The sequence below is a fragment of the Adiantum capillus-veneris genome, chromosome 23 (genome assembly GCF_014529385.1).
Source record: "Adiantum capillus-veneris isolate H3 chromosome 23, ASM1452938v2, whole genome shotgun sequence".
NCBI lineage: Eukaryota > Viridiplantae > Streptophyta > Polypodiopsida > Polypodiales > Pteridaceae > Adiantum > Adiantum capillus-veneris.
In genome coordinates this window covers 30,769,401-30,841,489 of record NC_140953.1, presented here as the reverse complement: position 1 = coordinate 30,841,489, position 72,089 = coordinate 30,769,401, and the positions used below count along the sequence as shown (strand labels likewise).

Sequence of the window (72,089 nt, the reverse complement as noted above, 5' to 3'; positions counted from 1 at the left end):
TTGAAATATTACCTGGAGTTGTTGCTTGTGTTCGTCTAATGAATTAGAGTAGATGATAATATCCAGTAAAGGTTTGGTGAGGCCTGAATAACTTCTCCATCAAGCGGTTAAATGTGGCTGGTGCATTGGTCAAGCCAAAAGGCATGACAATGTATTTATAAAGACCAAATGTAGTGCGAAATGCGGTCTTTACAATGTCTTGATCAACTATCCTTATTTGATGGTAGCCACTTTTTAGGTCAATCCTACTGAATTAGGTCGACCCTTGTAGCTTATCAAATAGGTTTTCTACCCGTGGAACGGGAAACCTATTCTTGATAGTGATCCTATTTAGTGCTCTATAGTCAACACACATACGGTATGTGCCATCTTTCTTTTGCACTAATAATACGGGTGAGCAGAATGGGGATGAGCTAAGCCTAACCATGCCCTTCTCAACTAACTCATGCACTCAATTGCATGTTCAGCATTGCCTCGTTTAGGAGGTAGTTCACAAGGGATGTCGTCAATAAAAACATCTTGAAATCCCTTGAGAAAATTGGATAACCCTAATTCCTTGTGATTGTTTATATTTTCTTCTGCTAAAGCATTAGGTTCATTTTGAGAATCTTTAACAAAAATCATGTACACGAAAATAGGGCTCTTTATTGACTTATGGTGTTACCCAACTCCCTAGAATCTATGTACATATCTTTTTCCCTGAACCTAAAGTAAATTTTCCTTTTAGGGAATTTAACATTGGCAGCCATGCGATCAAACCATGGTGGCCCTAGGATTACATCCTCATGCTTGAGAGAAGAGATAAAGAAGTCCTCTTTGTCCACATAGCTTTACATGGAGCCTCAATTTCTCGATTAAGGGAGTGACTGAAGCTTCTTGCCCCTTAAAAGCACCATCTGCGGGTAGGACATCTCCCATCTCATAGGCTTGGATGCCTAGCTTGGTGGCCAACTTTGTGGATATGAAATTGTGAGTAGAACCAGGTTCAAAGAGAATAAAATCATCATGTTCTCTTACCTTTCCCCAAGCATGACATAGAGGAGATCCTTTGTTTGGATTTCAACCAAGGTAGCTCTAGGAGGCTCATGGCGGATGTTCTTTTGGGGGCAAGCACAATACACATGCCCTTGCTCACCGCATTTGAAACAACGATTATCCTTGAGATAATGCTCAAGATCTTCAAGAGAGAGTTTGTTTTTGCCTTTGTAAACTCCCTTCTCCTTAGCTTTGTTGTTATTAGAATTGCCCTTAGGAGACTTTTGGACATTGTCCTTCCCTTAGGCTCATTGGAACCCTTGTTTTCTGTGGGCTTAAGATTTCTCTTAGCCCCTATTTGGAAATTGATTTGTGAAGCCACCATGGCATGGTGTATGACCGCAGATAGGGTGCGTGGCCTTTGGGAGTTGACATACTCCACCATATCTTTAGTTAAGCCCGCACAAAATTGTTGTTTTTGCTCTCCAAAATCCATCTTTTTGAAGACAGCGGCTTTGAGATGTAAGTCCCAAAACTTGTCTACATATTTGTGAATGGATTTGTAGCGAGAGAGCTTCAAGCTTCGCCATTCAGTGAGTACTTTGTCTTTGGCATCGGTGGCCAAAAACTGCTTCATGATGGAAGCTCTTAAAGCTTTCCATGTTCGTGGGGCTTCACCGTTTGCCCGTAGGCTAGACCACCATTGTCTGGCGGACTTTTGAAAATGCATAGCTACATGGCGTAGCTTAGAGGACTCCGTGAATCCCTCATCTCCAAATGCCACATCAAATTGTTGAATAAAAGCCAAGACTTTGTCCGTAGCACCAAAGGTGCCATCGTAGGTAAGGAAAGAGATGTTCTTTCCTCCCTCTTTGAACTTCTTGAGCTTGGACGACCTCTTCCACGTGGCATAGGATTTCCTATGGCCTCTTCTTTTTGGTGGTTCAAAAGTTGCACCACCGCTTTCTTCAGAAAATGAAGAATTTGAGAAAGACGGAGAAGAGTGTGACCTCTTTCTCACCTTTTTCTTGCCTTGTTCCCCTTCATCTGCACCATCACTCTCTTCATAAGAGGAAGAGGATGAAGAAGATGGAGAAGAGGGTGACCTCTTTCTTGCCTTTTTCTTCTCTTTTTTTTATAATCCCACTTTGAATTATGGTGTGGAGAGGTGAGCGATGGTCTTCTCCGTTTAGGAGGTGATGGAGAGCGTTTTCCCCGCCATCTTCGTGGAGCCATCTCCGCCGAGGTGGCAGGAGACTCACTTCTTTCTCGTTCTTTTGATGGGGGTTTTTGAATTCTCCTTTGGGAAGGAGTGCGTCATCAAGTAGTAAAATTTTGAGCCCTTCGTATGGATCCTCTTCTTCTTCCCAAATTGGAGAGAGGCCTCTTTTGGAAGTCTCACAAGGAGGCTTCCTAGGTACTCTCTCTTCTTGGTGGGGAGTTTAGAGAATCCCATGAGCACGAAGCTGCCGTTGCACTTCACTTTGGAGAGATGGATTGCCCATGGCTTGTTGAAGCCTAGAAACAAGGTAGTCAACAAGCATAGGGGCATCATTAGTAGACCGCTCATTAGCAAAATCAAAGCTATCAACTGTTAGACAAGGGGAACTAGAACCTAGGAGTCCACCTCCCAACCACCCACTATATAGCATGGCTCCTAGCCCTTTGCCCTAGTTGGAATCCCTTTCCACACTGCGTAGCCCGCGGCCTTGCCCTTGTCTAGTCCGGCCTTGCCGTTGTCCTGACATTACTCGCCCCTTAAAGAAGAGTTTTCATCCTCGAAAACAAAAGTGGGGAACTTCTTCTTAAGAACACTAATGTTTTCCCAAGTGGCACCTTCCTCAGGTCGATCTTTCCACTTGATTAAGGCTTGTTGACGTAGATGATGACGCGTACGTAACTCATGATAGTCGAGAATACGTTCAGGTTCATGCAGTAAGGTAGGAGGTTCAACGAAATCAACCAAAATCTGTTGGTCAATGACATTGTCTCCTCATGTAACCGCTTACATAACCGGCTTACATGAAACACCGGATGAATACGAGAATGTGTAGGTAGCAATAATTTGTAGGCACGATCACCTACTCGCTTGAGTATTTTGAAAGGCCCACAATATCGGGGAGATAATTTAGGTGTTGGCCCAGTTTTCAGACTTTCTGAATGTTCTGGCACACATAAAAATACTTCCTCCCCTTCCTCGAAGGTAACTTGCCGACGTTTCTCATCAGCATACTTCTTATACCGATCTTGCGCTTGTCAGACATTCTGACGAGCGAGTTTCAGCATATCCATGTGGTCTTGGAGAAAATCCTTAACCTGTTGGAGCTTTTCGGTTGCCAACCCCACCGTAACAGGTGACCTAGGTTGAAAACCATACATGAGCATGAAAGGACTAAATCCAGTTGTGACATGCTTAGCACTATTGTAGGCAAACTCAAGAATAGGTAAGTATTCTTCCTAGTTTGACTATTTTTTGATGACGTATGCTCTTAGCATATCCTCTAGCACTTGGTTAACTCATTCAGTCTGACCATCTATTTCTGAATGATCAGTTGTACTGAGGTTTAGTTGTGTACCCAATCGTTTGAACACAGCCCTCCAAAAATGACTGTTAAACTTGGGATCACGGTCACTGACAATGTTACTTGGCAAACCATACAACTTGTATAGATTGTCCACAAATAACTTGGCTAGTTTCGGAGTCTTAACCGTTGATTTGGTTGGAATAAACTTGCATAGTTTAGTCAACCGGTCTACGACCACCATACCGAGTCATGACCTCGTACAGTGGTTGGTACAATAAAGTCCATAGAGATACTTTCCCATTTTCCATTGGGAATCTCCAAAGGATGTAAGAGTCCTTCTGCTTTCAGGCACTCTACTTTGTTAACTTGACATTTTTAGCAATGCAAGACATAAGCTTGAACAAAGCCATGTAAACCTGGCCAGTAAAACTATCGTCGTACGCGAGCATAAGTCTTTCTAATACCCGGGTGCCCTGCACTTGGACTATCATGACATTCATAAAGAGTTTGGCGCCGAATGTATGTGTCCGTCGGTACACAAGCTCTCCCCTTATGGAGTAGGTACCCATTGTCGATGGTGAAATGCTTCCATCGCTGTAGTTCATCACTCGATAGAGGATAATTAGGTGTGGAGGTTAACGTTACACTGCCATCATTGGAGTGAGAAGAATCCCTCATTTGTACATGGCTCCACACTTTGGAATATGCTTCATCATGCTCATATTTTCCTTTGAGAGAATCCAAAAATTCACTACGAAGTTCCATGAACAAAGAGAGAATTGATCTCCGGCATACGACTTAGAGCGTCAGCCACCACATTGTATCGTCCTTTACGATACCGAGCTTGGCGTCATATTTGTGAAGAATCTCGGTCCACCTGGCTTTCCGACCCTTCAAATCCGTTTGTTGTGTAAACCATTTGATGCTTTCATGGTCAAACACAATCTCAAACTGAGCACATAAATGCCGCCATGTTTTTAAGGCAGACACTATTGCATAGAGCTTGCACTCATAAGCAGAGTAGTTCTACTGAGCTGCATCAAGCTTCTTGCTTTCAAATGCAATTGGTCGTCCGTCTTGTAACAAGACTGCTCCAATAGCACGGTCACTGGCATCCGTTTCCAAAATGGTTTCAAGGGTCTACAATAGCTAGTATGGGAGCTGTAGCTAATGCATCCTTGAGTGTATCGAAACTGTGCTATTGAGTGGGTCCCCACTGAAAAGCTTTGCCTTTACCTTTCAGTTGATCCGTCATGGGAACAACAATAATAGCATAGTTTTTAACGAACCTTCAGTAAAAACTTGCAAATCCTAAAAAAATATGTAACTCTTCTAGATTTTTAGGAGAATGCCATTGCCGCATACTTTGGATTGATCCAAATATAGCCCATTAGCTGAAATAACATGCCCCAGATAGTGAATTTCTTTTTCAAAAAATCACACTTAGATTCCTTGGCATATAATTTATTTGTTCGTAACAATTCGAACACCTGCCTTAGATGTTGTCAGTGTTCTTCTTCAGAAGCACTATAGACTAGAATGTCATCGAGAAAAACGATGATAAATTTGCCCAAGTACGGCTTCAAGACACTATCCATAAGTGTCATGAATGTTGTGGGCGCATTGGTTAACCCAAAGGGCATCACTCGTAGTGTCCAAACCTTGTTTGGAATGCAGTTTTGGGTATATCAGCAAGTCGGATACGAACTTGGTGATAACCTGATCGCAAGTCTATTTTCGCAAAAATGCGAGCATGAGTGAGTTTGTCGAACAACTCATCCACTCGTAGCATGGGTACTTGTTCTTAACCGTAACCGCATTTAAGCCACGGTAGTCTACGCACATGCGCATACTGCCGTCTTTTTTCTTCACTAATAGGATAGGAGAAGCCCATGGTGAAGAACTGGGTTGGATAAACCCTCTGCTAAGGTAGTCAGCAAGCTGACGTTCCACCTCAACAGCTTCAGAGTAACTCAAACGGTACTGCGGTTTACTAACAGGTTTACTGCCTGCAACTACGTTGATGCTATGCTGCATCGATCGTGTCAGCGGTAATCCTGGTGGCAAATCGTTAGGAAAAACATCTTGAAATTCTCTTAATAATTTTTGTAACTCACTAGCAACGTTTGCTTGTTTGGAAGTAGCCATTGGTGGAAGAGATGAGAGAGAAGCATGCGGCGTCGAGGAATGTTCAACAGATTCAATGTTAGAGAGAAAATGAGACAATGAGTAGCACAAGAAAACTTGATCTATTTCATTATCAGAAACGAGCTGCATAAGCTCAGCTGTACATATCAATGGTGAAGAAGGTACATCCTTCTCTCCCAACAACAACACATGTGCGCCATGGGATTCGAACATCAAGCTGTTGTGCTCATAGCTATGCTTTAGTGATGGTCCTAAGCTATGCAACCATTCCCTACCAAGGACCACGATTGCCCTCTCCATGTTTATAACCTTAAAATCCAAGGATGTGGAGTAACCTTGTACTTCCAACGGAACAAATCGGACTTGAGTATCCCAGATTTTGGTATCATGTCTATTCATCATTGCTACCTTGTAGTAGTGGGTACTCGGAGTTTGAGGCAATTTGAGTTTTTTCACCAATCCGTAATTGATGAAATTGTGAGTAGCACCATCATCTACCAAGATGCGCACCTTATGCCCTTACAAAGATCCATGCATACGTACTAGCTCATGTGGTCAGAAGGTCTGTTGCCACATGGAAGCTGTGAGACAACATTCATGCACCACCTCGGTGTGTGTTACTTCCACTGTAGAGAATCGTGAGGAAGACTCAAGAGGTAGCAGCTGCACCGTGTGCACTACTTTCTCCTTGCCATGAGCAGCAGATTTCCCCTTGGGACAATACTTTTCACCATGACCGCTTCCTAAACATTGAAAACATAATTTCTCTTTCTTAGCTTTATCAAAGTCCTCAGGAGAGAGAGGACCTCTGGACCCCTTGGGTTTTTTAGATGCTTCTGAATTGGCTACTATAAATTTCCTTTTATTGTGCCCATACTGTGTGCGTGTATTACCATGTGTATTAGCAGGCCTGTGAGTATTATGTAATGTCTTTTCATGTGGATCATCGTGAATATGTGCTTTCACTATGGCTTCCTCAAGTGTTTTAGGGTCTTGGGTCTTGACGTGCTTCTTAAGCTCTGGTGTCAGACCACGTATAAATCCCTGTACTTGCTGAAAGTTATCTAAACCTTCCAACTTGAGGATAACATCCTGATAGTGAGATATATATTCAAAGTAATGATGGGTATTGGCGCATGGAACACGTGTCCCAAGTTGTCCAATTTTGATCTGTCTCATTTGTAGGCAAAAATTCTTTGCGAAACATAGCTTCAAAAGCTGCCCAAGTCTGTGGTACGATATCCTTCTCCTTGAGAGAGATCCACCATTTGTAGGCCTTGCCTTCCAGAGTTAAGCGCGTTTGCAGTGCTCTGACTGCGTCAGGAGTACACCGTAAGGCGTGAATTCCATCCCACTTGCTGAGAAAGATATTCACTGCATCCTTATTGCGGTCTCGGTCTTCTCCCTTAAAAGTCGGTGGTTTGGTGTTTTTCAACAACTCATCCACCTCTATTGCAGTGAGAGTGTGTAAAGTATTAGCAGTTGGACCTTGTCCTTGATTACAAGGGCCTTGCCCCTGTGTAGCAACGTGCTCATGCATGTGCGTGTCAGCAGTAGGACCCTTGGACTACTATTGCATTAATTGGATCACTAATGTGGATAATTTAGTGACGTTTTCATTTCAAGATTTAAAATTTCCTTCCATGACTGATATGCGTGTCTGAAGTGCACGAAATTCTTGAATGTCGAGCAATTCATAAGTGTCGTCACCTACCGTAGCGTTGCGGGCACTCTCCATGAGAGTATATATAGCAATGTTAGACAAGGCCCCGACCTTGCCCTTGTTTAGTCCGGCCTTGCCGTTGTCCTGACATTACCTCCCCATTAAAGAAGAGTTTTTGTCCTCGGAAACAAAAGTGGGGAACTCTTCTTAAGAACACTAATGTTTTCCCAAGTGACACCTTCCTCAGGTCGATCTTTCCACTTGATTAGGGCTTATTGACGTACGTGATGACGTGTATGTAACTCATGGTAGTCGAGAATACGTTCACCCCCCGTGTCACCAGGACCCTTGGAATGCTGTTGCATTAATTGGATCACTAATGTGGATAATTTAGTGACGTTTTTATTTAAAGATTTAAAATTTCCTTCCATGACTGATATGCGTGTCTGAAGTGCAATTCTTGAATGTCGAGCAATTCATAAGTGTCGTCACCTGCTGTAGCGTCGCGGGCACTCTCCATGAGAGCATCCGGCTGCGAGCCAAGGATCAGACATATTTTGCTCGAAATCAAAAGTCATATTGATATCTGAATCCATGGCGACACAGTGCAGTGAAAGGAATAGTCAGAAAAATATCTGATATTGAGAGCATTGCAAAGGTTAATTAGCCTTGCTAATCCCGTCGAAATCGATATTGTCCCAGTCAAAATCGATCCGAAATGTCGGCCGTGTAGGGAAATCCTTAATCCGTTGTACCGAATCGAGTATGGGTAGAATTGCTTTCGACCGCAATCAAATTTGAGAAATAACGTCGCTTCTAACTCCCCTTGAGACGCTTTATTAATTCTCTGATTTTCTACATGTAGTACGCAGAAAATTTGTGTGGGTGTGTGTACTTTCCGGCCCTGCCTTCGATCCCCTCGGATCTATGCTTACTAACTCCGGAGGTCGGAGCTCCTTGCTTGATGCGGGGTGTGTATCACCCCTAGTATCAATAAAGTCCTAAGGCCTTTGGCCTTAGGCGTTTTGAGTGTGAATTCAAAGCTTCACAATTGGCATAGTCGGCAGCAGTAGCGCCCGAGGGATTGTTGAGAGAGATGGTGGTCGCTACAGTGCGAAGTGGGCTTCGGCCCTAGGTCGAGATTTGTTCCTTAGCCCGACGCGATGCCGTAGAGCCTGAAAGGGTGCAATTCGGTGCAGGGCGCAATTTGGCCGCTTCCCCTCGCAAGAGGTGTTGCCCACGCCATTGTCTTCCTCGTCCTCCTCACAAGGGGTGAGCTCCATGGCCTCCTTGACCCCGACATGCAAAAAGCATGCAAGAATTGTGTGGCTCTCCAACACCACGGCTGTGCCCTTCCCAAAAATTAGAAACCTTGCTCTTGATACCAATGTAAGACAAGGGGAACTAGAACCTAGGAGTCCACCTTCCAACCACCTACTATATAGCATGTCTCCTAGCCCTTTACCCTAGTTGGACTCCCTTTCCACACTGCCTAGCCCGACCTTGCCCTTGTCCTGACATCATCATTAATTTCTCACTCTCTTTACTATTGTCAGCCATTCTAACAATTTTTAGGTGTACTTTGGCACTTCAAGCCCTAGTTGCTACTCCTCTTTACCGCTTTAGAAAAGCACTCAAGCTCCTGCACCCGTGGCTCGAATATCATCAATTGCAAGGAATAGAAGAGAGGGTCTTTCAACACTAAAACAGTACCGGCTCCTGTCAAGCTTCTAATAGCTCAATAGTGGTTAAGCCGTAGGCAGCAGCCCCGTAGGACTCCACTATTAAGACCATAAATCTCAACGGTGATGCCCCGTTATCTGAACGAAGCAGGCGCACTGCAAGGCTGAAAAATCCCTATTCTATTAAATCAATTGCAATTAACAATAGCAACCATTTATAGTTGTTAGCTTGAGGACCTCCCTTCTTGAGCAAGAAAAGAGAAACCTTGTGCTCTAATACCAATGTAACATCTAATGGCCTAGTAACTTGTGTGTAGCGAAAAATAGCATAAATATAGTGAGTATTTCATTAGAATAGATTCCTAATGAGCATAGCAAGAGTGCTTGGATGGAGAGAGCAACAAAAGAATAACACCTAGTTAGATAGGCATGAACAATACTTCAAAAGAGAGAGAAATTAAGTTATTGACAACATTTGAGGACCGGATTTACATGGAGCCGGTCCTTCCTCCAAAAGGCTTTGTATTATAGGTTTCCCCCATCAAAGGAGACATTTTACAATACAATACTTTGTGTTCCTTCAATAATTTGTTGGTGCAATGAAGATGAAAGCTTCAAGCACCATGCACACACTTATAAAACACAACATTAATTCTGTCACGGTCTCATACCCAAGACCTCACACACCTTCGAAGATGGTGAGAGCTAGCGGGGTATGAGAGTAGATTAAGAGGAAGAAGGAGTAGTCTTACGAGAAAGAAGTATATCTCCTCACATAATCACTCATAAAAGCTTAGCATAGCTTAGAGGAGACGAGCATGCATTGAAGCTTGGCTCTTGGTTGGATTTGCATCACAAAGCCAAGAGTTGTTGGTGTAGGCCTCCCTTCTCACAAGCTTGGAGTAGATGATGAGCTTTCCATTAAAGCTTGAGAAGGAGAGAGAGAGTCTTCTTGCTTCACACATGAAAGTGTGTGTGTGTGTGTGATAATGCCTTGCCAAAATCAGCCCCTTCTCTCTCTTGGTCGACCTTTCTTGCAATTTACTCATGCTGGCACCCCATTTGGACCCTGCAAAGCTTAGCCAATCATAATTGAGAAGCATAAGTTTTAGCCTTGTGACATGTGTCCCCCTTTCCCCTTTTGTGAGAGCTTTAGGTAATTAAATAATGCAATTAAACTCTCATTGGACCCCTTTGTCTTATGACCAATAGGAAGCAGGCAAGCCATTAGGCTGTTGAATGCTCATTGGACCCCTTGGGAGACTGTCCAATAGTCTTCTAGAGAGCTTAATTCCTATTGGTTCTTTTATCAAGTGTTTTAAAATGAATTAAACTAAATATACTCTGGCCTAATTCTCATTGGTCCACCACTATGGCCATCCCATAGGATTTGAGTGCACCTTGGGGGAAACTGGGCTAAGGAGGTGACATGTGTCCCCTATTCCCTTTGTGTGAAGGGCTTGCAAGAGTGTGTGTGTTTTTTTTTTTTTTCTCTCTCATCCCATACTAAAAGGGCTCGCCCCCTCCTATGTAGGGATCTAGGAAGACTTTGTGTACACTTACAAAGCATCCAATTTCCCTTAGGTTTGACCATTGGACTAACCCTTTGAAATTTGGAACCTTAGCATTTTGGAAGTCTTAATGGGCTGAACCGTAGGTCTTTGAAGCCCATTGCTTGCACATTGCTCTTTTGCAGATGGTCCCCCTTTGGATCCCTATTTTCTCTCCTTTGGATTCCTAGTGTGACCAATCTGCTAGCCTTACCAATAATCTAGCTTTTTCTCCCCTAGTACTTTCCCATATTAAATGATCAGTTTAACATGAGAAAATCATTTAGGAGAATTAGATATTAGTTATTATGACAGGAAACATAAATCTTCCTTAGGAGTGGAAGATGAGATTCTCAAGAATATAGTAAAAAAAAGAATAAAAATAAGGAGTAGCCCAGTAGGGGCTACCCAATGATTTTATCCTCAATTTGAACGAATCTTTGACGATGCAGGGGCGAGAAAGGAAAGCATAATGGAAATGGAGGCAACGAGGTGGAGCGGCAATCGACAGGCAAGCATGGACATTTGAGCATTGCAAGGGTGTGACAAGATGTGCGCGCACGACAAGTGCATTAGGGCTTCTCCGTCAAGCGGAGGGTTTGCCAGGTCGGTGGACGAGCTGGGGGAGGGTAAGAAGGTTATAATTTTTTAATGAAACGTGCGACGGCTTGAGCATCGAGCCTTTCCTGGTATACTGGCTTAGAGGAGAACAATTCTGGGTGGACTTGCACTGGCGCAAGTTCGATGCTGGGCCTTGTTGCACTTGTTAGTTTTGCTGCAGATACAAAGTAAGCAAGGAAGCGATCTGAGTGAATCTGAAAAGATTCTGTCTAATTAAGTATCGAAGCTGCCAGTACAGAACCACACCAAGTGTATTATAAAGAATTAGAAGAGTATTATTTTTATTATTCTAAAGAAAGGCTTATCTTCAGACTTACACTTATTCACCTTGGCACTATTCCAGAATTTAGATAATGGGTTAAGGTCACTAGCAAGCAGTAGTCGTGAATGGTCTATACTCAGCTATGGCGCAATGGAGCTCTTCTGTCGCTTTGATGCGGTCAAGACAACAGGCTTTCCCATTTTGAAGCATTCTTGTCACTGGGGCCGCGTAGTTGTTTACCTCGGGCCAGCACATGGCGGATCTATGCAACTAGCGCAAAGGTGGCTATGGAAGAAAGGAGATTGAAAACTATTCTTTCTCATTTGTCTGCGTGTCCCCCCTCTCAAATGGGTAAGTCTTCTTTTTTGAATGCCACTAGCAAAGCAGAGAAGCATACTTTGTTGCTGCCAGGCAGCACGCATTTGCAGCAGAAGAAGCAAGTTGCCCGCACTTCCATATCCAGGTCTAAGTCTAGCTCAGACATGATGGAAAGCAGACTCGTTGGCTTAGGAGAGGTGTTTCCTGCAAGAGGAGATGCATGGAATCCTGCTTCTCGTGAAGAGTTGCTAAGCCATGGCCATAGTTTAGCTTCTCCCACCAAGCATAGATGCGGAGGATGGAATTGGTCAAGGAAACACCCTCCTGAAGAGATAGAGGGTTCTTTATGCATGGGCATGCCAGAGCTGACAAAGATGCACACACCAGGGGACAGCTTGGAGGCAACGGTGTCTAACTTAATGCAGGGCAGACGCAGCAATTGCTTGCACCGTGATTGCTCACCATCAGGTGCTGCAAAGCTTGAATGGAGTTTGCAGTGCAACTCGTCGCATATGCAGCATAAACAAACTGTCGACTTCGAGGGAAAACAGATTGATACTAGATGCAGTAGTCCCTTTGATCAAAGGGTAGCTAAACATCAGAGCCAAGCGCCTGATGCATTGCCGTGTAGTTCGGGGGATGGTGATCGCCTGGAGATTGTGCTCGAGCCCCAAATTAGTTCTAGAACTTCTGATATAGTGGGAAACACAGAAGAATGCGACATCCAAACGGTTGGGGACCTGCATATACTTGAGTCACAGTCAGCAGAGGTTGCAAATGATGCTGTGGGAAGCATCAGCCGGAACAACGCGATGACTGGACAAAGAAGGCGCATTGTGGAGGATTGTATATTTTGCCTTATCATTCAAGGCCAGTCTCCAGCATTCAAGGTATCTGTTCCATTTTTTTAAAGGTCAGATTGAGTAGCCACGAGATTCCCTACCTTTACAGATTTAGTTGGCAAGTTTTCATGGCAAACTGTCTATGTACCTGGGATGGTAATGGGGAAGATTTTGTGCTCATTATAATGAATGATTATGTGGGCTACAATCCTGTTACCCCTCTCTCTCTCTCTCTCTCTCTCTCTCTCTCTCTCTCTCTCTCTCTCTCTCCTCTTTTCGGGTTCTCTCTTCTTGCTTGCTCCTTGTTACTGGGTGGCACGATTGTGAGGGGTGTGAGTGAGTCGGGGAGAGAGGGGGCATCCCTTTGTAGGACCACTTGCCACCTATTTTAGCACATATTGTATGCAGCCTAGGCTGCAAGAAATGTGTGCACAGGATCTGAAAACATCGTTTCTGTGATTCTAGCCAGGGCACGCATCTCCAAGGCCTTCGGAAAGGGTGGAAGTGTTATCTCAATTGTGAGCCTTTTTTTAATTATAAAACCAGATTGTTAGGTTCTTACAAGAAAATGCCATGTAAATTGTGAATCTCTGCACATAGAAGAAAACTATTTGCGGGTGATGATCTGCAAAAACTACATCTTTGTGATTCAAGAGCTTTCCACAATTGGACATTGATGTAGGAGAAGAAGTCTCCACCCACAAGCCCCTCTTCGTGTTTGAATTGTGTGCTATGCCCTCTAGTTGGTTGTCAGTTGTAAATCCAAGCTTCCCTTCATTAGTTTGTATAGCCAACCTCAACACAAGTAATAGCCACTCAAAAAGATAGAATCCTCGACCACAACGCACGAACTCTCGAGATTCTTGTGACACTTCAACTCCACTTGCACGACCTCGCTTGACTAGATACTCCTCAACAAGAAGGCAGATACCCTTCAACAAGAAGGTAGATACCCTTCAACAAGAAGGCAAGTGTATTGAATGCTTTGAGATGGGAGACACTTCTTATCTCTATTCCCACAAAGGCGATAAACCTCCAGAGCAACCTCTTGCCAAGAAAACCAGAACCATAGTGAGCCTTGTTCGAGATATTTATGCAATTCCTGTACCCGATGCTTCCAGGGAATTGTGCATAGCTTATGGAAAGATTCGTGGCCATAAAGTACTTATTTTATTTGATCCAAGAGCCAGGGAAAACTTCATTCACAGAGAGTTCCTCAAGCATCTTGACTTTGAGTACAACAATATTCAAAACTACAGTAATCTTGCTTGAATGTGTTTGACCTTGTTTTGGTACCGATTGAATTTGTTTGATTATGGTAGCAATGTTGTTTGATAACCACTGAACGATGCAGACTATGATCTGGGGAGCGCTTAGTGACTGCACATGTGACTAGGCATAGACTGGAGCCACTTGAGGGCTTGATGATCAGTACGAACAGAAAATTTGTACCATACAAAAAATGTTTCTAATGCTTTAGAGAATGAATGACAGAGAGAACTTCCTTATCGTACACAAATGATTCTTTTTTGCATTGTTTGACTTTCTACTGAGAAATGCAACTGGACAGCCATGCTGCTGAAGCACAACTCCTATGGCGACGTTGCTCGCATCCGTCCAAACCTCAAAGGAGTCATCCTAAGAGGCAAGGATGAGACACAGAGCCTCAGTCACCGCAACCTTGATAAAGCATAGTTACTCGGAACGGGAACGGGGAATGGGAACGGGAGGGTTCGGAACGTGATGGGAACAGGGAGGAGGAGGGGGGCCGGAACGGGAATGGGGCTAGAACGGTCCACTAAAGTAAGGCTTGATTTACCTCCATTCAGCTTAGTCCCAAATAAACTTCTAAACAACCCCAAAACTGTCCCCAAATCTGCCCCCTAACCTGTCCTCGAAGTGCACCAAATATAATCCCAAAACAACCCCAAATCTGTCCCCAAAGTCCATTTTTTTGCCCCCAAATGCCTACTTTCTTCCGTTTCGCCCCGCCGTTCCGCCTTGTTCTCCCCATTCCAGAACACCGTTCCAATTACACCCCGTTCCGGAACGGCGTTCCCTTCCCATCGCCATTTCGGGAACGAACTCGTGCGGAATGCCATTTCAGAACGTTTGGGCTGTGTTCCCCTCGTTCCCTGTTACATTGTGATAAAGGCTAGCAAATCTGGATAGTGGATGAAAAAGCTTTCGTCCACCCAAGCATCTTCATGTATCCCTCGATCCTTGAATTTGAGGAAATGTTGCTTTGCTTTTTTCTTATCGCCAAACTGAAATGGAAGCATTCGGAAACACTTCGACTTGGTGACTCTGACTGGAACAATGTTCTTCGGTGGTTCTTCTTTTGAATTGTTCCTTGGAAGTCCACCCTTGTGGCGGCAACTCGACAGGTTCACTTTGGAAACTCGTTGTGCCTCCTGTGGACGCTCCAAAGGAACGGCCATGTGAAGTCTCGGCTTCAAGAATTTGACCATCCTTGACTTGAGTGCCTTGAAATCCACACAAAACTGAAATGAGTTTGATTTCTTACGAACAAAGAGAACTGGTAAACCAAAAGACCGTACCTTGGGAGGGCGAAGCCTCTTAAATGAGAAATCACCTGGTTTTGGTTTCTCTTTATCCGATGGAGAAAATTTTTTAACTACATGTTCCTCGTCATGCAATTGGTCGGACAATGTCCATAGGTTGATGGGGAGGGTGTGTAGGGGAATGATGATCCTGGGAAAACACCGAATTGATCTTAACAAAACCTTTACTATACCTGTTAGGAATACCCAAGTTCCTAGTGTGGGGTTGACATAGATGACCGTCGCTTAGGCTCCTCGACGTAGCTCTCTGTTTGCCTGGACATGAGAGATGAGAGGGAATACTGCTCTCGCCTTGAATGAGAACAGGTTGCGACACATTATCTTTGATGAGAAACGTGAGCTTCTCCCAATCGATAATGGGTTTGAACATGCGAAACCACTTAATGCCCAAAATGATATCACATCCTGCAAGTTTAGAAACTACAAAACGACGAGTAAATTGGGTTTATTGAATGATCAACTTGACATCATCACATTCTTGAAAAATCGAAACGTCCATGCCTTCAGAGAACCCTTGCATCGGGGGATGAGAGAAGCCTGAAGACGTTCACGTTTCACAAGAGATTCACTGATGACATCATGAGAACTTCCAAAATCAAACAACACAATGACCCTTTGACCATTAACATGTCCATAACATTTTATGAGTTCATCATCTTCAAACATCCCCTCCTGCTTAGCTTCTTGCTCTACCACTGGTATGTCCCGCTCATAGGAGAGGGGATCTAGTCTAGATGTCGTCGGGACGGGCGTCCAGTGTCTGGGCAGACGTAGTGTGAACCCGGCCAGTGTGGCCGGCCAATATTATAAAAAGGAGGCTAAGGCCTCATTTGTAGTTATCGACCCCCACTGGCAGAGTGCCAATGGTTACCTCTCGAGGCTAGGAGTGCGCGAGGTCACCTCGAGGAGGTGAGGCCGGGTGGTATGGGACGCTCGGTCTTATAGGTGCACACCTACGTCCTCGGACGCTAGCCCCAACACGGGGGGGGGGCTGCCGAATGGTGGCTATGGTCGGGTGGTTCGTTCGACGCGTGTCTATAGGCGGTCCGTGTAGCTGGAAGATCCATTCTCCTCGTTGTTTCATGGTATCAGAGCCGGCTTGGTTGTACGAAGGTCTGTGTGTACACCTACGGGCTGGTTAGAGTCGGATAATCACCGTTTTATATAATTTTCGATGATATAATTGTTTAATCGATTAGTTTCTTCTCATGAGCTGCAGGTGAAGTGTAATGTGCTTTTTGCTGATTTTTGATAAAATTCAACGATCTAGCAGGTGCAAGTGCTAAAAATCAGAGGATTTTTGTCAATTTTGCTGATTTTCATCGAAAATCAGTCATTTATTCATTCATCTGCTGATTTTGGACTGAAAAAATTCAGCATACAGTTTTTTTTAATTTAAACCTCTCTATAACCTTCTCTCTGTGCGAAGGACATACACACACACACACACACACAGAGTAGCTTGATGTTGTGAGTCTGCAGAGGAGGAAGCGTTGGCCTTGGCTGTAATCCAGTGTAAAAAAAAAAGAAAGGGAACAGTTTTGCAGAGCGTTGCCATCGTGGAGGTGATTGCTGCGTTGGCATTTGAGGTAGACTACCTCTTGTGTGAAGGCCACGGGCGAGCACACTTTCCTCCCTCCCTCCACGCATCGCGGTAGCAGCGTTTTATCGTTGATTTTTTTTCACGCTGTCGGTAGCCCTTTCTTTTTTGCGTTGATTTTTTTTTTGAACTGTGCCCCCTTTATCAAGTAACCACTTTAATGTTTTTAAGTGGCCATGCCTTTTAAGTGTGAACATCTTAAAATTTTAGAAGATAAGTATGAAATTTGCAGACTAGTAAAAAAAAACTCTTACGGAGACTGAGTTTTTGCCAGAAGAACTCAGTTTTCAGCCCTCTGCTTCTCTCCCACTGCTCCTCTCTCTCACCTGCTCGCACTCTCGTGCTCCCGTCATCACCTGCTCGCCTTCGGACGCTCACGCTGACGCATAGAGCTTCTCGAAGTTCAACTTTTCGCGACCAAAAAGTACAAAAAAGGCCAAGTTTCGCGTGAAACCTCCAGTTTTTCACGCACTTTGCCATGGATTCCTCCAGCTCGGATGTGCAGCGTGACGACGCGCCATGTAATGTTCAAATTCCATTCACGCATGCTCTCTACACATGGATTACAAGTACTTTTCACCAACGTGTTATTGAAACCGACCTGTTCAATCCAAAAAGGGCGGTAGACCTTAGACTTAAACCTTATTTGCTTTCACCCATTTAATTTGTCGCCCACTTTACCTTTACTTTCAAGACACAACAAAGGGGAAAGGGATACAGGCTGCTAGATTGCACCTGTATGAGAAGACCGACACCAGATTGGCCCCTAATTAGGCGCCCCTTTCGGTATTTCTTTATCTTTTAAAGAGGGAACAAAAGCTGAGGTTCCCTACAAGCTGCCCCGCACAATCTTGGCTAAATTTCAACTGTTCTGGCTTGATTTCGGCAGCATAACTGTACTAGGACCCTTCACAATCAGTATTCCCACGCATTGGATGACTTTCCCGACGCATACGGACACTTTGCAAAACCTGGCGAGAATCTGCAGCACGCTGAATTCTTTGTTTTTTGCCCCGAAAATGCGCCAGATCACCTGTACAGCGGTCCCCTCGCGTCCCCGCTGCAAAAATACACAGCAGGCTGTAATTCACTGTTTCGGGCTCCGTTTCGCGTGCCGGTTGCATCCGTAGCAAGTCCTCGAGGTCCCGCACCTGTAGGGCTACTTGCCCTTGAATCGAACGAGATTTCGCACGTGAAACCTCTCCGAATCACCTGTACCTAGGGGGGATTAGCCGCTAGCTAATCTAGTACGTGTGCAAGAGGCTCTTGCCTCGGCAATCGCGCATGAACCCACACAACTGTACATTGGTAAATTGAAAAGCCCACTAGAGGGGCATAACATACTGCCATAGGGGAGAGAGAGGGCAGTGCGTAGCGTGCAGGTCATCACTCCTGGCACCGCACTGTACATAAGAGGTAAGCAAGCACTCCATTGAAGCTCTCAACCTGTGACAGAGAGAAAATGAGCCCTTCTCTCTAAAATCAGCGCCCCCTTCTCTTGCATGAGGAAAGTGCACAGAAATGTGCCAAGTGGCACATTTACAGGTCATTTCCCGTTTCGGGGTTGCCGCCTAAAAATCTCCCGATCGGTTGCCCCGTTGACTTCTCTTCAGAGTAATAAAATGTTCCCCTAGTCATACCGGAGGTAATGACGCGAACACATTTTCAGGTCCCAAAATAGCAGTTCCCTAAATTTTAGGAGATGCTGCCATTGTATCTTTCTAGGTCATCGGACCCTCTTTGTACACTGCAGCCACATCAAAAACTGAAATGTAGCCTATATAGCAAAGGATTCCACTTTGGCTAGTCAATGACCCCACTTTGGCTAACCATAGTCCTTGTCCAATCTTAGTGCTCTCTTGCCCTCAGGCCTGGACTCCCTCTGAACAGTTCCACACTAGCTATGCAATGCAAGGCAGTTAGATTTCTCGAGGGGTGTTTCCAAAAAGTGAAAGTAAATAAATAATAAGAAAGAAATCAACAAAAAGGATAGATAGTAGTCACACGCTGGTGACATACCCCCCTCTTGAAATCTCAAACGTCCTTGTTTGCATCTATGTCGTACATGCTCACAGTCAACATTGATGTATTCAACACCTGTCGACACATGTACGACACATACATGCTCATTGTCAACCCTGGTGTATTCAACACCTTGTCGACACATGTATTGCCTGCGTGTGAACCTCGTCGCAATGACATAGTGGTAGCTTCGCACTGTGCCATTGCTTTGAGTCCTTAACTTTCCAATGACAAAATGGTAGCTTCATATTTTGCCACTGTCTTTTTAGTACACGTTGGACCAATAACACTTTCGAGCATACCCAAACCGACAGTTTAAGAATGCAGTTACACATGTACCCTTTAATAGAAGCAATCACTGTATCCTTGACAAACTGACAAGAAATACTCACTTCTATAGCACTAACCACACTTTTGGACATTCCGTAAGAGCAATTGCCAAACTAACAACGTGTACAGCTCTAACATTCATGTAACATGTACTTGATTTGAGCTCACTTTAAATACCATGTACATCATTTCTTTCAGAAGCCATTGTCACACTGACAATCCATGTAGCTTTGAAGCTCAAGGGGTCAAGGTAGGTTGCAAATCGAAGGCTTCAAGGTAAAGTGATAACACAGTTGGTAACTCTGCAAGTTCACCTTCTTCCATCCACTTAGCATCCATTGGTGGATAGTTTCTGAACTTCACCAAGTAACACCTAGCAACCTTGCCTTTCACTTTTCTTTCTTTATGTGCCAAAATCTGTTCCGCGACCAAGATCTCGTCAAGTTCCTTGACTTTCGGCTGATCTTCAACTGGCATATCTTCTGGCACATCACCCACATAGGGTTTGAGAAGACTCCCATGAAACGCATTGTGAATCTTCCAACTCTCAGGCACTTTCAGCCTATATGCAACATCATTGATTATGTCACATACTTGAAAAGGCCCATAGTAACGCATGCTGAGCTTTGGAAACAGTCTTTCCTTGCCCTTCATCTTCTTTAACCTTGCTTTTTCAAAGCGTAGAAGCACCCAATCACCAAGTGAAAATACCACTTCATGACATTGATGATCAACTGCTTTCTTTTGCTTTGCCTGAGTCTTTTCTAAGGCCACTTTGACCTTCTTGTACATTTCATCCATGTCTTGAACATACTTATCTGCTTCAAATATCTTGTCCTTTGTATGCAGTATGGGAGGAACTTTCTTGCCACCTTCAACTATCTCAAAAGGTGCCTTGCCAGATGATGAATGCACTGTATTATTGTATGTATACTCCACCAATGGCAAATACTGCTCCCACTTTCCTTTATGCTCTGACACATAGCACTTCAACAGATCTAGGACAGTAGAATTTGCCTCTTCTGACTGCCCATCTGTTTGAGGATGAAATGACGAAGAGAATTTGAGCGTGGTGCCCATATTCTCAAACAAGCCTCTCCAGAACAAACTTGTCATGGGTGGACCACGGTCGCTAACAATCGACTGTGGCATGCCATGATACTTGAAAATATTGCTCATAAACAAGCGTGCCATCTGATCTGGCTTTATCTTCTTCCTGACAGGAATAAAATGAGCGTGCTTGCTGAATCTGCAAATGATGGTCCAAATACCATCGTTTCCTGTCTGCGCTCTCGGAAGATCAAAGATAAAATCCATAGCAATACTTTCCCATGGTTTATCTTGAATAGGTAGTGGTTGCAATAACCCTGGTGCCTTTTGCTTGTCAAACTTGACCTTCTGGCATATTAGGCATTCTCGCACAAAGGCATCCACATCTCTTCTCAATGTAGGCCAGTAGAAGAATGTCTCAACCGCTTTAAGTGTAGCATCGATACCACGATGCCCTGCATACGGTGGGACATGACTCTCTTCCATAACTTTGCGTCGCAATGGCTTTGTGACACAATCTACCATGCATCATCATGAACCCATCTGTGAGAAGATAGTGTTCATGACGTTGTCGATCTATTAGCTGCTCGAAGACCCTTGCAAAATCTTCATCATTTGCATACTGCTCCCTCATATCATCAAGTTCATGATGATAAGGAATTGACACAGCTGAAATTTGTGGCTTCCTTGACAAGGCATGAGCCACAACGTTCTTCTTGCCTTCCACATGCACAATCTGAAAATGGAACATGGACAAGATATTTGCCCATCGCATATGCTACTGAGATAACTTTGCCTGTGTCAAGAAGTATTGCAAGGTCTGATGATCCGTTTGGACAACGAAATCTACACCTAGCATGTAGTGTTTCCAACTTAAGAGCGCATGAATCACGACCTGCAATTCTTTTTCATAGACTTGCATAGTCTTTTCTGGCCCTTGCAAGATTCTACTCTCATAGGCTACTACCCTACCATCTTGCATTAGCACTGCACCAATGCTACTACCGCAGGCGTCACACTGGACCACAAATGACTTCCTAAGATCTGGCAACACAATGACTGGATCTGAAGTCATCTTTTCCTTTAAGAGATTAAAATCTGAAATCTCTTTCTGTGTCCATCTGAAGGGGACTGCCTTCTTTTGAAGAGCATGTAAAGGTGAAGCAATCTCAGCGAAATTTCGGATAAACCTTCTGTAATAGGAGCATAGTCCCAAGAAGCTTCGGACATCGTGCATCGTCTTCAAATCTGGCCATGACTTGATCGCTTCAACTTTTGCAGGATCCATTCTGACACCATCCTTTGAGACAATGTGTCCCAGAAAGTGAATCTCTTCCAGAAACTTTTCTTTGCATTGATGAGCAAGCTATGGCTATGTAGCTCTTTGAACACAATGGCCAAGTGATGCCTATGCTCCTCTTCATTCTTTGAGTAGACTATCATGCCATCAAAGAATGTACCAACAAATTGCTGGTGTGGACAGAAAATTCTGTCCGTATCCTATTGAACGTAGCAGGAGCATTTGTGAGACCAAAGGGCATTACTAAAAATTCGTAAAGGTCAAACGTTGTTCTAAAAGCAGTCTTGTGCACATCCTCTGATCTAATGCGGATCTGATGGTACCCACTCTTTAGATCTATCCTGCTAAACATAGCTGCTCCTTCTAATTTGTCCAGAATATCATCAATTCTAGGTATAGGGAACCTATTCTTGATGGTATCTTGTTTAGTGCACGGTAGTCGATGCACATACGCCATGAGCCATCCTTTTTCTGCACCAACAACACTGGAGAACAGAATGGAGATGAATTGGGCTGAATCAGCCCCTTTTCTAACAGCTCCTGTACTTGGCTCATTATCTCTTTCTGCTGAGCCGTACTAACCCTGTACGGAGGCTTATTTGGTGGGCTACTGCCTGGCACCAAATCTATCGCATGGTCCTCGGGTCTCTTTGGCGGTAATTGAGAAGGTAATGAATCGGAAAAACAGTCACTATACTGTTGTATAAACATTGACCTTTCTTTATCTGACACAGATAAATTTGCTTCATCACAATCTGACACTTCACTGCAAAAACCAAGTACGCAGAAAGATGCTTTTTCATTACAGAAGTAATAGCAGAAGCTGATACAGTGGGAATAGACTCCCCTTTAAGCTTTACATCCAGAATGTGAGTCTTTCCCTTGCTCTGTACAGTGATCTTTTTGTTGTAGGCATCCATGATTCCCTATACACGAAACAACCAAGGAATACCTAGCAACATATCACATCCGTCCAGTTGCATGATGTAAAATTCTTCAGCATCTACATAGGACTCGATATGTAGGCGCAACTTTCCGATGATAGGTGTCACAGCCTCTGTATGGCCAGGACATGCCAAACCTGTCGCTGCTGTATACCCCATCTCTTCAAGTCTGATTCCCAACTTTGAAGCCAATTCTGGGGAAATGAAGTTGGCTTTGGCACCTGGATCAAAGAAGATAAGCACTGTTTGATCCATGAACTTTCCCCATGCTCTGCAAAGCTCACTTGCATCTGAATTTGGCTTGTCGCCCACCATATCTGGCACTAGATCAGCCATGGGCCTCTTTCCTTTCCTGTCCTCCTTGTCTTCAGAATCAGCTGGCCTTTTCTTTTGAGGACAATTGTAAGCAATGTGGCCGGGCTGCTCACAGATAAAACATTTGTTCTCTGACCTCAGGACCTTCTTTTGCTCTTCCGACTTGCGAGGAAAACGTCTTTTCCATTTCTTTGCTGGTCCCTTTTCTGATTCAACCGTAGCTTTGCCTTTCCCTGCGTTGGTTGGCTCCTGAGTCCCTTTAGGAACCTCATTGGGAACGTACTTCTTCGCTGAATTTTTCTTGGCTGATCCTTCCTTGACGTCGGTATTAAATTCACAATCTTCTCCCTTGAGCAAACCATTGCCAGTGTTTGCTACCTTGATGAGCTGCGTCAAAGTAGTGACTTTGGTCTTCGTGCAGTACTTTCTCAATCCTTTGGGTAGGCCACAACAGTATTTTTCAATCTGTTCTGTCAATGGCACAAACCTATAGGAAGTTACTGGAAGTAGAGCTTTCCAAAACTTCCGATTGTAGTCATCCAGATTCTTGCAAGTGGCAGCTTTAAGCTGGTGCCATTCTGTCATGACATCTGCTTCAAAGTCATCAGATAACCATGCTGCTGCAAAAATCTGCTTGAAGTAAATCCATGTGGACGGAGCTTGGCCTTGAAGCAATAAAGTTGTCCTCCACCATTGTCCCGCATTCCCTGTCAAGAAAGTGGCTGCCTTGCAGACCTTTGAAGCCTCTGTAAAGTTTCCCCCTGCATACGCCTTGTCAAACTGCTGGAGGAATGAGAGAGCCTTCTTCCTGTCATCAAACCCTGTAAAAGTCGTGAATGTCACACCTATGCCACCTTCTTTGTACGGAGTTGGCCTCTCCAGCGGTGTTAAGTTGTCATATGGAAGTGACTGAAACATGGGAACACTGTTAGGGTTCATCTGTGTTCCTTGGCCGCTATTAAGTTGACCTGGAAATGCCATATTTGGCTGTTGATTTGTAATTCCAGCCATACCAAAATTTGCATGTGGCATCCCAATTTGGCCCTGAGTGCTTTGAAACCTTGGTTGCATACCCATGACGGGGTTAGGTATCATCGTTTGAGCACCCCCAAACATTGTTCCTGGCGTGTAAAACTGATTTCCAGGTGCATGACCAGCCATGCTATGGAATACCGATCCACCTCCAAAATAGCTAGGGTGTACTGAAGGTGGTGGGAAGACTTGTTGCATAGCCTGTAGGTTGCTTCCCTGCCCATTAGAACCAGCTATAGGCTGCTGAAAGGTGGCTGACTGAATTGGTACAGCTTGAAAGATTGACATTTCAGCCACCTGTTCTTGCACCTTAAGGAGACTGCATGGTCTCTGTCAAGTGTACAGGTGTTTCCATTGATTCTGTAGTATGAATCACCTGTGCTTGAGCCTTAACAGGCTTTTGAATATGATCCAGTGACCCAACTTGCTGAGACGGAAGAGTAGGTTGCAGAAAGGCTAAAAACCTCGGGTTCTGCATTACTTGTGTGAACATAGCCACAACAGTAGCCAACTGGGTCTTGAATATATCATTATCCGTCTGTGGTGGTCTTGAAGACTCACCCACTTCATGTGTCTGTTGACCCTGCGAAGAGGAAACCTCTTCAGTCACATCATCTGGTCTGTCAGCCATAATTGCAATTTCTTGTGTCTGGTCTATGATCCCCTGTGTCTTCAAGCCCAAACTGACCAAGGCTCACTTCTATGGGAAAAAGTGATTTAATCCCGGCAATGGAACCATGAAACCGACCTGTTCAATCCAAAAAGGGCGGTAGACCTTAGACTTAAACCTTATTTGCTTTCACCCATTTAATTTGTTGCCCACTTTACGTGTACTTTCAAGACACAACAAAGGGGAAAGGGATACAGGCTGCTAGATTGCACCTGTATGAGAAGACCGACACCAGATTAGCCCCTAATTAGGCGCCCCTTTTGGTATTTCTTTATTCTTTTAAAGAGGGAACAAAAGCTGTGGTTCCCTACAAACTGCCCCGCACAATCTTGGCTACATTTCAACTGTTCTGGCCTGATTTCGGCAGCATAACTGTACTAGGACCCTTCACAATCAGTATTCCCACGCATTGGATGACTTTCCCGACGCATACGGACACTTTGCAAAACCTGGCGAGAATCTGCAACACGCTGAATTCTCTGTTTTTTGCCCCGAAAATGAACCAGATCACCTGTACAACGGTCCCCTCGCGTCCCCGAACCTCCTGGGGGTATTAGGGTCCGTTTAGGGCCAAAACCCTAAACCTGCAAAAATACACAACAGGCTGTAATTCACTGTTTCGGGCTCTGTTTCGCGTGCCGGTCGCATCCGTTGCAAGTCCTCGAGGTCCCGCACCTGTAGGGCTACTTGCCCTTGAATCGGACGAGATTTCGCACTTGAAACCTCAGAATCACCTGTACCTGGGGGGGATAGCCGCTAGCTAATGTAGTACGTGTGCAAGAGGCTCTTGCCTCGGCAATCGCGCATGAACCCACACAACTGTACATTGGTCAATTGAAAAGCCCACTAGAGGGGCATAACATACTGCCATAGGGGAGAGAGAGGGCAGTGCGTAGCGTGCAGGGCATCACTCTTGGCACTGCACTGTACATAAGAGGTAAGCAAGCACTCCATTGAAGCTCTCAACCTATGACAGAGAGAAAATGAGCCCTTCTCCTCTCTAAAATCAGCGTTCCCTTCTCTTGCATGAGGAAAGTGCACAGAAATGTGCCAAGCGGCACATTTACAGGCCATTTCCCGTTTCGGGGTTTCCGCCTAAAAATCTCCCGATCAGTTGCCCCGTTGACTTCACTTCAGAGTAATAAAATGTTTCCCTAGTCATACCGGAGGTAATGACGTGAACACATTTTCAGGTCCCAAAATAGCAGTTCCCTAAATTTTAGGAGATGCTGCAATTGTATCTTTCTAGGTCATCCGACCCTCTTTGTACACTGCAGCCACATCAAAAATTGAAATGTAGCCTATGTAGCGAAGCATTCCACTTTGGCTAACCATAGTCCTTGTCCAATCTTAGTGCTCTCTTGCCCTCAGGCCTGGACTCCCTTTGAACTTCCACAATAGCTATGCAATGCTGGGCAGTTAGATTTCCCGAGGGGTGTTTCCAAAAAGTGAAAGTAAATAAATAATAAGAAAGAAATCAACAAAAAGTATAGATAGTAGTCACACGCTGGTGACAATTACTGCTCTGGAAAACGCGAATGTTCAGACGAACATTGGCTTGGTCTCTCTCGAAGGGGTCGTGCAAGGGCTTAGTTCCTGGCTTACTACTCTAGAAAATACGGCTCAGTCAACGACTGCGTGTATTTTCGAGGGCGAAACCCATCTCCAGCAATTGCGGATGGAGATTGCTGCTTTTGGGCGTTCACAGGGTGGTTTGACTGCCACGATTCCGTACAAAACTACAAATTTCTCAGGGGAAGAGAAGGAGTGTACGGAACTGGCCGTATATAAGTGGCTGCATCAGTGGACCACATATTTTGATCTCCATGGGGAGCATGATGAACGGAGGATTCAGACGATTCTTTTTATCTGCGCAGTAAGGTGCTTACGTGGTGGCGCGACATGACAGAGAAGCCTACGACGTGGGCTGATTTCTGTGTGAAATTCAAGAGGGATTTCGCCAAAATGGATCCTTTGAAAGCTTACGCCAAACTGCAGAGTCTTTCGATGAAAGCTTTGTCTTTTGATAAGTACACCACGGCTTTCAAAGAAGCGCTCACCTTCTGCAAGGTGGATTCCACGCACGCTGTGCACATGTACTTGCTGGGATTACATGAAGATTACCGTTGGGCCTTAATCAAGGACAAAGCTCCAATTGACGTCGAGGAAGCAGTGGCAAAGGCAGGACGTTCCATTTGATAAATGGAGCGAACTATGAGAAGAAAAGAATTGCAGACAACCAATCCGGTGAGGGCGCTTCGAGGAAGCGACCCCGATTCCAGCATAAGTCCAAATCACCGCCGAGGTCTTCTCAGGAGAAGAAGAAAGCCAAAAATGCTTCAGTTGTTGATGCAGTGAAGAAGGGGGCTTGCTTCGGATGTGGCCAGACAGGTCACCAAATCAAGGATTGCCCCAAGAAGAAGAAGACACAGAAACCGCAAGGTCGTCCTCCGGTTCAGATTCACAAGTGTCACCTGACACATCCAACCCTATGTGTCCGTGGACAAGCTACACCACAACAGGGTTTAGTCAGTTCAGTCAAGTCTAGATTAGCAGTGATCTGGCACTTTTGTGAGTCTATTCGTAGACCATGCATGCCCAGTCACTTAGCATAGATGCATATCCTCCGGCTGCACATAGCATGATCATCAGTATTCCCTTGAGAATCCATCAGATTCAGTCAGGGGAATTTTCCAGTGCATTTAGCCTTTTCCTATTTTTGGTTATTTTCACTTATTATTTTTAAGTGACTTCCCAACAAAAGCAGGTAGTGCAATTTTGCTAAGTTTGTATATAAGCAAACTAGAGCTAGCACTATTTGGCAGAAGAGGCAGCAGGAGCTTTCCGCTCAATAGGCCACTTCTCAGCAGTACCCCCCTAGAAGCCTGGCATTTTGGTTTTCCATCCTCGCCTACACCATCAGAGCCCTAGCGTTTGGATACAGACATCAGCCGGCGTGTCCTCTTGCAGTTACCGCGGGCAACACCAGATCCCCAGCATTCCCGCCTTGCATCATCGCCCGTACCATCAGCCTTGTAGCGTTTTTGCTCACCAACAACCTGCCCTGCTTAGCGTTTTTACTAACGCTAGGTATCTGCAGCAGTCAGTGTTTTTTGACCAGCCATCTCAGCGTTTTTGATCAGCAAATTCAGCCTTGAAAAACGCAAGTTTTCAGCAGATAAATCGCAGCAGAACGAACCCAGATTGGTTGCAGAAGTCCCCCCATCTTTAGCTCAAGAAAATGCAGCCAAAACAGTCATTTTCAGCCACTGAAACAGCCCCGAAATTCAGCAGTTAGAAGACCACAGATTTCAGCCCTAAAGTCGTCGTCATCACCGTCGTCGTCAGCGGCATAGTCCCATTGCATCAGTCCATTGCATACGCATTGTACACCTTTTTGCAATCAAAGTAGACCACTCTCGCCGACAAGAGTGGGGCCTTCGGAGGAGGGTTTTACAACCTCTCGGGTGTCGTATCTCTTCTCTCTCCTTCTCTCAGTCTCATTCACTTGCACGCACAATATCCACTCACTTTGTTCGTGATCATAGCACTCTCCATAAAGACGGAAGGCTCTCTCCTTCCCTAAGAACTAAAAGGAACCTTGAGTAATAAAGATCACTAATCTTGAGAAAATACAACATTCATTCCGCTGCACCTTACATTGGTATCAGAGCTTTGGAAGTGTTCTGCATTACTCAAGGAAAGAACCACAAGATTTTTTTTTTGCTTGTTGCGATCGCACGAACCCAAGTTGACTTGGGCGTGGCGATTCCTAATCTTGTTTTGTTGAAGAGTGACAGGAGTCCCAAGAAAGAAGGGCTTGTCCAGCCTCCCCTTGTGTCTCTTCTCACTCATTAAGAGCGGACCGTGCACTTAGCGGCCGGCCAATCGACGTGAGGTGGGAAAAAGCAACCTTGGTGTGAGCTTAAGGCCACCAAGAGGTGCGCCCGTGGAAAGGAGTAGAACTCGGGTGAAGAGAAGATCCTTCTCAAACACGGTTTGCAAGCGAAAGAAAACCTCAAGACCCTCAAGAACTCAAGAACCCAAGACCCTCAAGAAGCCGCAAGAACCCAAGTTCCTCGTGAACTTAAAAACCCACAAGAACCCACGACTTCAGAATGATCATCACTCGAAGCGGAATGGATACTTCGCTTGGAGGTGATGAGCATGAGAGAGGCGAAGAAGAATTTTCCCCACCAGGAGGTTTTTCTGACCCTTCCCCATCTATGACACCGATGGCATTAACTCCAATGGAGGAGTTGGAGCTGTTGTTTATGGAATAGAATTTATAACGCAAAGCAAGAAACGCCGCAAGAATGGTAGCCATAGCGCGTAAGCATGAGCAAGCACGCTTGGAAGCCAAAGAACGACAAGCCACATTGGATCGTGAATTCAAAGAAAGAAAAGCAGAAATGGAACGCAGACAAGCAGAGAACCAAGCAAGACCGAGCATAATTTTATCGCGAGAACAAAGCACGAATGCAAGAGATGTTGCGACTCTTTTCTCAAGTGCAGGCACCGATGCAAGAGATTTGGGAAAAGGAGACTCTCTCAGTTTCTTCTTCTCCATCGCATGATACACAGGATTTGCATGATTGTATGAAGTATGATGATGTTTTGAACGACAATGATGAGCACAATGATTTGCATGATGATGAGAAGCATGATGAATTGCATGATAATGATGAGCATGATGATTTGAATGACAATGATAAGCCTGATAATGATGAGCATGATGATTTGAATGACTCTCACAAGTATGATGATTTGCATGATCAAGATGTGATTTCTCACAAGCATGATGAGCTGCATGAAGATGATCTGATTGTTCACAAGGATGATGTGTTAGTGGATGCTTTTTCTAGCGAAGCTAACCTCGTTGTAGATTCGAGCAGTCACGAAGATCTGATCTTGGCTTTCGAGTCGAGGTCCAAAGAACCCCCACAAGACGATTCGATCATTCAAGAAGAAGCGATCTTGGCTCTCGAGCCTTGGTCCACAGAACCCTCACAGGAAGTATTATGTGTTCGCATGATTGATACGCACGCATTGTTCGAGTGTTTCATTCGTGAAGGTTTCCTGTATTTTAGTCAACATCGTTATGCGATCCCTTTTCCTAGGCATGACATACTGTATGTTGAGCACGTTTCTCTCATGGATGAGCACGAATGTATTCGGATTGTTTTGAAAAGCTGAAAAGTTTGTATGTAAGGAAGTCACATTTCATGTCTCTTCCTTAGCATGACACAATTTCCGAAAGAGCACATGATAGTATGAGGACCAAGCAAATGCATTTCCATTGTGATTTGCCACAGTTGATTGATTTCCATCAAACAGAAAAGATTCGATTTCATTGTTTGCATGTGTTTGATGAACGGGTTGTCACTCCATCTATTTGTTCATCTACATTGCATACACAGTCTTTAGAGAAGACAAGATTTTTTTCCTTCACTTTACATAGAATGGGTATGTTCATGGTTTTGTGTTGGAGATGGTTTCAGGAATTTTCAGCCATGGAGATTCTTGAAGACGAAAGAAGCACGACTCTAGACGAAGTTGAAGCATCAAAGGAGCCACAGAAGACTTTGAGTCGCTTTCGGCGCGGCCCAAAGAAGCAAGCGTTGCAGACCTTTATGAAGTTCAAGTACCGCACGACCCACACATCAGAGTGGGCTGGCGAAGAGTCTCTTTCAGGATTTCGGATGCTGTTGGCGATCTCCCTCGACGCCATACAGTTCGGTACCAATACCTCACTTTGAAAAGGAGGGGATGTCACGTGACACATCCCAACCCTATGTGTTCGTGGACAAGCTACACCACAACAGGGTTCAGTCAGTTCAGTCAAGTCTAGATTAGCAGTGATCTGACACTTTTGTGAGTCTATTCGTGGACCGTGCATGCCCAATCACTTAGCATAGATGCATATCCTCCGGTTGCACACAGCATGATCATCAGTATTCCCTTCAGGATCCATCAGATTCAGTCAGGGGAATTTTCCAGTGCATTTAGCCTATTTTCCTAGTTTTGTTCATTTTCACTTATTATTTTTAAGCGACTTCCCAACAAAAGTAGGTAGGGCAATTTTGCTAAGTTTGTATATAAGCAAACTAGAGCTAGCACTATTTGGCAGAAGAGGCAGCAGGAGCTTCCCGCTTAACATGCCACTTCTCAGCAGTACCCCCCCAGAAGCCTGGCATTTTGGTTTTCCATCCTCGCCTACACCATCAGAGCCCTAGCGTTTTGGATACAAACATCAGCCGGCGTGTCCTCTTGCAGTTACCGCGGGCAACACCAGATCCCCAGCATTCCCCTCTTGCATCATCGCCAGTACCGTCAGCCTTGTAGCATTTTTGCTCACCGACAACCTGCCCTGCTCAGCAACGCTAGGTATCTGCAGCAGTCAGCGTTTTTGACCAGCCATCTCAGCGTTTTTGATCAGCAAATTCAGCCTTGAAAAACGCAAGTTTTCAGTAGATAAATCGCAGTAGAACCGACCCAGATTGGTTGCAGAAGTCCCCCCATCTTTAGCCCAAGAAAACGCAGCCAAAACAGTCATTTTTAGCCACTGAAACAACCCCAAAATTCAGCAGTTAGAAGACCACAGATTTCAGCCCTAAAGTCGTCATCATCACCGTCGTCGTCATCGGCATAGTCCCATTGCAGCAGTCCATTGCATACGCATTGTACACCTTTGTGCAATCAAAGTAGACCACTCTTGCCGACGGGAGTGGGGCCTTCGGAGGAGGGTTTTACAACCTCTCGGGTGTCGTATCTCTTCTCTCTCCTTCTCTCAGTCTCATTCACTTGCACGCACAATATCCCCCACTTTGTTCTTGATCATAGCACTTTCCATAAAGACGGAAGGCTCTCTCCTTCCCTAAGAACTAAAGGGAACCTTGAGCAATAAAGATCACTAATCTTGAGAAAATACAACATTCATTCCGCTACACCTTACAATGAGATCTCATGTAACTGTGATGCCATTCAAGTTGAAATCCATCATTTAGCGCACAGTTCATGCACTAATTGTACTTTTAGCACCAAAGTGTTTGGTAAGCACGATCTTCTCCGTTTCCCCAGGAAGATCAATGGTCACGACGTGACCGTACTCCTTGATAATGGAAGCTCACACAATTTTGTGGATGCAAAATTGTGCAGAAACTGAGCCTGCAGATGCGGGACAGTGACCATGAGTATCGCGTGAAGATAGCTCGTGGCGAGGATACGGATGTATGGAATCGGATGGTTCCAGATTTGTCGCTCGTGCTGGCTGATTACAAAGAGAACTTGGATTTTCACATCATGCGCCTGGACGCAGCAGATGTTATTTTAGGAATTCCATGGTTTTATGATAAACAAGATTCATTGTATATAGACTATGTACATCACTCTTGTTTTTATTAAGCAAGACATGCCTCATGTATCTATGTCGCTTTGTAATCAGAAGTCTGTAAATAATGGTTTTGCAATACCAGTTGTTACTGCTTTGGAAATGTATAAAGAAACAAAGTCTTCTGATGTTGACTTTTATCAATGTGTACCATCTGCTTGGTTTGATTCATTAGTGCTTGGTACTTCTGTCACTGAATTTTGTAAAAATGTTTCATGTTCCTTTGTTGAACTTGGGGATTCCGACGAATCCAATATTATCCGAGAAATCATGACTGATTTCGAGGATGTTTTTCCTGATGATCTACCTCCTGGCTTGCCGCCTTCGAGAGGAGTAGATCATGGCATTGAGTTGGTGGCTGGTAGTGAACCCTTCTCAAAGCAACCCTATCGGTTTAGTAAAACCGAGGAGGACGAGATTCAGCGACAGCTGAAAGATTATGTCGACAGGGGTTTTGTTCGGCTAAGTAAATCTCCGTGGGGAGTGCCAGTGTTACTTTCTCGAAAGAAGGATAACACTATGCGCTTCTGCGTCGATTACAAGGGGTTGAAAAAAGTCACTGTCAAGAACAAGTATCCACTCCCCCGCATGGACGATCTGATAGATTGGCTCCATGGAGCGTTGTATTTTACGAAGATAGGCCTGCGATCAGGCTATCACCGGATATGGATCAAACTGGAAGATATTCCTAAGACAGGTTTCTATACGCGTTATGGTCACTACGAGTTCTTGGTCTTGCCTTTTGGTTTGACCAATGCTCCAGCTACATTTCAACAGATGATGAATGTGCTGAGACCATTTTTAGGCAACTTTGTTGTTGTATTTCTCGATGATATCTTGATCTATAGCCGAAGTTTGTCTGAGCACTCAGCGCATATACGCGTTGTTCTCGAAGTATTGAGAATTGAGAAGCTTTATGCTAAGGCTTCTAAGTGTGAATTCTTTAAGAAAGAGCTTCTGTACTTGGGTGACATCATTACTTGCGATGGAATTCGTGTCGACCCTGAAAAGTTAGATAAAGGGCGAAATTGGCCCATTCTGAAGAATGTGGGCCAAGTAAAGTCATTGTTAGGCTTTAGAGGATTCTTTCGCAGATTTATCAAGGATTACTCTAAAGTTGCTGCTCCGCTTACGCAACTTTTAAAAGGAGGGGTGAAAGGGTCGAAGACTTCGAGTCCTCACCGTAAGGGTAATCCCCCTGTTGTCTGGAATGAGCGTCTTGACGAGAGCTTTCGGACATTGAAGCACTTGGTGACTACTGCGCCAATATTGCATATTGTGGATCCTAGCAAACCGTTTGTGGTTGAGACGGATGCTAGTGATTATGCCATTGGTGCGGCATTATACCAGGATGGACGTCCTGTTGCGTTTTGTAAGAAACTTTCTGACGCTGAGATGCGTTATCCAACATATGAGAAGGAGCTTTACGCCGTAGTCCACGCCGCGAGGAAATGGCGGCACTACTTGTATGGCTCTACGTTTGTTGCATAGACAGATCATCACTCCTTGCGCTATATCTGTGATCAGGGTCATCTCGGAGGCCGAAAGGCTAGATGGGTTGAGCTTATGCAAGAGTTTGACTTTGAGATCCGTTATATAAAAGGATCCAGCAATCGAGTTACCGATGCGCTCAACAGGATTCCTGAGGTCAATGCCTTGTCTATGGCTGAAATCTCGACGGATTTCTCTCTCTCTCTCCAATGGCTATGTCGTTCCGATGGCCATTTTGGCAAGATATGGAACGAGGTCGAAGCGGGGCATGACTCGCGTACAGGCTTGGGTGATCCGGAGACCCAAGTGAGTCGTGGTGGAGAGATGAGACAGCGACAATATTCCATTAGAGGTGGACTATTGTTCAGAAATGGAAAAGTCTGCGTGTCGGAAATCGATGAGGTTCGACAAAGGATTTTGTGCGAATGCCACGACGTTCCTAGCGCTGGGCAGCTAGGCATTCAAAGAACTTTAGCTTTGGTCAAGCGATATTTTTGTTGGCCAAGGATGCGCTCTTACATAGAGAGTTATGTGAAGAGATGCGCTCAGTGTCAGGTCAATAAGGCAGAGCGCCTTAGGAAAGCTGGCCTGCCACATCCATTAGAAATCCCAGATGCCAAGTGGCAGAGTATTTTCATGGACTTCATCGTTGGTTTGCCAAATACTAGTCGGGGCAATGACGCTATTTGGGTTGTGGTCGATAGACTCACAAAAATGGCGAAGTTTATACCAACGAAGTCGATAGTAAAAAGCCATGAGTTGGCGGTTTTATTTGTCGATCAGCTTTATAAGCTGTATGGTTTGCCAGAAGATATTGTCAGTGATCGAGATACTAAGTTCACTGGCCGATTTTGGCGAGATGTGTTTGCTCATCTTCCGACGAAGCTGAGTATGTCGTCTTTTGACCATCCTGAGTCCGACGGACAAAGTGAGAGGATGAATCAGATGTTAGAGGACATGTTGAGAGCCTATGTCTCTCACAGGCAGTCTGATTGGGAAGGGTATCTTCCACAGTTAGAGTTTGCCTATAATAGTAGTAAGCATTCTGTAACTAAGTCAGACTTTGTAAATAATTAATTTATTTACGAAAAAAGAATTATCTAATTAGTTGTGTGCACACCAGAATAGACCTAGCAGTTCTAAGGCCTCAGGTGAGCCTAAATGCGGGCTAGAACACCTCAGAGGGACCTTAGCAGAAATTACCCTGAAGCCCTAGTGATTGGGAAATCGGGTCTTCAGAAAGGGGTAAGCAGTAGCCTCAGATTTTAGGCTCAAAAAAATACGCGCGTCAGTACAAGCACATGAATGAGATGGGGTCCTTAGAACAGTGACCCTAAGGCTAATAAAGCCTTAGGGTAAGTTTCGTTAAATTAAATTTAACGGTCCGTGCCCGAACGGGCGGCCGGACAAGTGTGAACAGGTAAAGGCGGTGCAGTGCCCGTGTGGCATTGCGTCGGCAAACCTTTGGTGTTCTCATAAAAGAATCATTGGTAGCAGTTGTTAGTTAGTTGCACATTTTGTTTTAATGAGCTAGAAGTTTTTAAAGTCAAAAGTTGAATGGTTTTTTAGTTTTTAAAGTAAGTGTGCCAAGTGGCACACTTACCAATGCAAACTAACTCTCTCTCACTCTCACTCTTACCCTCTCTCTCTTCCTAGCGCCCCCTCTCCCTGATGGCTATTTAGGAGCCCCCCCTCCCCCATTTTTAGGGCTGGCAGTGCACCTACCCCCCCTAATGTGAGCGTGCTCTACGTGGTGGAGCCCTCCATTGAAGCTTGAGAGCAGCCCCTTGCGACATATGTGGTAGCCTTGTGCTCCCATTGTCAAGAACAAGGGATCTCACAGTCATAGACACCTTCTGGTGAAGTTTCATCGCGAGAAGCTGCCGTAGACGCTCTCTTAGCAGAGTGCGGCTGCTGTAATTCTCTGTTTTCAGCCCCTAATCACCTCGATTAGGGCTGTTTTCAGCAGATCAGCCATAGAAATTCTCTTCTCTCTCCTTATCCTAAGTCTACATCAAGTTTGGCGCGATTCCATCGCGAAGAAGACCTCTGTTTCGGCGTAGGGGTGTGCACAGGTAAGAATTTCAGGTTATGTGCAGAAAATTACAGCAAGCATGTGCGTGTGCATTTTGCTTGTTTCTCTTTTGTGTTCGATGCATGAATGAATGAGCATGAAGGCAACACATAACGGAAGATGGACTCTCCTCTGTGAGAGCTTCTGATGAGCTGTTTCGGAAGATAGACTCTCTTTTCGAGAGCTTCCAACCAGTCTCGCAGAAGAGGGGAAATCCCCTAAGCAGTAAGAAAGTGGAAACACTTTCTCAGTCAGTAGTCAGAACAGAACAGAAGAAAGAATAGAGGACGGGCGTATGCCCCGTTCCTGTGCTTGTAAAGATTCTCCCTTAGTAATAAAGATATTCTCTTTATGGGGGGGGACCAGCCTATCTTCTGGTCCCCAATGAAGTGTCAAGTTTTCTCGCTCCCTCTAATTCTCTTGAGTATTTGAAGTTCAATTAAACGTCAGTTTACGCTTCCGTATTTTTGTGACACATTCTGCTACTAGATTTAGCCCGTTCATGCTGATGTATGGATTTGAGCCTAAATCCCCAATTGCTATTGGCTTAGAGAAAGTCAAGGAACGCCAAGCTCGTGATTTCCTGTATGACATGCAAGAAATGCTCGAATTGGCTAAGGATAGTATAAGAACGGCTCGTGATCGAGTCACTACTTATGCTAATCAAAAGAGATCTCCAAGGACTCTAGATGTGGGACAATGGGTCTATCTGAATATACCCAAGGATTCCAAGACTATGCAAATAGGAAAGCATTATAAGCTTTCAGCTAGATATTGTGGTCCGTTCTTGATCACAAAGAAAATTGGCCAAGTTGCCTACAAACTCGCTCTTCCTTCGGATGTTAGTGTACATCCAGTGTTTCATGTCAACCGCCTTAAACTAAAGTTAGGCGAAGCCGACGTTGTTGTGCCTATCGAGGAAAACATATGGCAAGATATGCAAACTGAGTATATTCCTCGAGAACCAGAGGCAGTGTTAGATCATCGTACCCGTCATTCGCGCCAAAAGGCTTATGACGAGCACTTAATTAAATAGAAGGGTCAATCTGAAAGGTTTGCTACTTGGGAACCAGTTAGAGCTTTGAAAGCTCAGTATCCCCACTTCATTGATGAGGATATCAATGGTTCTTAAGGGGGGAAGTATGTTATGTCCCTCTCATAGGAGAGGGGATCTAGCCCAGACGCCGTCGGGATGGGCGTCCAGTGTCCGGGCGGACGTAGTGTGAACCCGGTCAGTGTGGCCGGCCATTAGTATAGAAAGGAGGCCAAGGCCTCATTTGCTTATCGACCCTCACTGGCAGAGTGCCCGTGGTTAGCCCGCGAGGTTAGGAGTGCGCGAGGTCACCTCGAGGAGGTGAGGCTGGGTGGTATGGGACGCTCGGTCTTACAGGTGCACGCTTACGTCCTCGGACGCTGGCCCCAACACGGGGGAGCTGCCGGATGGTGGCTATGGTCGAATGGTTCGTCCGACGCGTGTCTGTAGGCGGTCCGTGTAGCGGGGAGATCCATTCTCCTCGTTCATTTCAACCACACTCATAGCATTCACTTGAGAGGTAGCATCAGAAGTTGACGCAGACTGCAGTAGAGGTTTTCTTGTTAGATTCTTTCTTAGGACATTCCCTTTTCATGTGACCTACGTGACAATGAAAACACCAATGTTCCTTTGCATACAATGCTTGTTCTTCCTCACTTAATTGACCACCTAAAACTCCTTGAGCAATCTTTTCATCAGGTGTGAGTTGAGGTTTATTAGATTTTCCTTTACCCTTATCCTTAGAATTATCGCCCTTAGATTGAGATTGAGATGGAGAATTAGATTGAGAAGAAGAACTGAGAGAGTTCTTTTTATGGTTACCTTTCCCATTAGAATCCTTGTCATTAGACGAGTCATGAGAGGAAGAGTTACCTGAGGCCGTCTTGAGCTTACCCTTGTTGTGCTTCATCTCTTGGAGTTGAGCCAAGCGTATAGCGTCTTGCAATGTCTTTGGGTCACTGGCTTCCACATCCAACTTGATCGTGTGGTCCTATCCAAAGAGAAAGGCCTAACCTTTCCTCATCCGATTTCCACAATTGTCCACAATAAATGACAATAGCTTCCATCTTACCGTCATACTTACTGAACGTGATCTTTTCGGGAATTGTATTATTGGTCGTCCGTGTAGCAATGGTTGCCTCCGTGATGGTCTTGGCAAGCTTTTCATAATCAGGCTCGGAAGAAGAGGTATTGGATCGCACCGCCAAGGTGGTGATGAGATCACGCATGGTTTGCCTTTCCTGCCTTCGGGCCTCGGCGTCTGCCTCGCGCTCCCGTCTACGAGCTTCGGCTTCGGCCGCCAATCGGCGCTACTCACGCTCGGCCGCTTTCGCACGCTCTAATCGAAGTGCCTCCTCCGCTTCCAAACACTCTTGTCGTCGAGCTTCGTCTTGGCGCATCATTATCTCCATCATCATGCACATCATAGCATCCATGGGATTTGGTGGCAAAGAGGGAGGAGTAGGGGGAGGGCTCATGGGAGGATCCATATGGGGAACTTGCTCGCCTTCTTCATTGGTGGAGGTATCCATGCCGCTACGAGTCTTGACCATGCAAGGACTTCTCCTCTTGGTTCAAGGAAAGTTGCAAACTAATCTTCAAGACTATCTACCCCCTCGTCGGCGCACCCCGCATGCAACACCCGATATACAATTGTAAGGTGCAGCGGAAGTGAATGTTGAACTTTGCTCAAGATGAGTGCTCCGAATTGTGCTCAAGGTTCCTTTTACTAAGGGAAGGGAGAGCCTTCCGTTCCTTTATGAGAGAGTGCAAGTGATCACAAACAAAGTGGATAGACACTGTGAATGAAGGTACATGAGAATGAGAGATAGAGAGAGAAGAATACGACAACAGACAAGTTGTCAAACCCTCCTCCGAAAGCACCACTCTCTATGGCGAGAGCGGTCTACTTAAGATTGCACAAATCTCTACAATGCTTGGACTTGCCGAAGATGTCGACGACGATGAGGACGACGACGAGACGGGCTGAAATCTGAAAATGCTAAGGCTGAATCTGCAAATCTTGATTTGCTGAATTTTGACTCTATGTCAGTGACAATGTCGATGACGACGATGCGACGACGACGCTATGAAAACGCAGATGCTGAAATCTGCGTTTTCCGGGCTGAAACTGCAAACTCCGCGGGATCTGACCGTGCGGCGAGGATCTGTTGCGGGAAGGTGAGATCTGCGAGGTTTGGGGGTCGTTCTGCTGTGCCTAAGTGCTGAAAACTGAAAACGCTGATGCTTCTAATTGTTCCCCCTCCGAAAGCACCACTCTCTATGGCGAGAGCGGTCTACTTAAGATTGCACAATTCTCTACAATGCTGGGACTTGCCGAAGATGTCGACGACGATGAGGACGACGACGAGACGGGCTGAAATCTGAAAATGCTAAGGCTGAAATCTGCAAATCTTTATCTGCTGAATTTTGACTCTATGTCAGTGACGATGTCGATGACGACGATGCGACGACGACGCTATGAAAACGCAGATGCTGAAATCTGCGATTTCCGGGCTGAAACTGCAAACTCCGCGGGATCTGACCGTCGCGAAGGATCTGCAAAACGCTAGGATGGTATGCTGATCCAAATACGCTAGGGCTGAAAACGAGTCTTGCGGGGAAATCTGCTAACGCTAGGGCTGATCTGTGGTCTGCTGTGGAAAGGCTAGGTTGTGCTGTCGCCAAGAGGGTTTGCAAAGCAAAAACGCCAGGCTGAGTTCTTGATGGAAAAACGCTAGCTTGGCGGAAAAACGCTAAGTCTTGTTGTTGATGGGGGTCTTGCTGAGAAGGTGCGTGTTGAGCAAGTGCTCTTGTTGCCTCTTCTGCCAGAAAGTGCTAGCGCTAGGTTTCTATATATACAAACTTATGAAATTTGCCCTACCTAGTTCCCAACAAAAGTCACTTAAAAATAATAAGTGAAAAATTTCAAAAATAGGGAAAATAGGTTCTGTGTACTGGAAAATGCTCCTGATGGATTATGATGGTAATCTGATGGTCATGCTGTGTGCAACCAGAGGATATGCATCTAATCTAAGTGTTTCGACATGCACGGTCTACGAATGACTCACAAAAGTGCCATATCACTTCCTAATCTAACTGAATTGAACCCATGTCATGAAGTAGCTTGTCCACGTACACATAGGGTTAGATGTGCACGTGACATCCCCTCCTTTTAAAGTGAGGTACTTGTACCGAACTGTATGGCGTCGAGGGAGATCGCCAACAGGGTCTGGAATCCTGGAAAGGACTCTTTGTCGGCCCACTCTGATGCGTGGGTCATGCGATACTTGAACTTCATAAAGGTCTGCAACGCTTGCTTCTTTGGGCCGCGCCAAAAGCGACACAAAGTCATCTGTGGCTCCTTCAATGCGTCAACTTCGTCTATAGTCATGCGTCTACCTTCTTCAAGAATCTTCGAGGATGGAAATTCTTGAAACCACTTCCAACACCAACTCATGAACATACCCATTCCATGTAAAGTGATTGGAAAAATTCTAGTCTTCTTTAAAGACTGTGCATGCAATGTAGATGAACATATAGACGGAGTGCCAAACCGTTCATCAAACACACGTAAACAATGAGGTGGAATCTTGACTTTCTGATCTAAATCAATCAACTGTGGCAAATCACAATGGCAATGCCGATGCTTGATGCTCAATCCTTCTTGTACTCTTTCGGAAACTGTGTCATGCCAAGGAAGAGACATAGAATGTAAGTTCCTTGGGTGCAAACATTTCAGCTTTTCATGCATCATCCGCATACATCCGTGCTCATTCATGAGTGAATCGTGCTCAGCGTACAATATGTCATGCCTAGGAAAAGGGATCACATAAGGACGGTGACTAAAATACAGAAAAGCATCACGAATGCAACACTCGAACAATGCGTGCTGACTAATCATACGAACACAGAATACTTCTGTGGGGGTCCTTTGGACCTAGGCTCGAGAGCCAAGATCGGTTCTTCAGGATTTATCGAATCTTCCTGTGGGGGATCTATGGACCTCGACTCGAAAGCCAAGATCAATTCTTCGTGATTGATCGAATGATCATGCAAATCCTGTGTGTCATACTTTGGAGAAGAAGAGACTGAGAGAGTCTCCTTTTCCCGAATCTCTTGCATCTGTGCCTGGATTTGAGAAAAGAGTCGCAACATTTTTTGCATTCTTGCTTTGTCCTCGCGATCAAATTTTGCTTCTCTTTCGTCGCGCTCACGCGCTATGGCTGCCATTCTGTCTTCGTATTTACGCTCAGTATTTGCTTTTCTTGCTTCGTGTACTAACTTCCTTGCTTCGCGTTCTAACTTGCTGTCCATAAACATCTGCTTCAACTCCTCCATAGGAGTTAGTGCAATCCTTGGCGTAGATGGGGAAGGGGGAGAGTCAGAAAAACCTCTTGGTGGGGAAAATTAAAGTATCCATTCCGCTTCGGGTGATGACCATCCACTGAGATCTTTGGTTCTTAAGTTCACGAGGAACTTGGGTTCTTGCAGGTCTTGGGTTCTTGGGTTCTTGAGGTTCTTGAGTTCTTGAGGTTCTTGAGGGTCTTGGGGTTCTTCTTTAGCTTGCAATCTGTGTTAAAGAAGGATCTTCTCTTCACCCGAGCTCTTCTCTTTTCCGCGGGCGCACCCCTTGGCGGCCTTGTGCTCACACCAAGGTTGCTTTTTCCCACCTCACGTCGATTGGCCGGTCGCTAAGTGCACGGCCGCTCTCAATGAGTGAAAAGAGAAACAAGGGGAGGCTGGACAAGCCCTTCTTTTTTGGGTTTCCTGTCACTCTTCAAAAACACGAGTAGGAATCGACACGCCCAAGAGGACTTGGGTTATGTGCTACCGCAACAAGCAAAAAAAATTCTGTGGTTCTTTCCTTGAGTGATACAAAACACTGCCAAAGCTCTGATACCAATGTAAGGTGCAGCGGAAGTGAATTTTGAACTTTGCTCAAGATGAGTGCTCCGAACTGTGCTCAAGGTTCCTTTTACTTAGGGAAGGGAGATCCTTCCGTTCCTTTATGTGAGAGTGCAAGTGATCACAAACAAAGTGGATAGACACTGTGAATGAAGGTACATGAGACTGAGAGATAGAGAGAGAAGAATACGACACCAAACAAGTTGTCAAACCCTCCTCCGAAAGCCCCACTCTATATGACGAGAGCGGTCTACTTAAGATTGCACAAATCTCTACAATGCTTGGACTTGCCAATGATGTCGACGACGACGAGACGGGCTGAAATCTGAAAATGCTAAGACTGAAATCTGCAAATCTTTATCTGCTGAATTCTGATTCTATGTCGGTGACAATGTCGATGACGACGATGTGACGACGACGCTATGAAAACGTAGATGCTGAAATCTGCAGCATCTGCGTTTTCCGGATTGAAACTGCAAACCTCGTGGGATCTGACCGTGCGGCGAGGATCTGCTGCAGGAAGGTGAGATCTGAGAGGTTTGGGGGTCGTTCTGCTGTGCCTAAGTGCTGAAAACTGAAAACGCTGATGCTTCGTATTGTTCTGTCGCTAAGGATCTGCAAAACGCTAGGATGGTATGTTGATCCAAAAACGCTAGGGCTGAAAACGAGTCTTGCAGGGAAATTTGCTAACGCTAGGGCTGATCTGTGGTCTGCTATGGAAACGCTAGGTTGTGCTGTCGCCAAGAGGGTTTGCAAAGCAAAAACGCCGGGCTGAGTTCTTGATGGAAAAACGCTAGCTTTACAGATGGCTGAAAACGCTAGGTGTTGTTGCTGATGGGGGTCCTGCTGAGAAGGTGCCTGTTGAACAAGTGCTCCTGTTGCCTCTTCTGCCAGAAAGTGCTAGCGCTAGGTTTCTATATATACAAACTTATGAAATTTGCCCTACCTAGTTCCCAACAAAAGTCACTTAAAAATAGTAAGTGAAAAATTTCAAAAATAGGGAAAATAGGTTGTGTACTGGAAAATGCTCTTGATGGATTCTGATGGTAATCCGATGGTGCAACCAAAGGATATGCATCTAATCTAAGTGTCTGGACATGCACGGTCTATGAACAGACTCACAAAAGTGCCAGATCACTTCCTAATCTAACTGAACTGAACCCATGTCATGAAGTAGCTTGTCCACACACACATAGGGTTCGATGTGCACGTGACAACAATTGGTTGCTATTTTTAGACGCTCAAGGCGCACAGCTGTACGCGGACAGGCCTCTTGTTCCAAGAGTGGGAGGAGTATACACTGAAGGGCTGTCAACACAACCAAAAACACAAGAGAGAAAAAAACTTGAGGATTAGCGGATTATTGCAAAATCTTCAAAGCTCTGATACCAATGTCAGGTGCAGTGGAATTGAATAAGGTGAAGATCTAGTTTTACGCTTCCACATAATCCTTTCCTTCTTTTCTTGCGTTAGCGAATGCTTTGTGCTTGAATGAATGTTCCTTTTGCTTTCCCCTGAAGAGAGGGGTTGAGAGAATGCAATAGAGATGTGTAGAGGGAGAGAGAAAAAGAGAGACGAAGAGAGCGAGACCCGATGGGGTCCCAACCAACCCTCTCAATGGCCCCCACACCGTTGCCGATGTGGTATTTTGATTGCGTAAATGGATGTATACACAATGCAATACCTCAATGTAGACTCTACTGACTCGATGACGACAAATCACCGCGGTAACTCCTCAGAAAGAGGCACCTCCGTGGTTGATTTGATGCACCTTGGATCCTTCTTGATGTGGGAATTGTGGATAACCACCATGGGCTGATTTGCACTCCCGTTGTGAGAAGTATGATGGGTTGAAAACGCAGATCTCGACGAGGTCAATATGGACAGCAATGGAGCACTCGATGCCGGCGAGGGAATGGTCGAGGGGAGGCTCGATGGGCTGCCGAAGTATCGGACTGCAACGGGGACACGCTAATGCTTGCAGATCTCACCCGCTTCCACGACGAAAGGGCTGAAAACTGAAAACACTCTCTGATTTGCTGGGCTCAAGTTGGCGCTAGGCAGCTAACTGCAAAATGCTAGGGCTGAGGGCTGTTTTCAGAAAACGCTGGCTGAATTTGGCCAAAATGCCAAGGCTGGTCATCATCTCCAAAAATGCCAAGGCTGTGGGAGCAAAAACGCTGGGCTGGGATGCTCAAGCGTGGAGAATCTGCTCTCTTCTAGCGCCCAATCTTCTGCAACTTGTCTCCAAAGTGGGAGCTCTCTTACCCCCTTTATAGGTGAGGTATCAGCTTTATAAATTAATTTAGGTTGAGGTAGGGCAACTCTCATGTGCACATCTAACCCTATGTGTACGTGGACAAGCTACTTCATGATAGGGGTTCAATTAGCCTAGCTTAGGAAGTGATCTGACACTTTTGTGAGTCTGTTCGCAGACCGTGCATGTCCAGACACTTATAATAGATGCATATCCTCTGGTTGCACACAACATGATCATCAGATTTCCATCAAAACCCATCAGGAGCATTTTTACAGTGCATAGACCTATTTTCCCTATTTTTGACATTTTTCACTTATTATTTTTAAGTGACTTTTGTTGGGAACTAGGTAGGGAAATTTTGATAGCCAAGTACATAAGAAACCCTAGCGCTAGCACTTTTTGGCAGAAGAGACAATAGGAACCTTGTGTTCATCAGGCACCTTCTCAGCAAGACCCCCCCGGGCGGAACTCCTAGCGTTTTCAGCCACAAGAACAACCAGCGTTTTCAGACTTGCAGAGCCTCTGGCATTTTTGCATTGCAGACCCACCTGGCGACAACAGGACCTAGCGTTTCCACAGCAAACCACAGATCAGCCCTAGCGTAGCAGATTTCCACAGCAAGACAGAATTCAGCCTAGCATTTTTGGATCAGCAGAGCAACACAGCGTTTTGCAGATTCATGGCGACAAGACCACAGTTGGCACTAGCGTTTTAAGTTTTCAGCAGTCAGATTCCGCAGAACAAGTTCCGAACTTCGTAGATCTCACCTTCCCGCAGTAGATCCTCGCCGCATGGTCATATCCAGCGTAGTTTGCAGATTTCAGCCTTTAGCATTTTCAGATTTCAGCCCGTCTCGTTGTCGACATCGTCGGCAAGTCCAAGAATTGTAGAGATTTGTGCAATCAATAGTAGACCACTCTCGCCATAGAGAGTGGGGCCTTCGGAGGAGGGTTTGACAACATTCTGGTGTCGTATTCTTCTCTCTCTATCTCTCAGTCTCAACACCTTCATTCACAGTGTTCATCACTTTGTTTGTGTCCATTGCACTCTCTCACTGAAGGAATGGAAGGCTCTCCCTTCCGCAAGTAAAAGGAACCCTTGAGCACAGTTCAGAGCACTCATCTTGAGCAAAGTTCAACATTCACTTCCGTTGCACCTTACATTGGTATCAGAGCTTTGGCAGTGTTCTGTATCACTAAAGAAAAGAACCACATAGTTTTTTTTTTTGCTTGTTACGGTCGCACGTAACCCAAAGTCCACTTGGGCGTGTCGATTCCTAATCGTGTTTTTGAAGAGTGACAAGGGCTTGTGCAGCCTCCCCTTGTTTCTCTTTTCACTCATTGAGAGCGGACCGTGCACTTACCGGCCAACCAATCGACGTGAGGTGGGAAAAAGCAACCTTGGTGTGAGTGCAAGGCTGCCAAGGGGTGCGCCCGCGGGAAAGAGAAGAGCTTGGGTAAAGAGAAGATCCTTCTCTAACACAGATTGCAAGCTAAAGAAGAACCTCAAGAACCTCAAAAACTCAAGAACCTCAAGACCCTCAAGAACCCAAGAACCAAGATCCACAAGAACCCAAGTTCCTCGTGAACTTAAGAACCCAAGACTTCAAGTGTATGGTCAATACCCGAAGTGGAATGGATACTTCACATGGAGGTGAGAAGCATGAGGGTGGCGAAGAAGATTTTTTCCCACCAGGAGGTTTTTCCGACCCTCCCCCTTCCCCATCTACGCCAAGGATTGCACTAACTCCTATGGAGGCTTTCGACAAGATGATGATGGACAGGAAGTTAGAAAACGCGAAGCAAGAAAGGCAGCAATTGATTGTAAGTAATGGCAGTCATAAAGCGCGAGCGCGAGCGCGAGCAAGCACGCTTGGAAGTCCATGTATGCAAAGCCGAATTGGATCATGAGCGCGAAGAAAGAAAAGTAGAATTGGATCGCGAGCGCAAAGATAGAAGGGTAGCCTTGGAGCGTGAGCATGAGCAAGCGCGCTTGGCGGCCGAACAGAGAGCCCAACACATGCAAGAGTTGTTCCGACTCTTTTCTAGTGTGCAGGCACAGATTGCAAAGGATCAGGAGAAGGAGACTCTCTTAGTCTTTTCTTCTTTTCCAAAGCATGACTCACATGATTTGCATGATAATGATAAGCATGATGATTTGCATGATCAAGATGTAATTATTCACGAGCATGATGATTTGCAGGAAGAAGCTGTGATTGTTCACAAGGATGATGGTTTAGTTGATACTTTGTTTGGTGAAGCTAACCTCGTTGCAGATTCAATGAATCACGAAGAACCGATCTTGGCTTTCGAGTCGAGGTCCACAGAACCCCTCAGGTAGATTCAATCAATCACAAAGAACCGATCTTGGCTCTTGAGTTGAGGTCCACAGAACCCCCACAGGAAGTATTATGTGTTCAAATGATTAGTCAGCACGCATTGTTTGAGTGTTTCATTCGTGATGCTTTCCTGTATTTTAGTCACCGTCCTTATGTGATCCCTTTTCGTAGGTATGACATATTGTAGGATGAACACGATTCACTCATGAATGAGCACGGATGTATGCGGATTACTCATGAAAAGATGAAATGTTTGCACCCAAGGAATTCACATTCCATGTCTCTTCCTTGGCATGACATAGTATCTGAAAGAGCACAAGAAGGATTGAGCATCAAGCATCGGCATTTACATTGTGTTTTACCACAGTTGATTGATTTAGATCAGAAAGACAAGATTCGATACCATTGTTTGCGTGTGTTTGATGAACAGTTTGGCACTCCGTCACTCTGGTCATCTGCATTGCATGCACAATTTGTTCGAAAGAATAGTTTTTTTCCAGTCACTTTACATGGAATGGGTATGTTCATGTTTTTGTGTTGGAAGTGGTTTCAAGAATTTTCATCCTCGGAGATTCTTGATGAAGGTAGACGCATGACTATAGACGAAGTTGAAGCATCGAAGGAGCCACAAAAGACTTTGTGTCGCTTTCGGCGCGTCCCAAAGAAGCAAGCGTTGCAGACCTATATGAAGTTCAAGTATCGCACGATTCACACATCAGAGTGGGCAGGCGAAAAAGTCCTTTCCAGGATTCCAGACGCTGTTGGCGATCTCCCTCGACGCCATACAGTTAGGTACCAGTACCTCACTTTGAAAAGGAGGGGATGTCACGTGCACATCTAACCCTATGTGTACGTGGACAAGCTACTTCATGACAGGGGTTCAATTAGCCTAGCTTAGGAAGTGATCTGGTACTCTGTTCGCAGACCGTGCATGTCCAGACACTTAGAATAGATGCATATCCTCTAGTTGCACACAACATGATCATCAGATTTCCACTGATTTCATGAACGCTCGGAAGATCATAGATCGATTTGGTATTTTGAAGTTCACTGTTGGCAGAGGGCAGCTGCGAAGGCGCGTGAGGGAGGGGGAAGAGCTGTTGATGGCGGGAGATTAGTGTGTGTGTGTGTGGGGGTGGTCTGGTGATGGTGATGACGAGGTGAGCAGCATCAGCAGCTCCTTCAACTTAAAACTCTTATCAGTTCCCCTGCCTGTAAATTGTTAGCCGTATGTTAAACAAACTGCTCTAGAAGACTCTCGAGGCCCACATTGCTGAAGTGCCTTTTTGTGATTTGGTATTGCATGTATCTACCTCTTCAGAGATCAAATGGCAAAACTTTCATCTGCGGTTTTCCTTTTGCTCTCACATCAGTTGTCAACAATTATGTTTTGTCTTATTCACTGGAAAAGCTGCAGTGGTTGTTTGAATGAGATCGATATATTGTTTGAAGGATTTCTGTGACGGTTTTCTATTCGAGACGTAATATTATTTTTATGCTTTCTTGTTTTGCAGCTGTATGAAGATGACATGTGTGTTTGTATCTTAGACGTGCATCCTTTGAGTCATGGGTAAGTGTTTCATATCCTTCGTTATCTGTAGGAAGTATGCCACATGCATGGTTGAGTTTGATAAGATTAAGAGGATAGAACTTCATTCTTTGCATAATAAAGGACAATGAATAAAGGACATTGTCCTTGTCTCATCTTCTAATATTGAGTTGGTGCATTGTTTCCTTGGCACAAAATGAGAGAGGGCTGACCGGGGTATTACTCTACATTGTGGCTAACACAGGCATTCTTTATTGATCCCGAAGGCGCATTTTCCTTCATTAGAGCTTACTCCTCCTGAGGTAATTATGTAAGGTATTCAGTCTTTATTTTTGCGATTTCATTCAATCAGTGCACTTATTTTAAGGAGCTTTTTCATGCAATTCTTTCTCTCGGATCCTCTTACAGGTTGCAGCTGCCATGTGTGCAACTGTTCCGCTCTTAAGCATGGCCATAATGCAAGCAACCAATTGTGGTATCTATCTCATACTGATGTGAATCATTTCAACTCCCAGTGGTATTTTCAAGATACGAAGTGACGTGAAAGTTGAAGTTGTGGGACTAACATCAGCTCAGTGATCTCTTTTGTTGGTAATGCTGAACTTGAGATGCAAAGAACTTTGATCTTGCAGATTCCTTCAATTTGCTTGTAAACAGTGGGAAAGCTGCTGGTCAAGTAGTTTTTCACGTGAGTAAAACTCTTTGAACTCCCTTTTGGCATGGTTCTGTCTTGGTTTTTACATCATGTTAATGCACGATATGGAGGGCAATGTCCCTGGGGTTTGTAAAATGAGACTGAAGTTTACCACCTCACATTGGTCTCGAGTAATGAACTTGACCTCCCACTGGTCTTGACTTCGCTTGTTGTTCATGCAGACACATTTTCACATAATTCCAAGGAGAACCGGTGATAATTTATGGAGATCTGAGGTATGCTATTATATACTTTTTATTTTAAGTAATAAAATTGGTTGCATTTTATGGATAGCCCTGAAACGAGAGATGATATGGCCGCCTCAAAAGCTTGGATATATAAAGGAGCAACCGTACACTTTTTTTTCATGTCCTATTGGTGTTTTTCTTTTGGTTATTCCAACATTTCTAAATTATAATGTGGTTTCATAATTTCAAGAAAAATATTAACAGACAGAGCAGTGGTCATCAAACTTTTCTGTGGTTCTCGCTTTTGACTGTAGACATCATGCATAATAAGCAATCTGCCATCGTTTGAGAGGTTCATTAAAGTCTTGGGAAACTTTCCAGAATCTGGGATGGCACCCATTAGTTTAGATATTGTCTGAGCATTTTCTAGCTATTCTGATATTTTAAAAGTTAATGCGGCTTCCCGTTTTCAAGACAAATATTACTAGCCAGAGCAGTGTAGTCAAATCTTTCGTGGTTCTCAATCGCCTTTGCTTAAGACTGAAGACATCATGCATATTAGCCATTGTTTGAGAGATTCATTGAAATCTTAGTTCATTGATGTGAATTCTCCATATTCTGGGGTGGCATTTCTAATTTAAGAGATAGTGGTGGGAATAGGAGGAGAGGCCAGAAGGAACAGGTGTATGAATCGAATAGATGACTCTTTTTTTTGTGCCTATGCAGGATGGTAACAGGAGGTCATTACCTGTGGGGCATGAGACTGCCCTACTTGTTCAACAGATTCGGCATAATCTATCCAATAAGCACCTATGACAATGAAATGGATGTGGGTTGATGTCACTACGCTGAGAGAACATTCAACTTCTCATCTCAGGAACCTGTAATTGATTGAGAGTTTCTATGCTCTTTGATGATGGTTGTAGCATATTTTTGAATGTAGATTGAAGCAAGTTTTGATTCGAGCTTGGAGTAATGACGACGGAAGAGCTTTCAGCTTATTTCGCTAGAGCCGGGGAGCCACGAATAAATTGGGCTCTAGAAATGGTCGTCTTTTCTGGGTTTTAATTGATATCTCTACCAGCTGCTCCACTATTTATCATTTGCTGTTTGTACAAGCTGTACATGGGACTACTTGGTTGTTCAACATATCTTATATGCGATCGTTCTTACCTCAACATATGTTCTTTTTCTGATGTGTGCGCCCGTTTTTACCTTCATGTCTCGAGGCTCTTCCGAAGCATACTGGAAGGAGAATTAACGAGCCAAAAAGCCCAAAAAAAAAAGGAAAATTACCAACAGTGCAACCTATTAATAGACAAAAAGTGTACTTGCTTTATGGGACTCTAGTAGATTCCACGATGATCCGAATCAGTGCTCGCGGGAGTGCCTATACAAGGTATGGTATGGCACCAGCATTGTCTGCATGCTGAACATAGGTCAGTGCACATCCAATTGTGTATAACCCAACTTGGATTGCATCACTACATACATGCCTCTGTAAACTCATATGATGAAAATATAGGTAGACAGAATTATGTGTCTCAATTTTAGCGTAAGCTACTGTGAATTTCAAGATAGCCTGATCTGGTGGTAAGCCAACCAACCTGAGAGGGGGTGAGAGCCTCCTTTGTGGAGTATGAGTGTCTTATCTCACTTTTAGGAAGGTATATCAACGTGTGTTGTAGGCATCTACCCTTTGTGAGTGCTCAGTAACATAACTGGTCTTTGTATGTAGTATGAGTGTCTAGGTCTCCCCCAAATGCACATGAGAGTGTCGCCCTACTATGCGCCAAAGAAGATGAAGCCACTTGATGATGTCGGGAAGCTCGTCTTTAAAAGCCCTGACTTAAATGTGCTCACATCCTCCCTCTTCCAATTCTGGGCATGCCTAGGCCATCACACAAGATGAAGATCACGACACTTGCTGATGCGAAGCGAAGGTCTGTTTCTCATTTACAAGCTAAAAGATGCGCTGGTTAGAACAACTCAAGGAAACCGGATTTTAGTTTTAACTGGTTCAAGGACACAAACATAGGTTACACACCATCTAAGCAAGCACACATCAAAAGGATAGATTGGTTGCACACAACCTCGAAGAGTGGCAGCAATGTCTGTAGCTAAGAGGGTTGTTGACGAATTTGATTGTAGGCTTTATAAATAGGTTGGTCAGGTGATCATGCTAAAGGATAACACAAGGTGTGAGATAATTGTGAAGTATATGACGGCTGGAATGCTTCTGAGAGCCAAGTGCTTGGGGATAGCCAGTTCTCGTCGTGTTTCATGCTTATGAGAGGTCTTTTGTTGTGACAAACATACCCGCCATCCATCAACATAGCAAAGCAAAAATGAAATTGAGACAGCTCAAGTTTGAATTCAACATACAACATAGATATACAAGTGTTGCATTGGATGAAATTTGACGAAAAAGGACATTCTTTGACATCGGAGATGAGCATATTGCAACTCCGACACCCGAGTACAAAAATGGATAGACGGGGGGAAGACACATCCTTACGTATTATATAAATGGGTGAGGATTAATTAAGCCACTTGCCAGCCATACTTGTGTATGGTCGTGTTTCCAGTGTAGAGTATGAGTGTCTTATCTCACTTTTAGGAAGATATATCAATGTGTGATGTAGGCACCTCCCCTTCATGAGTGCTCAATAACATAATTTGCTCTTTGTGTGTACTATGAGTGTCTCCTCCAAATGCACATGAGTGTCTTGCCCGACTATGCACCAAAGAATATGAAGCCACTTGATGATGTTGGGAAGCTTATCTTTAAAAGGCCAAACTACATGTGCTCACATCCTTCCTCTTCCAATTCTTGACTTGTCCACCCAATAATAGGCAATTACACAAAATGAAGATCATGACACTTGCTGATGCGAAGCGAAGGTCCGTTTCTCATTTGCAAGCTAAAAAACGTGTTAGTTAGAACAACTCATGAGAACCGGATTTTAGGTTTAACTGATTCAAGGAAACAAACTTAGGCTACACAATATCTTGCACAAGCAAGCACACAACACAAGGAAAGGTTGGTGGCACACAACCTTGAAGAATGACAACAATGTTTGTAGGTAAGAGGGTTGTCGACGAATTTGATTGTAGGCTTCGTAAATAGGTTGGTCAAGTGATCACGTGTAAGTATTGCACAAGGCGTGAGATAATTGTCGAGTATATGACAGTTGGGATGCTTTTGAGAGAGAAGTGCTGGGGATAGCAAGTTCTCGTCGTGTTTTGTTATCATGCTTATGAGAGAGCCATCCATCAACATAGCAAAGCAATTATGAAATCAACATAGCTCAAGTTTGAATTCAACCTACATCACATATATACAAGTTTTGCATTGGATGAAATTTGACGAAAAAGGACATCCTGTGACATAAGAGATGCTCATATCACAACTCCGACACCAAGGTACAAAAAAGGATAGACGCGGAAAGACACATCATTACATATTATATAAATGGCTGAGAATGAAGCCACCTCCTTGCCACACTTGCATATGGTCGTGTTTCCCCTGTATTCGTTGGATTTTCATGACTTTTTTCCTACTTTCTTTTTCGATTTCAATGTTTGGACACAAGCATGTGTGCATGTGTGTGCATCTGTCGCACGTGTCAAAGCAAGGGACTTACCGTACATTGTGTGCGAGCCACAAATGGCTGCAAGCACACAACCAAATTAATCTAGCAAATTCAAGAGAGCAAGGGTGTGTCACTCACCGCCCTACGCTCGCCTTCGTGGAGGTTTCCTCGTCGCGAAGAAGAGGGAGCTACCGCCGTGCCGTGCTAAATCGCCTCACCGCCGTCGTGCCGTCGCAATGCTCGATCTCACACACATACACACACTCTCTCTCTCTCTCTCTCTCTCTCTCTCTCTCTCTCTCTCTTACGCATACACACACACACACAAGGAGATGAAGAAAAAGATGGAGATGGAGCAAGATCACTCTTCAATTGCACAAATGAGAGAATGATGGATTTTTAGGTTTATGTGACTTTTATATGAGCTCGTCCATTCACACTTGGATGCTCATGCTTAGCCAACTAACCCTTGAATATTGCAGTTAGAGTGCGCCTCTCATTGGCCATCACTCTTACCCTTTTCCTATTAAACCGACAAACTGGGCCTATGACTACTAGAAGTGGACAGTGGTGGCCCAACATGCCCCCCTTCCTTATGTAGATTCCGCCCTCAAAATATAATAGTGAAGCATCGCGATCCACGATAGGAGTACCTGTAGCATAAGAAAAATAACATTGTGAAAGCTCAAAAGCAGCATGTGCAGGTGTGCAATAAGTGAAATGCATACATGATATTCTAGGAAATGCAAAACCATGAATTGTAACATTGCCAATTAGAGCAAACATAGTACCTGAATGAAATGCAATTGAGTTCAGTTCTATTAGGTTGACTCTAAGAGAAGTATACAAGAGCTAGGGCTAAAGTAAGTATTAGATTGACCAAGGTTAATTCAGAAATATCGACTAAAGTGTAGTTAACCTTAGGAATGCTCGTCCGGGTCTAAAGACTAGTGATCGTGTCACTTATATCACTTAAGTGTGATCAACATAAAATACAAAGAAGTTTGTGCTATTTGATTTTTTTTTCCCCCTTTTTTGTTGTTGTCATAGTTGCTACAAGTAGCTGGAGGACTCGAGGTCTCAAATACCAGCAGCTGAGAGATTTGAGGTCTCAAATACCAGCTTGAGCATAAACTAATCGGGAGACTCGAGGTCTCAAATACCAGCTTAACACATGGACTTCCACAACACAAGTCACACTTAGGTGGAATAAGCTAGAGAGAACTATATCCTCATAGCCTAAAACATTACTAAAGTTACTACAATTAATAGATTATTTAGGAATTAAAGTCAACAACTAAGTGGCATAATTTAGCCTAAGGTCTTGATACCTACTTAAAGCCAAGTAATAGACCAAACTCAAAGAGAAGAACAAGGTACCAGAAGTTTGAAAAAATTATAGCAGCTAAATTGGCAATGTCACAACTTCATAAATTTTATGCATTGTTAGAAACTCAAACGACAAGATGCAAACATATAACTGTGGAAAGCATAGATAGAAGCAAGTAGTACACCTGATATAATGGAGAACTTCCGTTGTAACATCTAAACAATTATTGTTTTTGTCCTTCGAAGGTATCTTTATGTAGTCACAAACTGCACAATAGTCACCACCAACATCCACCTTTCAGAGACACATCAGTGGGAAAAAAGAACTTTTCTAATCACTAAAATCTAAAATAGAAACACTCCTATCGTTCTAATCCTACCTACCCTCCATCACTCGAGTGATAAGAATCAAAGTAAGTGGAGGTTGGAGAGCTTGGTCGGTAGCTCTAAGGCTAAACTGCCATCCTCATCATCAAGGTAGGTGTAATCCTCTTCGGTAACGTCGTGTGTCTCGTGTGTCCAATCACCATTTTCGTCCTCGTCCTCTTCCATGCATAATAGTATTAGAAATGTTACGATGCGTGCATACTCAGCCTGGGCAAAAGGGTAAACTTGGGCAATTGGGTGAACTTCCTCGATAGTAGTCAAGAGGCGGACCAACCACTCTAACTCCTCAACATTTCTCTCACAAGCAAGTGTTTCAACCGAATCCCATTAAGAGGAATATGAGGATAACATAAATGCATTACTTGGGAAAGGTAAAAATAATATTCGTAAGAATCAGCCATATCTGTGAACACAAATAGAAGATGGTTAGGTGTTTGATGACATAGGTTTTTGTTTCAGTGTACTTGATGTGACATGTGTAGGTCTGGGTCAATGATTTTGACTAGTATTGTGCACACTTGTTTGCTAATTGCTCTTGCTCTTTACTATTTTTTCTAGGGTGGTTAGTTACTATATATCTATTTAGAGTGATGAGGATCAAAGTAAATGGAGGTTGGAGAGCTCGGTCGGTAGCTCTAAGGCTAAACCGCCATCCTCATTATCAAGGTAGGTGTAATCCTCTTCGGTAAGGCCGTGTGTCTCGTCTGTCCAATCACCATTATCGTCCTCGTCCTCTTCTGTTCATAATAGTATTAGGAATGTCACGATGCGTGCATACTCAGTCTGGGCAAAAAGGTAAACTTGGGCAATTGAGTGAACTTCCTCGATAGAATAGGGATCCGTCGTAGTCAAGAGGCGGACCGACAACTCTAACTCCTCAACATTTCTCTCACAAGGGAGTGTTTCAACCGAATCCCATTCAGAGGAAATATGAGGATAACATAAATGTATTACTTGCGACATGTAAAAATAATATTCGTAAGAATCAGCTATATCTGTGAACACAAATAGAGGATGGTTAGGTGTTTGATGACATAGGTTTCTATTTCAATGTACTTGATGTGACATGTGTAGGTCTGGGTCAATGATTTTGACTAGTATTGTGCACACTCGTTTGCTAATTGCTCTTGCTCTTTACTATTTTTTCTAGGGTGGTTAGTTACTATATATCTATTTATATACAATCCCTTAAATCAGAAAGCTCAAGGGTAAGGGAAAGAAGGGTAAGAGGGAAATAATTCAATAGGCTGACGTGAATGAAGACTCTCCCCTTCCTTGGGTAGATCATACTTTAAAAGGATGTCATTACCTTTTGGAACCAGTTATTCTAATTGATAATAGATAAGGGTTTTAGCCAATAGTTCTCTACTACCTTGGGTGCCTCATCGAGTGGCAAGGGTGGTAAGGTACTCTCCCATGAACGAGCTTGAAGTAGTGCATCAGGTAATAAGTGAACAATGGGAGGTGTCGAATCTTTTGTAGCTTCATGGAGGCTTCCTATGGTAGGTGGAGGTTGTGTAGAAGCTTTTACCCCTCTATGGATGCATTACATGAGGAGCTAGAAGCTTCATGGAACTCCCCCTTTCTTGAGCTAAGCCAAATAGATTGGTTTTGCCTTTGAACCCAAACTAGCTCTGGAATAGGTGTGTAGCATTCTGTGATCTTCCCTTCCCATGGTCTTCCATCGGCTTTGGAATCACAAGGTTTGACTCACATGGTTTCGTAGTGGATAGGGAAGGACACAATTTGCGTTTAGGTATCCAACTTCAATCATTTCCATCATAGTAGCCTTGGGCTTCTAATAGTTGTTTGGGAATCCAACATGATTTGGTTTTCACCTTCTTAACCTGAGTGGATGCCTTCCTTCGAGGTTTCCTTTGTGAATTAAGTTGAACCATATGGGGGGGTCCAATAACGATACCTTGGGGACCCATTGATATGTACCCTTGGTCAGATCACATGGAGCCTTTGATGTAGCACTGTCTATCATAGCCATGGAAATTGAAGCTTTAGAGGGTTGTGCTACTGGCAAGGATGTTGTGACTTTTTGGATTGGCAATATTTTGTTGTTTTTTGTGTTATGAAGAGGTGAGATTTCAGGTGTTATTCCTTGAGCCGTAGGGCCATGAGTTGGTTTGTGCGTCATGATACTCCCGGTCTCCCAATCGATATTACATTTGACTGTAGACATCCATTTGCACCCTAGGTTTATATTACCCTCCATAGTACTAACGTGCATGACCAAAAATCTTTGAACCACGGTTCCATTGTCATAAATAACAGGAGTGTGTAGGATTCCAAAAACAGTGGTCTTCTTCTTATTGACACCCTTGACTTGGATGTTGCTTGTGGACAGGGGTGGTTTTCCTAGCGACACCAAACTCCATAGGATAAAAAATTATGTTGAGCTCCTGTATTCAATAATGCGTTATATAGTACTCTCCCATAGAGGCTATTTAGTTCAATTGGATATCATAGAGGTGGCTTAGATTCCAATGAATCATCATCAGTGTCTTCAAAAAATGCTTCCTTGATTCCCAGATTAGCCTCTCGTTGGCGTCTAAGACGTTGTTGTCTTTCTTGAGCCTCAACTCTTGCTTGGATCTTTTTAAGCTCTGCTTGTTCTTTGGCTGCTTTCTTTTGACAGATGGCTTGTAACTCTTCTTGGCTTAGAGGATCGTAATACCTTTTGAATTTACTCCCATTGAGGAATCCAATGGTTTCAACTCCATCTATAGTCTCCACACGAATGATACCTTGCGGGATAATTTCACACACTCAATGTGGTTCTTTTTCCACAAATTTTAACTTTTTCTTTTCGTTACGCACTTTATACATAAGGACTTTATCACATGCCCCTATAGAATTAACCCATTTTGCGATAGATTTCTTTCATTTATTCTAGCACGCACATTTTCTCGATATCGTCGCCTCTTATATCTCTTACTTTCTTGTCTAATTTTCGATTACGACCGATCTCTAGTGAAGAGTCACTAGATGAATCGCTACTTGTGTCTTCCGCTCCCTTGGATAGATTTTCATCTAGGGTACCACTGGGCACTGAATGGTTTGTCCCCACATTCGCGATAGATTTATTTTCATTTATTCTAGCACGCACATTTGCTCGATATCGTCACCTCTTATATCTCTTACTTTTCTTGTCTAATTTTCGATTACGACCGATCTCTAGTGAAGAGTCACTAGATGAATCGCTACTTGTGTCTTCCGCTCCCTTGGATAGATTGTCATCTAGGGTACCACTAGGCACTGAATGGTTTGTCCCCACATTTGCACTAAGATTTAACTCAGATCCTTCGTCCTCATGGTCAATTTCAATTGATGATTCTGACCCCAAATCGTGTGGGCTATAGTCTTGTAAGATGCTATTGGTTTTAATGCCAGTCAAACCTTCATCTTGTAGGCCATCAGAAGCTATATGCATTGTTCTAGCATATTTAAGTGTACGAGTGGTGGCATTTCATCTCCCTCAGGTGTTACCCAGGTTGGCCCCTGTTTCTCCAAGTGTCTATGGCTGCTACTAAGTGGACCCAATCCACATTGTCCGACTCAGTCATCCCCTTCCCATTGTTTTCCAGCAATTTTTAGTCACAATGCTAACCCCAACGCTACCATCAAGGATTCCCTTCACAATTAATCCCTTGGTAGTGAATGGTATGGTTGCATTGGATTCATCTCCCTCAAAGTATTGTCCCAACTTGTTAACAGGTATTTCTACAACAACAGGGTTATCATTTAGGTTGGGTTGTGGATCTAAATGTTCATCCTCTATGGGAATCTCCCTAGTTCCATCTATCTATGCAAATTGTGGTAGCCCGACCTTCAGTTCTCCATTGAGGAAAGCTCAAAGAGCTAAGAATAGCTCAGGGTCTCCATATAGTTAGGACATGATGGTGGCTCTAACTTCTGAAGCCATGAAATCCATCAATTTGAGAATAATTAACGAAACCTTTTGGGCTTCAGCCCCTTGACGTGGGGAAGATGGGATCTCCATTTCTTCGATAGGATCAGGTAGTCCCTCTGTAAACATTCTTTCCAACAAGAAGTGAGTACGTCCACTTTCCCATGACTTTAAGTCACTTTCTTCTTGGATGACACTAGGTATGGCTAGGGGTCTATAGACTTTGTGACGTTGTTGTTGCGTAGGGAACAATGTGTTTGTAATCTGGATCTGCCTAGGTGTCGGTTCTAGATCCCTTTGGGTATCTTCTACCAAACTCCTTAATTGCTTGACTCGCTCGATCCTTTGTAGGGTTTGGATAAGTTCCTATCTTCTTCTTGGATCCTGGCCATTGTGGCTCATGACGATCTTCCTTGTTGGTTTCTTTCTTAGTGGTTGTTTTGGTCTCCATGGTTTCATCTGAATCAGATCCGCTTCAGTGTCATTCATATATACGGGGTCGTCACCAGTCCCTATGTTGGTCTTTGAATTGGGGTTTGTCTTTGCTGCTTTTTGCGATCTCTTCCTTCGTGTTTTCTTCTTCTTCTGAGATCGGGCAATTGATGCCATGTCTCTTTCTTCAAGAATATAATTTTGTTTTTTGAGCATCGATCGTGTGAGTACGTTTACTGCTACCACATGTGTACTTTGTGATGTCTCCTTGATAGCCTCAATCAAGTTTAATGTCATGATCTTCGACGCATTTGGATTATTCGGACATTGGGCAATCAAATGATCTATGCCACATCAATTACACATGAGTATCGACATTGTAGACGTGCTTGCTTGATTGGTTTGCATTATTGTAGAATTCTTTTGTAGTCTAATAGGACACTCGGCCACACGATGTGAACCTCCACACTCATAGCATTGAAGAGGTGGTCTCTTGGTAGTGTAATTGATATTTTGGCCTCTTGCAACAAGAGCAGCTACTTGATAGACATGTTTGACTTGTCCCCAATAGTCCTCCATGTAGTATTGTGGACTTTCTTCAAGTGCATCAATCCCATAGGCAATATTATGGTCTATATCTTCCTCACACCCTTCCAAACAAGCAATAGATGACTCACAATCCACTTGATTCACAGAAGTGATTCTCGGATGTGATGGTTGCGGTCCTAGCACTGGAGGTGGTAAGGGTGTTGTTTGAACAACATTTTGGGCCCTAGGGACCATGTGTTGTGACGTTTGTTCAAGAGGTGGGGCTGGCATCAATGCAGGCATTCGAGGTGTGTATGTCCATGCTAAGGTTGGTCTATTGGCCATCGCGCGCTTAAATACTATGAAATCCTTAGCTTGATGACCATACCTCCAACAGGCATTGCAATTCCCATTGAATTTTAATCTAAAAGTAGGGCATTCACTGGTACTATGAGGATCATAGCATATTGAGCACCATTGTTGCTCCCTTCTTGGATACATATGATTGTTTTGCGGAGCACGATTGTCTCTAAGACTCTCTTGAATGGCCTTGGTGAGATCTGCTAAAGTCATCTCATATATCTTTGGCTCCTTAGAAATAGGCTTTAGGGTCATTGGTTGACGCCCCGATGCTTGCGAGCTAGTAGATGTAGGCTCAACAGACACTCTTTCTCCTTGAATCATTAAATTATCCTCCAATTGGATTGCATTGGTGGTGACTGCTTCCCAAGTGGTGATACCTCTAATGACTAGGCCATTGTAGATATCCTCATGTCGTAATCCCCTCATGAGTATATCAAGCAATTGATTATTATTGAAGCGCTCATTTGGATTACAACGAGAATTCAAATGCTTCAAGCGACTAATAAAGTCTCTCACCGACTCTCCTTCCTCTAGTTGGGCTTTCTTGAGCTGAGATGCTACACTCCAAAGCACTCCCTCTCGTATGTATTCTTTCAAGAACAGTCTCCTTAGAGTAGGGTAAATCGTTTTTTATTCTACCCTTAGGGTTCTATACCAATCGCCAGCCTTCGCACTTAAGGTTAGGCTTAAAGCATTATTCTTATGCAGGTCATTGTGTTCTCCTAGAGAATCGCATATTTGTTCAAACACTTCGATATGATTTCTCACATCCCCGTCTCCACTAAATTTTTGTGTGAGCTTGGCTATGTGTACTGCCTTATTAGGCTCTCTATCAGGAGTGTTACACATATTCTCAGCTTTAGATCGACCGATGGTTTGAGCAAATGCTCCCAAATCTCCTAAATAAGCACGTATAGTGGCCGCAGGTGCAAGCTCTCCTGGAACTACATGTGGGATGGGAGTTGGCCTTGGCCTTGGCATATGTGCGGCCCTCCGATTCCATACCTCATATGGTGGTGTACCATGTGGTGGTCCAAAGTTCATAGGTGTGGCCCTATGCATAGCCGGTGCCGGATACGACATGTTATTGCTAAATGGTATGGCCCCACTTGAATAAGATTTCGGATAATTCCATTGTGGAGTGTAAGCCCTTGGCATAATTGGGGGTGTGGGAGCTACGTGGGCATGAGGTGCGACAGGTACATAGGCTTGATGCACACCTGTAGGTATTGTTGGGGGCACTGTGCTACTAGGTAGCGGTGCAATGCTAACAAATGAGGTACAAGGTGTACTTTTTGTACTCGTCATTGGAGTATGTATCATAGCCGTAGTGTCTCCGAGAGACATATGAGCTAGATTTGGAAAAGTAAAACTACTACTAGTGGGTTTAGACTGTACCGATACTCCAGGTGACCCAATATATGAAGGGTCCATTGGACTCACTAAAGGAGTTTCCATCTGTGATAGTGTCGGTTGTCTGGCATTGCCCGTATCCAAGAATCTCATAAGGCCCATTGAAGGAATGTTAATCCATCGGTTTTGCCTCTCCGATTGGATGATGCTATGGATGACATTGCAGACCATCTGTTGTGCCGCTCCTCTAGACTTGTGGTGCTAGAATTAGATTGTACAACTTCTAACCAACCTATATGGTATGTGTAACCCGTGTATAGGTCAGTCAAGGTTTCAGTTTGTAGGTCATATTCCCAATTTTCATTGAGAAATAACCCTTCTAGGCCCGACGTACTAGAGGTTTCCCTTGAGGTGGAAGCATTGTCATTCCCCATAGTTTGACCCACATTGCTACTAACTCAGGAGTACCCGATTGCTCGATTGCTATGCCTGTTGTCCCAGGGGTCTTTCCCTTCATGGCTCGGCGTTGTTCTAGGAAACTCTCCCTTTCCCTCTCCCTAGCCGCTTGCTTATAGCGCTAAACTTCTTGCACCTCCGCAAGACTCCTACCATCGGGTAGTAGAACTTCGGGGGGTGATTGCTTTGCAGGGTCTTTCATGAAAGCAAGGGGCAGGATATCGACGTGGACACTCTTGGAGAGTATAGACTCCCCCTGAAATACCAAAGGAAAATCTACCTCTCACTCACCTTCGTTAACTTCACTAGCGGCAGGTTCAACGAAAGTAGCTCTACTAAAGGTTTCTATAAAGCGACTAAACACACTAGATCCAGGCTGTGGGACCCAGATATGTACGTTTTTGTTACTTGCTCGGGGTTTGGTGTAGGACGCCCTTCCATAATATCGTAGTCAGATGAAGAGTCACTAGCCGCTATGTTTGGGTCTTCGGTTGTACTACCTTGGGTCCCCGCCGAGGGCCCGGAACCTAAGGTAGATGGGTATTGAGAACCCGCGTAAGTCGAAGTGCTTGCTAGTTACTCGGCCTCTAGCACACAATCAGAGCGTAGATGCATGTGTCTTTAGCACCCTACAAGCATCGGCGAATACCCTCGAGGGTTAACAGCTTGATTTTTTGGGCGTTTTGCACGCCGTTTTCACTCGTTTTTTGATGTTTTTTATGATCGGTTTTTGGATTAGAGCGTATGATAGCTGGAAACGAGCGTGTCACTCAGGGGGTCATGGTCTGCTTTACAACACAGCGTTCGATTACCGGAAGTTCAAATGGTCCTCAAAACGATCGATTTTTACTTAAGCGTGAGGCTAAAATAAGTAAGTCCAAAGGGTGATTGAGGCCTGAACCTAGGCTTGGGCTTGGGCTTGGGAAATGTTCCTAATCCTGGTCCTTCCTTTTAAATATTTTTTTTCCGGATAAGGTCGCCATGGTCGCGCCGCGCATGCGCGCACACACACACCTAACCTACCTACTTGTAACTAACAGAGCTACTGTTACACACTGTTTAACACAATACTACATCAACTAATTAACTAACATATCTACTTACTGCACCGTACAAATTTAACATTATAGATCTAATACCTTAAGTTTATAGATTACTCTTACCCTTTTTCTATTGGACTGACAAGCTTGTCCCATGACTACTAGAAGTGGATGCCGGTGGTTAACAACATGTATTACATTGACTTGTATATCTGTTTTAGAGAGATGGCCTTGAGACCCTGGCGTTGTAAGGAGGCCAACTGCTATGAGAGCTGGTTGGCTCTGCCATCATGAGAGCTATTGTCCTCATCCTCTTCGTCACTGTAATTAGCCAACCTTGTTGACTTGGGGATGGAGGTAGCAAAGGATGTGCTTGTAGTACTACTAGTAATGGCTACAATGCTATTACTGATGATAGCAGTGATATTAGATATATTGTTTGCTGTTTTTTGATCCCCAACACTAAGAAAATGGCATGCGGGCTAATAATGCAGGTACCTCTATGCATGCAATTGTAGCAGGAGTACTCTTTGGTTTTGTACTTGCTGTAGCACCGCAATTGGCAGTGATGTTCTCATTGTTGTTTAATGTTGTCCTCTCCACAGGCGTAGCGCCTCTTGATTAGTTGAAGCGGGCTAATAATGCAGGTACCTCAATGCAAGCAATTGTAGTAGGAGTACTCTTTGGTTCTGTACTTGTTGTAGCACCGCAGTTGGCAGTGATGTTCTCATTGTTATTCAATGTTGTCCTCTCCACAGGCATATCGTCTCTTGGTTTAGCTGGAGCATGGTTGTGGCAAGGATACTCTGGGCTGATTTCAGCAGGTGCTATGTGAAAGCCTCTTTCCAGATGGAATCACCCATGCTTGCGCCTTCAAGGCCTGCAACATTGTGTAAGGGCGTTTGAAAAAATATGTATTGCTTGTGGTGCTTTATTCGACATGTATGGCAAATATGACCAGAAATAAATGTCGGCTCATGGGACGCATTGATCGTTGAACATGGTTGTGGCAAGCAAACTTTGGGCTGTTTTCTCTAGATGCCATAGTTCTCTTAGGATGCAGATATTAGCCAAGGCTGGTTATTTGACAGACAACTATTTGGCTGGGTATTTTCAAATGTGGTCTAATTTAGTATGGTGAGGGTGAGTGGTAGGAAACGAGAGGATGTGTGTGTTGCTGGGCATCAGGCACCCAAAACAAGACCAATAGATAATAAAAAATCGTATGGTGTGAGCATATGTCCACAACATATTTGGGCAAACCATGCTTAATATTTATAGACAAATACATGCTAGATGTACACTACTTCAGAAATTATCCCAGTGATTGAGAATTGCAAGAGACTGGATGTTGAGAAGGGACCTGCAAAGGAACGTCCATTTTGTCCATCTCTCTCTCTCTCTCTCTCTCTCTCTCTCTCTCTCTCTCTCAAACATACCAAGACTATGAGTGCATACTAGTTGATGTAGAGATGGCATGTCTGATGTTTGCCGTAGGAGACTAGTTGCATTTACGTGAGAATACTGCCCTCAAAGAAAAATTTCTTTTAGTTCAATGACTTCACATTAGTATCTCAGTCGTCTCATGTTTGGTGGGCTCTATTTTTGCTATGTGCTGTTTGAAATGGAGTAGGGAATACAGAGTGGATAAGGTGTTTTTTTAGTCTAAATTTTAAGACTTGGGATTGAAGAAGGTGAAGGATTGGAATGCCATGGGGCAACCCTTCAAAAACAGGACAATTTCAATTTTGAGATGGAAAGTCTTTTTTGTATGTTCCTTTCTTGTTTGGTATATTTGTTGCAAATTTGGGTCAATATTGGATTTGGGGTATTAAGAAATAGTTCTCATTTGTGAGGTCTTACACCAGGCAACCTATGAATAATTTACCAAAATTCTTGTATACCTTAGTGCCAAAACTTCAAAGTAGCCCTCAAGTCGCATGCATGCGGAGAAAATCCTCAATAGAGTGCCTTATTAGTGGTTTTGGTTTTGGTTTTCCATGGCAATTGTCTATTAGTTTCTTGATTCTTTTGAGTCTTACAAGAATGCCTCCCAATAAGAAAAGAAAAGCTTTTTGCCAAAGCATCTTCACAGTCATGTCTTTCACCAAGTCTTTCTTTGAGACAACACCTTATCTACCGCTTGTTTCGGGAATTGAAATCATAATGGAGATCTTCTCAGTCGATCCCTTCATTTGTCATTTGCTAGCAGGCATAAGATGGCCTTTGTATGAAAATATTCTACAAGCAAAAGTTCCTTAACGGAGTCTTGTCGGCCAAACATGAACCACAAGACAGACAAAACTGCCTTATCTTACAAAACTTGATAAAAACTTATCACCCTAGAAATGGTTTCCAAGCTTTTCGTGGTAGAAGACTACTTGCTAGAAGATATCATATGCTCAAACTTTTTTTGATTGTTTCTTAAGTAGGTATGCAAGCTCGAGGTCACACAACATCAATGCAAAAGCCTCATCTTCCAGATGGACTCATTATGCCACATTAATTTTGAAGGAGGGGAAAGTGGTTTTTATTTTTCTGACATGAACTACTATGAACTTGAATAATATTGTTAAATTTTATGGTGCTAATACATTATCTAGGCATGCATGCTCAAAATTTTACTTGGCAATAGGATGTTATGCCCATCTCAGGGGCATTAGATGGAAATGTGGAGAGATGCCTTTGAAGCTCCAATTACTCTGCTAATGGGCCAGTTTTTACTTCATGTCCAAGGACTTACTTCATGCACAATTGAGCAAGCAAAGTGGGCTCCTTGCGATTGACAATGCGCTGGAATTTATGTTTGCAATGGCTAACCGACACTCCAACAATTCATAAAGAACCTATCCCAATTACACACACTCTAGCTTTCAACTTCACAACCAGGATGCCAGGTTGCTTCTTGTATGAGTATGATGTGCATGACTTGCTAAGCATGGAGTAAAGACCAGTGGTTAGACAACTACCTTTGCGATGCACCTAATAAAAAACCAAAAACAAATGTAAAAATGGCAATCATGATTCATCCACTCAATAGAATTGTTGGTTCATATTTAATACCTACACTACACATAAATGCACCAAGTGCAAGACCGCAAATTGATTATGGCATTGTAAGACAAACTTTATATTAAAATCTTGATAACACAGAATGGTACCATATTTGAGATCATGAAATGATGACTTTAAATTTTAAACCAATAGGAGCATGAGGCTTTGGCCTCAGAATTTCCAAGGCCATCTCTTGCTTGACTTTGTTCAATATCTCTTAGCACATTGCCAACATTGAATGCCCAACAAACAATGCAAGAGGCTCTAACGTACTGATACCTCAAAGTATGTATTCAAATCAACATCACAAATTAGCAACATATACCACTTATAGTATGCCGTCCATATTGAAAACAATGAATAGAAGAACATCACTGTAATAATCACATACAAAGCGATTTTATTTGGAATGTTGCAAAAGCCATGCACAAATAAATATGCATGAACTATTCCATAAAAAGCGCAAGGAGCATGTTTCGAACCAAGTACTGTCTTATGATACGTTTTTTTCTTGCCCATATCGATGAAACTTTATAAACTTTCTCATGAAAATCAACACGAGCATTCTCTCTCAATGTCAAATCCACTGTTGCAGTTCTAAGTTACCATATTATGATAAAGATTTGTGAATATACACAAGCCACTAACATACTTTCTCTTCAAAAGGTGTTTTTTTGGTATGATTGGAGGTATATAGACTACTCTAGGTCTTACCTTTTACATTGAAATCAAATAATGTACTTTATGGCGTGAGCTCTTAAGAGTTTGTCTCCTCCTACGTGCAATAATCAAAAGAGAGATGCCCTACAAAATACAAGAAAAGAACACATTGGGAGAGTAATGAGCAAACAAATATGTGCACCTCCACAATGAGAGTGCTAAGCATGTACACAGAGAAGATGGGACACGAAAAATGGTACAATTTTTCTCCACACAAAAGTGAGTTTTTTCCTTCGGTATGTATTTATTTTATGGATGAAAAAGTCCATTCAAAATAGATACAATCCATTTTGGATAAAGATAGGAATTATCCTTAGACTACATTTACAATAAAAATATAACTACTATGATAATTGGTGCACACCATCTGCATCAATACTTAAGCTATCACCAACGCGTTTTGCACCTAGACACTCACTGATATGCTCAACAATTTTAATAAGTTATGACTTCCACATGCATAGCAATTGTGAGCAATTGCTTTCGTAATGAGAGATCATGTGATAATATTTATATATGATATGCTAATAAATGTTTATTGTATGATTGATAGTTGGAAAGCAATATCTATTATTGTATTCTTACTTGATATCTAAGGGAATGATGCACATGGATAAGTCTACTATTGAGAAATCTATTTCTAAACACACTCTCTATTTGTATAATCCTTCTCATACTAATAAATAGGCTCACATGGGTTCATTGAGGGACCCATGTAGACTATAGTCTTTTTCTCAGTCTCATGTCGCTCTTCTCATCTCTTCTTTAACTCTCGTCATATTTCTTGCGTACATGTATAACACTCCGCTTTAGGAGGTGTGCATGTAGTGTTCTTTTGCCTCTTGTTCTCTCGCTCTTTCCACTCATGTGCTTCGCAAATAGCGTGCCTTGCAAGTGATCACCCTTGCAGGTATGCATGTGTGGTTCTCTCTCTTGTATGTAGTGCTTTTTGGATATTCTCTAGGTGCACTATGCTCCTTACTATTGTGTGTAATATTGGAACCATTGCCTTGACAAACAACCATTCAGACATTTAATATGTTCATAGGTTGAATAATACTATAATGTAGCCACCTTAGTTGAGAACCACCTTGCAATCTTTTCTCGTGGAGTTGTTCAAGATTTGAAAACCCTAGATTCCTCTTCTACCATGGATATCTATTGTGGATGTCTGATTTCGATAAGATTTGAGAGTATCAGATTCCTATCCTAGCTTGGATAACTTTTGCAAATTCTTGTTTGATTAAGATGACTTCTCTCTCATCTTTTTGGGTGTGGCAATCCTTGGTGTGCCATTTGCTAAACCTGATGCAACTACTTGGTCAACAAAATTGGCAACGCCAATCTTCTCGTGAGTCGTAGCTTTTGAAAGCTCCCTCTTTTTCTATTCAGTCGATGCAATGGCATAAGGGTAAAAAACACCCCATATAATTTCTACAGTTTCAAGTTTTGGTATCTTGCATGTTATTGATGTCCTCACACTACATCGTATCAATTTTAGCTTTTGGATTGCCTTAGAGATATGTCTGCTCTTTGTCGCTAACGTATAGACTTGCATTGAGCCCCACAATGCTAGATAACCCTTATTACCATCATTGGTTATTATTGTGCAACCTTAGCGAGACTTGTACCTTTCATGATGTTTAGAGGATTGATACAAATTTCTAAATATTGTTTCAAAATGCAATGTGTAAACTTATTTTATGTTGTGTGATGCAAGTTGGGGAACAATTCAAATGTGTATTAGCACAAGAGGGAAGAGTGGTTACATATGAACACTTCATGTAGGATGATATGGAATACTAAATACTGAGTGGGTCATGCGTCACAATTAAGTAGGCCTTTTAAGACTCTATGGCAACATAAGAATGTGCATGAGACTGATTTGAGTTTGCATGGATGAGAGTAGGGTTTTGTTGGAGAACATGGAGAGCAACTATAAAGCTTCCGTAGTTGCTATGTATGAGTGGGATCTTTCATCCTTTCATTATACCTCACAATCAAGGGCTAAGACCCACGACACTATATACCATGGGGTCATAATGATCCCCAGGCGGTGGGATCGATGGTGGGAAGCTACTTGTGGGAATCTAGAGGCGGATGAACGATAGAAGCAACGTGTATCCCGAACCTCCCCGCAGCAGCTTGGTAGGTATCCACGCGGGTTTTCTTGCTCCCCTTGCCACTTTATCTCCCACTAGTACGGCCGGCCGTCTTTAGCGGCCTCTCTCTCTCCCCCTCTCTCCCTCTTTATCGTGGGCAAAGGGGCTTGTTTTTGTTTTGGACTTTAGCTTTTAGGTCGCAAATTGCGACAAGTGTAAAGGGCTCCCCCTTTCTGCCATATTATGTTTGCAGATACAAAGGAAACCAAAGGATGTTTGTAGATACAAAGAAAACCAAACGTAAACTCCAACAAATCTGTCGGCTGATATGGATTGCGAATTGTGCCTCGGTTCACAATTCGCAAATCTGACGGCTGATAGCCTATGGATTGCGAATTGTGCTGATGTCGATCACACCGCTTGCGTTCATCGAAGACTAGAGGGGAAAGTTTGAGCTGAGATCGATCGAGTTAAGAATGTGGATTCACGTCCATTTTCATTTCGTTGCTTTTTCTGGAGCTAAAAAGTTGTTTTGGGCGTAAATTGGCAGCACGCAGGCTGAGGTCTCCATTAGACCTTGGAATGAATGGCGGAACGCAGGGAGAGGTGAGTCTGTTTTCCGTGCCTGGACATGAGCGATTGTGTACATGTCCCGATGTGTGTGTATGTGCGAGAGAGAGAGAGAGAGAGAGAGAGAGAGAGAGAGAGAGAGGTCCCACCTTGTTTGCAGACACTCGTCATCTGCCAGAAACATCAATGATTTACCTGTAGAAGTTATCGGACACATCCTGTCTCATGTGCGATGTGTCCGCCTTGTTGCACTCGCTTGTGCAACCTGCCGAAAATGGCGAGATGCAGTCAAGAATCACCTTTACAAGATTACTTGTCCTTTCCAGGTCTTGGAGCCTTGGAAATGGAAGAAGTATGAGCATACCATTACTGCTGTTGTGAAGCAGACGGCTTATCTTCAAGAGTTATCGGTCATTAATGGAGAGATCCGTGCGGATTCTCTCCGGGTTTGGTTGAAACACACAAGGAGAACTCTGAAGTCATTCACTTTCTTGTCAAAAACCAGTAGAGGTGTGAACATACTTAAGATGTTGGCTGATAGCAAGAGCAGCGTAGAGCGCCTTGAGTGGGGCGATGCAAACTTACCTGCTCTGAATCTGGCCTACTGCAACTTGCCTTCTCTTGTGTTGCTTACCCTCGACGGAGGGACGCGCAAGTTGAGTATTGAGGAGATTCAGCTACTCTTCTCTTCATTACTCAAGCTGGAGAATGCTTCTTTGATAAATATAGTTGGCAACAGAGCACCATCTAGGGTTGTATTCAATTTATCATCATCCCTAAAAACTCTCATCATGAAGCGCGTCTCCTTAGACCGGGGCGATGCTGCAAACCCTATCGACACCACTCTTGCGCTGTGTGCGGACAACCTCTCACACTTTTCCTTGATGGGTTTGTCCGTCAATGAGCTCTTGTCAGTGGAGGTAGAGCAGGTAAAAAGCTTACAATGTTTGATCATACAAGACTTTGATATTGTGCGGCTTCGGTTTGCAGAAACTTTACAGCGTCTTGTTATCTGGAATGCTTCAATCAAACAGATGGAATCGAAGAATCTGATGTCATTAACTGATCTGACTCTCTTCAAGGAAAGGGATTTACGAGCAATATGGCCCATATACAAAATAACCACGCAGGAGGCAAGTACGAAGCTAAGAAAGCTGCGGTTGCTGGGTGGTTTACCTACATTTGCTGTCGAAGATCTGCGTACGATTGCATGTAGGTTCCCAAAATTGCGCTGGTTGGCTCTCTACCACCAAGACACTCTGTTTGGACAATCTGAGAAGAAGCTACCGATGTTTCGGCAACTGATTGATCTTGAGCTTTATGTGAACAACAGAGTCACCGACCATGAGGTCTTTGCAGGATGGATCCTCAAGCTATTGCAATGCTGCCCAAATCTCAAGTGTATGGCCATAAAGCTTGAACATCGCCCGAGTGAGCCTTGGGCTGAAGAGATCGAGTTTCCCCTTAAACTTACTTCTGTCCTACGAAATCTCATACGACCGTACCCATACGTGCAAGTGAGACTCACCACAAAGCATCCCAACCAACTCAATGAGATTTTTTCCCGCAGTTATTGGCAAACATGCGTCGACATGGACCTTCACAGCGGCAATAACCAATCTGTAGACTTTTGTGTTGATAAACATTACTGCATTTGGTTACTAGTGCTGCGAGTGATGCCCGCGTATGAGCGACCATAAGGTCAAGGAGCTTAATTTGCGTCTGGAGTTTCTGTTACTTCCGATCAGAGCCAGTGGTATTACCTATTTGCTCCTGTTGTTATTCTTGTACTTGTGTATTAGTATGTTTATAAGTGCCCTGGAGCAGGGATGTTTTTTGAAGGGACAGCATAATTGTATTGAAACAGGGCCGCTGCTTTAAGCCTAAGGGTTTCATTTCATGCATTCTTATGTATTGCGAATCGAATGGGGCCTCGGTCTCAAAAGGATGTTGTATAAAGCTTATTGTTGGTTGTCGCGAATCTCTCTACAGGAGACTCCATTATATGCTATCGATGTAAGTCATTGTTGTGGGACTTTCTTGTCCTTATTCTTGCACACTTCATAGTATTACTTCAATATCACTTCTCTATTGTGGGCTCTTCAATATCAACTCTATGTTGCATGATCTTAGCTTCATCTGCTCCCCATTTGTATGCATTTTTGCAACCCTAAAAAATTTTACATCCGTGCAAGCTAGCTTCTCAGATAGCATCACCAGCATCTTGTGCGCCCCATTTTCAATTGAGATGTTTTTTGTATGTGTTCTATTGGATGAAAAATATTGGGTTGTAATCTCATTTTTGTTGATATATTGTGGAATTTATGGTAGATTGTATAGTCTTTCATGCTTAGGGTTATGGCAGCTACAATATTTGGGAATTTGATATGTTGCCTCAATTATCCACTATTTATTAAGCTTGAGATGTCAAGCTCAACACATGGTACAATTGGAGGATTTATGCCTATCTTCATCATTTGCATAAGATAGTAGACACAACGATCATCGTCACGAGTGAAACTACAACTAGACTTTACTTAGTTTGTCTACTGAGAATGATGACCACTTATCTTGCGAACTCACTCACCATGAGTTTTAGCAAAGCTCAAGTCCTTGACTCGTTATCTTATTGACTTAGTAAACAACCTTACCATAACTAGTATTCAAAGTTGAGAACCTGACTTAAACATGAAGAGACTAAACCTGATTGCTAACATGTTTTATCTTATGGTAAGCAAACTCCAACTAAAGCGATACATGCTTTTTAATTGGATTGCTTGATGCTAACGCACATGCTTCTCATATCTTTTAGCACAAGATTACACTTCTAATCTGTCTATCCTCTTTGGATAAATGACAGTATTGAGGTATGTTTCCTCATTGTTTAGAGACAGTCTTCCAAACTGATTGGTAAATAGGGATCACAGTGCTTTATAACATCGTTGAGGAATCAACAATGTTATAAATAACCATCTTGGCTAACTTGAAAGATTCACAAGCATCTAAACCAAGCCATGACTTCTATCGGTGATTGTTAGATCTATGTCATGAATGTGCATGTCGCTCTAGATCACCCTTTGTTAAACATTAGGATCCATAACACGTAGTGTGTATGCATTTAGCAAACATAGATTCGCACCTATATCTCCATGACCATATTTGCCAATACTTATGACGAATATGATGCTCATAGCACACATGAAAGAGGAATGTAAATAGTTCTGAAAAGAAACTTTTTATTGCAATCATTTTCAAACCTTAATGAAACGTTTGAACCGTAATAGAATGTAAAACATAAGTCACTTCTAAGTACAAACCATGAAACATGTTTATTAACAACACATAGCTTTGCTATATGCATAAATAACCATTCGTTGATTTTGTTTAGCGGGACTTGTAACCTTAACAAGTCGTTCTAAGGATTCGATAATTTTTGACCAATGAAATTGTTCCTATACAGTGTGCTCAAAATGGTTTAGCAAACGGTTTTGACCAGTACTTGGGGACTTTGTCGTGACACCTAATTGCTATAACGGACGCTAGTATCAGTCTCAGAGACTCAATTCTTCACATGTGAAATATGTCTCAAATAAAGATGTCTAAAAAAAAATAAAATCCTTCAAGTACGAAATGTACTTTGGTGTGGAGGTAACTATAAACACTCAACGATGTGAGTGAGAAGGACCCTCATATACTTTTCTCCACATTGGCTAAATCAAACTCCTTAAGTTCTTAGATCATGTTGTATCCCATGTGACAACATGTGCTAAAGAAAACCCTGTATGTAGGTCCATAACTGCGTAATGCAAAAAAGTATTTGGGACACTGCCCAAAATTATTTGCTCTTACATGACCTTGTCATGAAAGCATGCAAGCTTATT

At 43.7% G+C, this 72,089-nt stretch overlaps 2 protein-coding genes across 5 annotated transcripts; both read left to right on the top strand.

Annotated features, from left to right (window-relative positions):
* Nucleotides 1-11,499: 11,499 nt before the first annotated feature.
* On the top strand, nt 11,500-49,537 carry HINT3 (histidine triad nucleotide-binding 3). Of its 2 annotated transcripts, XM_086497032.1 has the most exons (7): nt 11,501-12,634; nt 47,443-47,498; nt 47,722-47,779; nt 47,886-47,952; nt 48,110-48,165; nt 48,354-48,407; nt 49,086-49,537. In XM_086497032.1, exons 1-7 carry the CDS (start codon nt 11,714-11,716, stop codon nt 49,173-49,175), a joined length of 1,302 nt encoding a protein of 433 aa, XP_086353158.1. In that variant the 5' UTR covers nt 11,501-11,713; the 3' UTR covers nt 49,176-49,537. The 2 variants fall into 2 exon arrangements, 1 of the variants encoding a protein (XP_086353158.1); XR_015186000.1 differs by lacking the exons at nt 48,354-48,407; nt 49,086-49,537 and having other exon boundaries at nt 11,500-12,634; nt 47,722-47,792.
* An 18,415-nt stretch (nt 49,538-67,952) lies between these two features.
* LOC147427587 (F-box/LRR-repeat protein At1g67190-like) lies at nt 67,953-70,325 on the top strand. 3 transcript variants are annotated; one of them, XM_086496653.1, is made up of 3 exons: nt 67,953-68,244; nt 68,369-69,137; nt 69,243-70,325. In XM_086496653.1, the coding sequence occupies exons 1-3, from the start codon at nt 68,225-68,227 to the stop codon at nt 69,906-69,908; spliced, it is 1,455 nt and encodes a 484-aa protein (XP_086352779.1). In that variant the 5' UTR covers nt 67,953-68,224; the 3' UTR covers nt 69,909-70,325. The 3 variants fall into 3 exon arrangements, with proteins under 3 accessions (XP_086352779.1, XP_086352776.1, XP_086352777.1); XM_086496651.1 differs by having other exon boundaries at nt 67,957-68,107; nt 68,189-68,244; nt 68,369-70,325; XM_086496650.1 differs by having other exon boundaries at nt 67,955-68,244; nt 68,369-70,325.
* The last annotated feature ends 1,764 nt before the right edge of the window (nt 70,326-72,089 follow it).

Coding starts and splice junctions, on each gene's coding strand:
- HINT3 (XM_086497032.1), top strand. CDS start 11,714: ATGGAAGAAAGGAGATTGAAAACTATTCTTTCTCATTTGTCTGCGTGT. Junction 48,166..48,353: donor CTGGTCAAGTAGTTTTTCAC/GTGAGTAAAACT, acceptor TTGTTCATGCAG/ACACATTTTCACATAATTCC. Junction 48,408..49,085: donor ATAATTTATGGAGATCTGAG/GTATGCTATTAT, acceptor GTGCCTATGCAG/GATGGTAACAGGAGGTCATT.
- LOC147427587 (XM_086496650.1), top strand. CDS start 68,225: ATGGCGGAACGCAGGGAGAG. Junction 68,245..68,368: donor ATGGCGGAACGCAGGGAGAG/GTGAGTCTGTTT, acceptor CCTTGTTTGCAG/ACACTCGTCATCTGCCAGAA.